The sequence below is a fragment of the Miscanthus floridulus genome, chromosome 15, assembly GCF_019320115.1.
Source record: "Miscanthus floridulus cultivar M001 chromosome 15, ASM1932011v1, whole genome shotgun sequence".
Classification (NCBI taxonomy): Eukaryota; Viridiplantae; Streptophyta; class Magnoliopsida; order Poales; family Poaceae; genus Miscanthus; species Miscanthus floridulus.
The window spans coordinates 78756746-78822788 of NC_089594.1; the positions used below are offsets into that span (position 1 = coordinate 78756746).

Sequence of the window (66043 nt, forward strand, 5' to 3'; positions counted from 1 at the left end):
TTGTGATCAAGCCATATGTAAGCAGGTTCGTCACCCTCTTGAAGGATAGGTAGGGGTACGTTCACCCCGAATGGAGGCATTTCCTGATAGACCCTTTAGTCTTCTTCATTCATCACTCCATTGACACCGACAATCTTCCTTTTTCCTTTTAGTACTACTTTTAGCCTTCCTTTTTGTCTTATTGTCCCTTGCATAGAAGACTTGCATAACATCTCTTGTAAGGACGAAGGGGTCGTCTCTGTATGCGGTCTTAGTGAGATCAACGGTAGTGAACCCTTCGCTGTCAGTGTTGATTTTCTCGAGCCGGACCCACTGGCAGCAAAAAAGAGCTGCCTTCAACGGACCATAGGCCAGCTCCCATATCTCCTCTATGAAACCATAGTATGTCGCCTGCACGTTGCCGTTTTCGTCGTGAGCATCAAAACGAACACCACAATTTTGGTATGTGCTCTTTCTATCTTGCTTTTTTGTGTAAAATGTGAATCCATTGATCTCATACCCATGGTACTTAAGATATGTACTCGAAGGTCCCTTGGCTAAGACATCCTATTGATTACCTAACTTTATTCCAGGTAAGCGACGTTGCAACCAGTTGACAAATTCCTCCTTATGTTTTTTATCCAGCCAAGCCTGTGACTTGCTCGGATACAAAGTTTGCAGCGATTGCCTGTGCTCCTCAATGTATCGCATCACACCCTTGGCTTGCTAGAGAACAGCGAACTATGCCTGTCTGAAAAAAACAAGGTTGTCTACTGTAACAGATTTCTCCTGATCGTTCCCCTGCCACGTAGTTTTCCCTCGTGACGAGATTCTAGAACTCCGACCCTTTTGATGTCCAGATAATATGTACAGAACTCAATGGCCTCCTCCATTGACCATCCTTCAACCATGCCCCTTCTGGCCTGAATCTGTTCCTAACATACCTCCTAAAAAATTTCATCAATCTTTCAAAAGCGAACATCTGATGCAGGTATATTGGGCCAAGAACTCTAATTTGGTCAACAAGATGAATGAGCAGATGCAATGAGATATCAAAGTAAGTCAGTGGAAAATACATCTTAAGCCTAACAAGAGTTTCGGCTATGTCCCACTACATCTACTCTAGCGTGGACACATCAATGACCTTTTTGAGATCGCGTTGAAGAACGAGCAAAGCTTTATGATTGGGGCGCGGACCTTTGGGGGGAGGATACCACGCAGGGCAATAGGGAGCAGCTGAGTAATAATGACATGACAGTCATGGGCCTTCATAGGGCCATAGTTGAACTTGAGTTCTCTCATGTTCACTAGCCTCTTCAGGTTCGCACAGTAGCCCATCGGGACTTTGAGTTCATTGAACAAAGAAATAAGCGCACGCTTTTCTTCCTTCTTCAATGTTCATGACGCAACCAGAAGTTCGAACTAGCCATTTTCTAGCTCCACGGGATGCAACTCCTTCCTGATTCCCAAGTGTTGCATGTCCAGGCGTATGGCTAGTGAATCCTTCGATGTCCCCATGGTGTCCATCAAGGTGTTAAGAGTGTTAGCGCACATATTTTTAGTGATGTGCATGGGATCAAGACAGTGGCGTACACTCAGAAATGGCCAGTAAGGTAGTTTCCAGAAAACTGATTTTTTCTTCCAAACGCTCCCATCAGGCGCTGCTACTGCATTGTCCCTCTTCCCAAGGACAACCTCTAGTTTGTTGAGTTCTCGAAGTATCGCAGGCCCGTCTCGATATTTTGGTGCTAAGCGTTTCTCAATAGTACAGTTGAAATCTTTTCTGTTCCTGCGGTAAGGGTGATCCTTAGGTAGGAACCTATGGTGTCCCATATAAACTATCTTTGAGTTATTTGGCAGATTTACCACATCGGTGTCGTCCAAGCACTCGACACATCTAGTATAGCCTTTTGTCTTCTCTCCGGACAACGAACCTCGACCTGGCAGGTCGGTGATTGTAGCAATAAGTACTCCCTTGATCGTGACATGTTCCTTTTTGTACTCGTCCCAAACATCCGGCACACCCTTTTCAAATATCTCCACTAGTTCATTGATCACTGGTTCCAGAAACACATCGATGCCATTCCTAGGTTGTCTTGGCCCTTGGATCAGTAGTGGCATCTGGATGTATGATCGCTTCATGTAGACCCAAGGTGGAAGGTTGTATATACAGAGCGTCACTGGCCAGGTGCTATGATTGCCTCTAACTTGATCGAAAGGATTCATCCTATCTGTGCTCAAAGCAAACCAAAGGTGTCTTACCTCTCCATCGATGTCCTTATAGAACATAGTATTGACAATCCTCCAGTCATGCCTATCGGTGGGGTGTCTCATCATTGTATCTTTCTTACGCTCTTCACCATGCCAGCACAACAGCTTGGCTAACTTTGCACATGCAGAGCTATAGGGAAATACCAAACGACCTTTACGGGACTTCCTCTGGTCTTGGTACCCTCATCTGATGGCCCTTCCTTGTACCGTGGAGCTTCACACTTAGTCTTTGTATTTTTCTCCATGGTATAATATGCAATTATTGGAACACGCGTGGATTTTTTCAACCTCGAGGCCGATGGGGCAGATTATTTGCTTGGCCAAGTATGTCTTTTCTGGCAACTCATTTTTTCTGGGAGCATTTTCCTTATTATACCTAACAACTGATCAAAGCCTTTATCGCTCAATCCGTTTATCGATTTGAACTCTAACAGCATGATGTTGGCTTCTAGTTTGCTTATTGGACAATTCCTATACAATGGTGTTTTGCCATCTTGTCTCATTTTCTCTAACTTTCTCAGTTGTATTTCACTAAGACATCGGGTCTCTACATTAAGTAGCAGCTGAGAAATGCCATCGTTATCCTCGGTGTCGTCAGCTAGCGTGTTCCTAAACACATTATTAAGTGTGGCCATAGGTTCCATATTGACACCGGGTTCCTCGTCAGCATCGTGGATGGCTACGTCAGGTATGTCCACATCATCATCATTTTCCTGCAGAACATTCACACCAACCTCGCCATGCATAGTCCATATCATATAGTTTGGCATGAACCCCCTGGTTATCAAGTGCGATCGTATAGACTCAATTTGACGAAAGTTCCTTTGATTCTTGCAATTTTTGCATGGGCAGAAGATAGGGTTCCCATTCCCAGCATGGGCTTTGGCATCGGTCATAAACTGGCTGACGCCATGCATGTACCTCTTGTCCGTTCGGGACAGATGCATCCACTCTAGATCCATCTCTGCATAAAAAAATACTGAGACAGTAATTACAAAGAATTAATAAGAAATCGAGCTTCATGAACAACAATTGTAGCTCAAAAGTACCATGTTTGGAAAACATTATTGTACACTAATTATTGGAAAATTAAAATTAGTAGCCCCGGCCCTGTAAATTAAAAATCGTAGTAAAAAACAATTATTGCACAATAATGAAGAATATCTATTCTACTCTACTTCTAAGAACTAATTATAGCATCACATACTAACAATGATGATCTTGACCACCATGGAAGAATTAGCTAGCAATTTAAATGTGTTCATAGACACCAACCTTTTGGATGATGAATTCACCACAATTTGAGCCTTGCACAAATGCCCAATTGGAAAAGTGCTCTCTGGAATGAAGAAAGAACTAGAATGAGAATCAAGCAATGTAGCCATCAAAACGAAGCTAATTAAGCAACAAAATCAAATGAGTGGATGTTTGTTACTAACCTTAAAGCAAAAAGATCAAGCCATTCTTCAAAATCCAAGCGCTAGCTTCATGGTGAAGAGCAGACGCAACAATGGAGGGAAGGGCCCAAACGCGCGCCTCTGTTCACGGGATGGAAGAGAGGAGGAAGAAGAGGATGGCCGCAGCCTTTTTATGCTATAGGCTTATCACTGTCGGTTGTTAGCTAGAACCGACAGTGATAGAGCCCAATCAATGTCGGCTCTTGGCTTGAATCGGCTGTGATATGTGGCCGCCAAAACACTATCGGTTCAAGCCACAAACCGGCAGTGATGTGGTCCTTCACTGACGGTTTTAGCCTAGCCCCAATCATTTTAGAGCATTATCCAGGACCAGCTGGTTTAGTTGCGAGGAAGTAACTAACTTCCATGAGAGGATACCTTCAATTTCATTCGCCTGAAACCAAGAAATATATCATTAAATACCAAATTATCAGGTACCAATAGCTCAAGGAAAATTTAAGTATAGAAAACTGCATACAATGCTATCTTTGCTGCTCTCAAGATTCTTCAGCTCTGATTTGATCTTCTCTAACAAGACATCTTTGCTATCAATATCGGCATCAAAATCCTTAAATATTTGCCAATATCTGCTGTTCAACTCCACTAGGTACCTCTCCAAGACAGAGAAGCTCACATCAAGAGATTGAACTTTCTGCATTAGCACCTTAAGAACTGTTCTAATGCACACTTCATGAAGATTATTGTGTGGCTTAAGGCATTCAAGAACATCTTGTTCCTTTTTTGGATCCCTATCAGACTGGTTTCCATCCCAACCTAATATTAATCGGTTTAAGTGTTGCAAGTGGACTAATTTTAATTCTTCCAGTTCTGTTGTACCACCAACCTTTTCAAGATTACAAATCTTCAATGACCCTTGGAGCTGTATCAATTTCCCTAATTGGTTCAATTCAAAACCATGTTTTTCTCTTTCGACCTCAAATCTCCTTAGCTCTTGTATAGATTTAAGCTTCATAACCTCAAAAATTCCACAATGATAAGAATTATTTCCCACAAGAAAATGACGAATGTTCACTAGGTTGCTCATATCCGGCAGTGATGAGGCCGGCAGTGATGTGCAAATCTGGGGTAGTGAGGGCCAGGATGAGTCTGCAGATGCCGTGGCCATGCCAGCTCTCGAACTTGTCATGATTTGTAACTGCAAGCTGAGATGTCTTCCACTAGGACTCGCCAGTAGCAAGAGGCATTATCTAAGAGAACTGGAGCTGCACGAGCTGAGCAACCTGACATATATAGAGAACTTCCCTTCACTTGTGGAACTTGAAGTATTCAACTGCCCCGAGCTGAAAAGGATCAGTGATCTCTCTAAGTTGCAGGAAATCAAGATCGTATACTGCCCAAACATGGAGGTGCTCAAAGGAGTCCGGTCACTCGACAGCATGGAGATGAAGGACGCCACCATGGAGACAATTCTAGAATATCTGACAGCAGTGACCCCAAGGTATCTCAAGTTGACTTGCAGCAAGAAGCTGTACGAGTCCTTGTCAACAGGTAGCTCATCTGTTTACGACAAGATCAGCCATATAAAGTCGCGCACAATCAACTACATTCGCTGAAGATGAAGATTAATTGCTGCACGGCCATATAAAAAATAAATCACTAGATATTCAGGTAACTAGTATTACTTTTGGTTTTGGCTCACAAGGCTGTGTGCCACTGCACCCACATCTGCTGTTACATAGTACCGCTTAGTATGTACTCTATTTTCATGTATCTTTGTGCATTAATCATGTAACTAATGCATGCAGGGAAGAGCCCCATGGTGCTAGCTTGCAGTGGCCAGTGGGAGTGAGACCCGATCGTTAGAAGCTCGTCTGCACCACACAATACTCAGCTTACCGCCAACGGGAGTGGTCATACCCATACTGTCTACCGAGGCCTACGCACGGCATACTGCCAATAAATCATTGGAACCAGAAGTGAAGGTGCTGGAAAGCCTGCTGGTGCTCTTGTAATCTTGGGCATGTATATTTGTTCAAGTAATGGACCTGACGTCCTGGATTATTATGGGGCTGTCCTCTGCCTTGCGCCTGCACTGCACCAATATATAAAGGTCCTTTGCTTTATGACGGAGCAACACTGTTCGTCCGTGTTTCTTTTTGCCTTGTCGCTCGTTCTAACGCTATGTATAGTATGCATGGTGGCAAGTTGGTTGGTGACGAGATCCACACGGAATATATATTTCTTCACTGCATACATATTTTTTTCAGTAATGGGCCTATGTATATTTGTTCAAGTAATGGACCTGAGGTCCTAGTGTTGACACACAAAAATGTCCCGGCAGGGACAGCAAACCCAGCAGGCTGGCGCCAAACAAGCACCATCACTTGCTATCCTCGCTGAGCAAAGCGTAAACAATTCTCGGCAGAGGAACCAAGCAGACCCTAGCGTGGCAAGTTTTTTGGAGTCCGTGCAAGAAAATGTGTCTGCTAGCTCGTCGGCTGGAATGGCCATTATTAGTAGCAAGCAGCACCTTGATTACTTGGAACTAAATTGGAGTAGCAGCGGATTCATGTGAAGGAGGGGTGAAACCAACATGCAGCAGCAGCAGCGAGCCTTGGAGGAGGTAATTGAGAAGCTCAGCCCTCCATCCAGCACACGACACATACACATTGAAGGATACTTTGGTAAGAGCCTGAGGATTTTAAGGATGGACAAACTTTGTTGTTGCACCCAACTCCCTGACGGTCTGTGCCAGCTCCCTAGTTTGGAGACTCTGGCCATTATTGACGCACCTGCCATCAAGAGTGTTGGGCCTGAGTTCCAGTCACCCTCCTCCCTGGCAGTGGATGGAGGTAGACGTTACTGCTAGATCAGTAGTAACATTTCCTAATCTGACATTTCTTCGTCTGGATGGCTTGAGTGAATGGGAGGAGTGGGACTGGGAGGAGGAGAGCGAGAGTGAGACTACAGAAGCTATGGCCATGCCTGCTCTCAAGGAGCTCATAATTCTTAGCTGCAAGCTAGCTTGTCTTCCACCAGGGCTCGCCAGTAGCAGGAGGCATGCTCTAAGAGAAGTGCACCTGTACAAGATGAGCAACCTGACATATATAGAGAACTTCCCTTCAGTCGTGCAACTTAAAGTATTCGACTGCCCCAAGCTGAAAAGGATCAGCGATCTCTCTAAGTTGCAGAAAATCGAGATCTTATACTGCCCAAATGTGGAGGTGCTAGAAGGAGTCCCGTCACTTGACAGCATAGAGATGATGGACGGCACCATGGAGACGATTCCCGAATATCTGACAACAGTAATCCCAAGGTATTTCAAGTTGACATGCAGCGAGAAGTTGTACAAGTCCTTGTTAACAGGCAGCAGCTCATGTGAGTACCACAAGATCAGCCATATCAAGTCATGCACTATCTGACTACTTTCGCAGAAGATGAAGATTAATTGTTGCACGGCCATATCAGAAATAAATCACGTAGATATTCAGGGAACTAGTATTACTTTTTACTCACAAGGCAGTGTACCTAGTCGTACTACTTTATGCAGTACCGCTTAGTACACACTCTATTTTTAAGTATCTTTATTCATTGATCGTGTAACTAATGTATGCAGGGAAGAGAGAGACCCATGGTGCTAGCTTGCAGTGGCCCGCGGGAGCGAGACCCGATCGGTAGAAGCTCGTCATCTGCACCAAACAATACACATACTCTGTTTTTTGAATTGCTCTGCCTACTACCAATGGGGAAGGGACTGGTCATACCCAGACTCTGTACAAAACATTGAAACAAGAAGCGAAGATGCTGGAAACCCTGCTGGTGATCTTGTAGTCTTGTGCATCTATATTTCTTCACTGCATAATTATTGTTTTGATGTAATGGGCATATGTACATTTGTTAAAGTAATGGACATCAGGTGCTGAACGGAATATCTGTGATGATGAAATCTTTTGTAGCGCAATAATAGCAGAAAGCGAGCGGACATGGAGCACGAATTTGGTAGGCTGATCCTGATAGACGTTCATGAAACCAGGCAAATCATTCTTGCTCGACCTGACTCGGCTTCCTTCATGTCGATTATCATGGGGTTGTCCTCTGCTTTCCCTATCTCTGCAGCAGCAGCGTATCCTGTGCCTTCTCGTATGTATGCATGGAATGGAATGGAACGGAACATGACCTGCCTATCTATGTATATGTATGCTTAATAATACTTCGAATCATGTGAACAGAGCAAAGACGATATAGATCAGAGCAGAAACAAAGCAGAGCAGATCCAGTGCCAAGGCACCCTGTAGCTTGGGCTCTCGGTGGCCCTGGACTCAGGCTGACACAGGAAAAAAGAAATCTCGTGCGCAACGTATACCTCTTGGCATCATCGGTATGGATAAGCAAGCCCAATCAGTTTTGCCATGCACTCGGCCTGTAAACTAGTCTTACTAATCCATCATCAACTTGGCCAGTTGTGGTGATATACAAAAGCGCCTATCAGGGAGAGTCGGCGTCAGGCACAATTAAATTTCTTGGCAACATTTTTTTTTTGTTACTGATCAAGTTTGATCTGATTGCACCATGCGGTCAATGGGTATATGCACAACGCTGGTGCACCGCCACCAACTCTTGTTTAGAGTTATTCATATATCACCAGCTTTGCTTTCAACGACAAGACAAATTTCTCCACCTGCTACACCCAAACAATACGGCAAGAGCTAGCTTCACCGATACAATAACAAATGTCTTCTTCTGTTGGCTTGCCTTATAATTGACCTATATATACCTAGTCTTAAACTCGACGAGATGACCGAACATAATGCTCTTCTAAAAGTAACAAACAAACTAAACGCTGAGTCGGATTGGTGTGACCTCTTTGGAGTTTAGCACTACTAGTATATATCTGTTGTACTGGTGATTAGGAAACCGGTGGAGTTTTTAAGTAGATTAGGGTGTGACCTCTTTGGAGTTTAGCACTACTAGTATATATCTGTTGCACTGGTGATTAGGAAACCGGTGGAGTTTTTAAGTAGATTAGGTTTGTAAATTAATTGTTGTTTGATTTTGTACTATATAGAGGACAAGGGCTGCAAGTTGGTCGTAACAAATGCTCCTCAGCAGTCGGATTGGTGTGACCTTGGAGTTTAGTACTGGCTACCTTTAGTGCGTACTCTAGTCTCTAGGAACAATGATAATGGCTGCAACTTCGACCTACCAAGTGCTTAGTATGATTCTTTGTGTGACCTACTAGGAGGTTTACTCCCTTCGTATTTTAAAAAAAATAATATTTTAAATAAGCTAATAAGTTCCAAAAAACAAATAGTTGTTTGATTTCCATTAATACAAAAATGATTTAGCAGATTGTCCTTTAAATTTAGGAGTTGTGTAATAGCTCTATAAATAAGAGAATGACTGCTCCTAACCAGCTCATCTCTCTGATTGTCATTCTTTATGTTTCACATTATGTTAGTTGCCTACTTCTACTATTGTTGAGATCCACAGTGTGGGAGGTTAATACTCTGTGGCAGAACCGCCTAATCTAATGCCTCTCAAGAGTACTTGTCTTTTATTGGACACCAAGTACTCAAGGGAAGACACTAAATTACGCAGTTCCGTCGAGCACACCCCAAGGGAGAACACAAAAATCCATATTTTTCCATCAGGATCACAAATGAGAGAATAAAGCTTACAACATTCTTAAAGCATTTCTTACATCCCTTTTTATGCAGCATCAGAGTATAATATTTATGGATTATAACAGCGGAATATGATCATGTTATCAGAGTTATGAACAATTTAATTTAACAGTGGAATATAAACATGTGATCAGAGTTCCAGCAAAAATAAATATCTATTCATGACATGATGAAACATTGATATATGAACTATGACAACAGATTATAAAACTTCTATTTATAAAAACATTTAGTGAGAGTTATAAATAAAACTATGATCGTAGCGTAAAGGAATCCTCTCTGAGCCCACCAGGAGGAATCCACATACAAGAGTCAGCTCTAGCATCCGCCTGTCACCTGCAACAGGGGGAAATAAATCCCTGAGTACTCAATTGTACTCAGCAAGACTTACCCGATAGAAGGAAATAAAAGACTCCAAGGATATGCAAGGCTATCTGGCTTGTGGATTTATTGCATCTGTAGGAGCATTACTAAACGTGCGTCCTTATATTCAATTTTATTAGCAGTCCGCATTTGTTCATTAACTAACCATTCTATATAAACACCTGTGCTACTTTCAAGCAGGTGGTAAGCAATCAGAATCATTTTACTATCTTTCATCTTTCAGTTTTTACTATGGTGCTAGATTGTAGACAAGTCATACCGGATTACCCGGTGATTCACGAATCAATGTGCCCAGCTGGGTACCCTGAAACACACGCCCCGCTTGTACCTCAGGCACAAGCAAGACCAACCCACTACCCTCCTGTCATGGGGTCCAGGTCTTGTCCAAACTTGGACTCCAAGCCCCCTGCTCCTGAGTCCCGGACTCAGTGGATGCTTAGACCTCCACTATCCCCGTCTCCAATCAGTCGGTCCGAAAAGAGCTAGAACCCATGACAAGAGAGCAATGAGCCTTCCCGCGCCCATACACAAGTATGTGTTTAGGATAATGAGTCTGTGACCTGCCTAGAACCCAATACAATGGCCGGTCCTTAACCGACACAGGCGGAACAAGTGCAATCCAAGCCTCGCTCGAATGCCAAACCAAGTCCAGATCCAAGTACCATTCCGCCTAGTCTCCAATTATCATTCATATATCTTTTCTAGGTGGTAATAATATAATAGCAATATTAATATCTTTCCTATCTCTCGCGAGTGACAGGCAATCACTCGACTTCTACCGGAGTCCTGTAGCATAGCAATCTACACGATTCTATCATACTAGTAAGACTCATAGGATAAAGATATATATGTGCAAGTGGGTTTCATTCAACTCCTTAAAACTTAATGCACAAACATAATATAAAGTGCAGAAAAGTAGGGGTTATGCACCGGGGCTTGCCTGGGTCACATATAACCAAAAGTTAGTATTCCATCTTGGTGACATGATCTCCAAAAGTACCACCTCACCAGCAACTCCCGATGACTCTGCGATCCATCGTCGTCCCTATTATGGTATGCAATGCGATGCAGAGATGATGCAACAGTTAATTAACAAGGCAACAACAACTCTTAAAACAGAGTACACACTACGAACTAACAAGCTAGCTTTAATGACTAACGTACTAATCTACGTATCAACATCATCGAGAAAGGTGTCATTTCCCAACAAGTGTTTTAGTTATACAATTCCAAGGTGTTGCTTTATTTCATTTATTTGATTTACTATATATTCAAACTAGGGCTCATTTGCTATCTTAGCAATTTAATTACTCTGCAGCTACAAGAAAATTACCGAGAACACCTGATAACACTTCTAACCTACTGCGAAATTTTTAGAGCTAACACTATCATCGATTTATCACGAAAATTCCTACAAGTTTATGTCTTAACAATATTAAGGATGTCAAAATATTTAGAGCAACACTAAAAACATACAAAACCTATGCGAACGAAATACCCTATCAGATAGATCATGATTTTAGAAACTTAACAAAATTGGTTTGGCATTTTTGTGATTTTCTACACTTTTTGGCGGATTTATGAAGTTTCTGCAAATAAGAAAAAAGGAAAATGAAATTTCCTCCGGGCACTAGGCTACGCGGCCAGCCCGCAGCCACGGCGGCCCAGGCGCACAGCGCGCGCACGTGGCCCAGGCGCGGGCGGCACAAGGCCAGCCCAAGCGGGGCGCGCGACCGGCAGCCCCGGCGGTGGCGGAGGCCCACGGCCGAGCAAGACGCATGGCCCAGCCGGCTCCCCCACTCCCCCCCCCATGACTTATGCAAAAAGGACCCCTTGGTAATGAGAAATTGTTCTACACAAAAAATACAAAACTTCTCCTCTCTGGCATATTTACAGAAAACCCCCAAAAACTCCTCCTTACCTCAAGCCCCCTCTTCTTCTCCCGTCATACGAGAGCAGGGGAGGGAGAACACCGGCCGGCCATCCCATTCTGGACGACCATAGCGGCCGCGGCTGGGGGCACCGAGGGCCCCGGACGGCCTCCTCGTGCCCGCAGCGGCGGAGACGGCGCCTAGCGGCCCGGCCGCAGGGGTCGGCGGGAGGTAGCCTCACGACAGCGGCGGCAAGTCCCACGGGAGGGCGGCGTAGGCTAGGAAAGGGCGAGGAGGTGGTGGAGGGGCAGCGGGCATGGCTGTGGCCTCGCTGAAAGCATCCCGAGATGGACCAGCCGCGAGTGGTGACGGCCGGCAGGGGCGCAACGGCGGCAGCGGACGAGCAGCACGGAGGCGGCCACTATGGCGGTGGTGCAGCAGGGCGCGATTACGGCGCGGCCTGATGCTGCTCGTCACAGCTGGGCGGCCATGGCGAAGTCGCTACTACTCGCGGAGCAGAGAGAGAGAGAGAGAGAGAGAGAGAGAGAGAGAGAGAGAGCGGCGAAGGAGAGGTGTGAGGCAAGGACAGCAGCGGCTCGGCCATCTTCCTTTATGGCGCTCCTGAGCAAGGACGCGAGGGAGTATGCGCACATGGCGCCTACTGCGTTCATCCAGTGCAGAACTCGGCACCCTGAAAAGACGACACCCTGCAGAAATGAAAAGACAACTGAAGAGACGACACCCTACAGGGACTGAACTCGGCACAACAGCCAGCAGAGGAGGAAGTTGGCGGGAAGGATGGAGCACACAGTGAAGTCGGTTTCCCCCTCATATATATATATATATATATATATATATATATGTGTGTGTGTGTGTGTGTGTGTGTGTGTGTGTGTGTGTGTGTGTGTGTGTGTGTGTGTGTGTGTGTGTGTGAGAGAGAGAGAGAGAGAGAGAGAGAGAGAACAAACAAATGAACTGATCATGCCAGGTGCATGCAGACATGAGACGATCGATTAGAGAGCTAAGTGTGCATGCACGTACATCCAGAGCTAAGCAGAAGTAGCTAGATCAATGAACAAAGCTGGAGAGGGAGAGACGACAGGGAGGAGAAACAAGTGCTCGGCGACGTACTTGGGGTGCACGGCTTCTCGGCGGGGTCAGCCTGCACGGCGGCGTGCTCATGACGAGCAGCAGAGCGAGAGGGAGAACGTGAGGGGGAGGCAGAGAAGGAAGTAGGCAGCAGCGGCTCAGTCCTCTCCTCGTTAACGCATGCATCGGACAGGGACGAGGTAGGTGAGATTAGTGGCTGAGAGCGAGCGCTGCTGTGACCGAACGACAACGGACAAGAGCACCTCCCGGCACGCGCGCGCGGACGGCATTACAGTCGACAGCAGCTACGCACGAGTTTTAAAGCGAACGAAAACTGCTAACGACCACGATTGAGGTTCCACTAATTCCACGACTCTAAAGTTGATTTTATCAGCTATTTAACGAAGCAATCCACACAACAATAGGACCACCCGAGAGGAAGATACATGCGTGCCAAGATGAGTTCGTCAAGCTGAGCGCTGGTTCGTGAACCGAGCCACAATTCGCGGACCGCCGCGCGTTCTAACGAAGTTAGGTAATTTCTACAAGAGTGCCGTGACACCTATCGCCCCCTCGACCTACACCGTTTTCAAGTGCTCAATTCGACGCAGCTGACTGTGTAAAAATATGAAGTTGGTGTTTAGGAAATTTTTGTGGATATTTAAATGTCGAAGTAGCATTGTCTACCATCTTTTCCGACTTAAAAGGAATTCAATGTTCTGGTTAGAACTAACATTCCTAAGCACTTTGCTGTAATTATTGTAAGGTCTAAACCTCGACGATTCCAACTAACAAACATAGCATGACATTGCCCATACTCCATACTAACCCACAGGAGCAAAACATTTGAACGCCTCTTAATTATTTTGCTTAATATAAATAGTCAAAAATAGCATCCTAACTATAATTTCAACTTCCTGCCGATTCACAAAAGGTCTAGTTTAAATGTTGGATTCGATTTCTGAGCTATCTGATATCTATTGAACAACTTTTATTCACCAAAACAAGAGTTGCATTTTCATCTATTAAACTTGCGCTCCAATTTTTATTCAAGTACTAAATACCAGTTATATTTTATTTTTGTTTATAAAAATTGCTTCCGTGCCAATATTTGGAACTACTTATTCTACTCTTCTCGTTAGGATTGTTCATTAACACATATAGGCATTTACGTAACTAACTCACTATATTTATAGATCTATCTCTCAGGCCATAATCTCAGTGCTAAGCGAGCTCGTAACACCAGAGGTGTTACATACTCTGTCTGTGTTTGAGTTTTCTATAAGTTGTCCTCAATAAGAACTAGACCTGGTACATCGTGGAAATAAAGCAATCATGTTCTCTGAGATCTAGGTCTTTGATCTAAGATAATTTGAATTTGGATTTTCCGTTCTCTCTCCCCCTGTTCACTGTTTTGCTCGATGTTGAGTTCCTGAGGTTTTGGGGTTGTTGTGTTGGGTTGAATTCGTGCAAGGTCCTCAGATAAACATGCATGTCAGGTGAATCGGGCAGATTCATCATAAGCACGATTTTTCACCCTTGGGAGCATTTCTTGAGAAAACCCCACTTCCCTTGATGAATATTCAAATATGCTTTGTTTCCGGAGTTAGTGGGGTTTCATTGTCTGGGGATAACATCTAATACACCGAAGAATAATCTCTGCAGTGTTTGGGAATGTTTGGAGGCCGTTTGATCGACTTCGAATTTTTTGGAAGAATTTCGAAGACCTGAGACGAGCAAACCGGCCAGACCGCCTAGTCCAACCGGCCAGGCCGGTTCTTCACTATCCACCCAGCCTCCCATGTGCTCTAGCCGGCCAGACTACTCTCAGGGCCGGCCAGGCCGCCCCCGAGCCGGCCAAGCCACCTCCGCAGGCTACCACCTGGCCAGACAGGGCCAACTGCCAAGCAGGAAGAGCATCGAGCTGGCCAAGCTGTCTCCCAGCCAGCCAGCAGGCACAACCGGCTAGGCAGGTCACCCAACCAGGCAGGCTGGTTTGCCAGCACCTGTTTTTGGTGTGTTGTCCGTTTTCGCGAGTTCATGAGCTCCAGTTGTCCGTTTTCCAGGAGATGTCTCAGTTTGTTTTCATATATCAGAATAATATATGTTTGATATTATCTTGTCCCCGCTTTCGGCCCCTCAATCTCGACACCTTCTCATTGAGATTGGGGAAGGTTTTAGGTAGTGATAGATGATCAAATAAAGAGAAGTGTAAAGGTTGTTAGAAAACAAGCTTTCAGGGTATTGCGGTTCTACGCTGCCAAGCTTTTAGAAAAGAAGATACTTAATTATTGCTTATTTATTATATAATATACACGACTGACGACTCGCGGTCACGGATCGATGATAGGGAGGTTATTAGCTCTCTCTCTCTGAGCAGGAGCCGAGCACAAAGGGAGCAGCAGCCTTCCTTCTGCCAAGCCTGTCATCTTCTGCTCCGTCTCTGAGCTTCTAGTCTCCATCCCACAACCGCCGTCCCTGAACTCAACTCCGTATTCACCGACAAGATCCACTCTAGAAGCCGTTGCACCCGACCTCCCTTCCGTCTTCAACGCCGAGATTTCAAGGTAGCTCCTTTCTGATCTGATTCGTTCTAGAGACCTAGCAAAACAGACTCGATTTGCAGTCCTTGCTAGCTGCTCTCTTTTTTTTTTTTAGAAAACTGGAGGGGCCGAAGCCCCTGCTAGCTGCTCTTCTCGATGTAATTAACCACTAAAGGTTTCAGATCATGAACATGAACCCACTCATCAGTATGACATGTTAACTAATCCTTGTTTTGCTTAACGAAGATAGCAATCTATAAGGTCATCCTGGCTTTGACAGAGTCCTTACAGTCCAAGTTATAGATGACGTACGTTTAAGCTGACGAAGAAATCAATCTACAATAGTGCACCTTGGCACTTAGTTACCTTGACTACTGATTTGTTACGGCTGACTAACAGGGCTGGTAGATATCCCGGATCTATCTAATGGTTCAGGATTTATTGCTTGCTCATGTAGGAACTGTGCTTGAGAGTTGAGACATGGCAGCCGTCCTGGATGCCTTGGCACCCTACGTCAAGAAGCTAATAACAGACATGGCACAAGAAGAGGTTTCCATGTTGCTGGGCATCTCCGCCGAGATCACCAAGCTGGAGGACAACATGGAAGGCCTCAAAGCCTTCATGGCAGATGCCGAGAGGAGGCACATCACTGACACAAGCGTCCAGAGATGGCCGACAAAGCTTAAGAATGCCATGTATGACGCCACTGACATCATAGACTTGTATCAACTCGAGGCCGACAAGTGCAGGGAGTCCAGAGGTGGCGACGGCGTGGAACAGAAGTTACCCAGCTGCTTCCAGACATTGCTCTTCTGCCTGCGGAATCATGTGTTCGCACACAAGATAGGCAGACACATTAAGGAGCTGAACCAGCAGCTAGAAGGCATCCACCATGAGGCGGACAAGTACAAGTTCAATATAGGCCTCGGTTCCAGCCCGGAGCCAAGGAAGCTAACTGCTGCTGAGTTATCCAGCTATAGGACAAGTTCACAGGTCGACGAGTCAGCCATAGTTGAGGAACGGATAGAGAGAGATACAAGGGAGCTCATTCACTTGCTAACCTCAAGTGATGATAATCACAACATCAAAGTCATGTCTATAATTGGTGTTGGTGGCATGGGAAAGACTACTCTTGCTCAGAAGATCTTCAATGATGCAACCATCCAAGAGAACTTCAAGACGAAGACGATATGGCTAAGCATCACTCAACACTTTGATGAGGTTGAGCTACTGAGGACAGCAATCAAGCATGCTGGAGGCGACCATGATGCCGAGAAGGACAAAAGCACCCTGATGGAGACCCTATTCCACACCCTGTCAAGTGGAAGGTTTCTGCTGGTGATGGATGACGTGTGGAGCCGGAAAGTGTGGAACGACGTGCTTGGTGTCCCAGTCAGAAATGCTAGCAAGAAACAACCTGGAAGCAGGGTCCTTGTCACCACAAGATGTGCACACCTACCACAGTAGATGCAAGCCGCGCTGCACCAACACCGTGTCAGGCCTCTAGGCAATGATGATGCCTCTGTGAAGTCTACCAGTCTCAAATTTGACCTTATTTAGTTTCAATAAAAAGTATCAGTATCTATGGTATCAATTTTATTATCATTAGATTTAACTTAGAGAAATGAATTTGCAGTATATATATTTTGATTCATAAATGTTGATAATTTTCTTTATAATTTAGTTTAACCTATGATAGTTTCACCTAAATAATAAAGCTGCCAACTTGTTGCATTGTATGGAGTACTTAATTAGATACTTCTTTTAATGTCTCCACAATAATGCTCATAAGACGAATCTAATCACATAAAGCTCTAGACACGTCCACCGCCGCTGGCCCGCGCGCCACCCGCACGTCCGCCACCGCAGGTCCGCTCGTCCGCCCGCGGGTGAAGGCCGCGCGCTGCCGATCACACATGACCCGCGCCTCGCCTGCCCACACATACGCCGCACGCGTCTGTCCTAGCGCCGGTGGTCTCCCCGACCCCGGCGGCCACCGCCTAAGTCGCCGCCGGCTGCTCCAGCCGTGGCGTCCGCCTCCATCGGGAGATGCTAGTGACCAGCGAAGGTCCGCACTAGCTCCTCGGCGTTTCATTGGAGTTGTAGGAGGATCCTGCGATGCTTGCATGCAAGCTGTTTGAATATTTGCGGCAGCCGCCCCACCTCCCCGCTGGTGAGATCGCGTCCACCGCCGGCCTCCTCCACCACCCCTGCTGATCTGCTATGCCATCATCACCATGGGGTCCTGCTCTGACCTCACTGCCCGTCTGGATTTCTCCCATTGGCGAGCCTTTGAAGAAGAGGTGGATCACCGTTTTGGTACCCTGGTACACTATCCTTTCCCTTCGCCCGATGGATCTTTTTTCTGCTGGCCACTTTTCGCCGCTTCCTGGTTCGGTTGATGGAGGATTCAGTCTCCCTGTCCGTCCAATCATGTTTGGGTGATCGTGTAGCTGGTTTTCAGGTTCAATTCTTAAGCACGAACCACATTCGTTTCTCTGTCTCTTGCAAGCAAGTTGGTTTTCACGTGAATCGCCTTCGTCGTGTGATGTCTTCCCAATTTGACGTCTACTTTCATCTTTGGAATAATGGTATGCCCAACTGGGAACGTGAGAAATGTCTCTGGGAAGAACAGGGAAAAGAATGGTCCACTGTTCTTTCTAAGAGCACAAAGAGATCGATCAAAAAGGCGAATAATAAGTGTGTTTCCTTTGTGAAAAAAATTGGTGCAAATGACACTGGAAAAATCAGCTCAGCCTCCTGGCCTAATAGGTTTTGGCTCCCATCTTGTTCCTCTACCTTCGAAGCCTGAGATTGGAGTGATCTCCCTCCCCTTCATTGGATGCAAATTTGATTTTTGTCTCGATGGCAGCCGTGTTCTTCGCGACAGTTCTGAGATGCATGTTTCCTGGTCCGATGCTATTTGCACGGCGGATTTCCTTGAAGCCAAAGTTTTTAATTCAATTTCAAATCTCTCTTCGGGCCGCATGGGCTGCAGCCTTTGCTTGGATACTAGGCATGATCGTTCTTAGTGTGCCAACAATATCAGATGTCGAGCCTGTTTTAACTATGGCCATGTTCAGAGAATATGTCTCACTAAGGCCCAGCCCAGATTGGTCTAGATACGGAAGGAAATCCCAACAAATCGCATTGACTGCGAAGACCTCATAGAATCTCGTGCCGTCGACGCTGGGAAGCCGGACTCTTTACCTTACCAAAGTCAGGATCAGCTCAATCCAGCCCACCCAATCCCAATTGTTGCAAAGGACCATAAGATGGAAGACAATGGAATCCAAGCTGGTGCTGCAGATGGAATCCAAGCTGGTGCTGCAGATGGTGCTCACCCTGGAGCTGACAATTGGGCTGCTTGGAACCCTGCTCCAGCTCCTAAAGTAGTTGCTCAGAATCACTAAATAACTGTAATAGCACATCATCAGTAGAATAGAACTAACAATCTAGGATAGTTTAAATAAGACAACAATACTATTCTCGATGTTGGGCTTATGCTTACTAACAGCCACAAAAGTCTCCATTATATCATCTTCATTCACACCGAAGAAAACATCTTTACAAATTACTAATTGCTTGCAAATTTTACAAATTTGCATTCCTACCACATAGCTACCAATGTGCGTTCCTAGTTTGTCACAGCAATGTGCAATGTGCTACCAATGTGCTAGTACAATCCTACGTTCCTAGTTTCCTACCATATGGCTACCAGTGTGCAAGGCTGCTGCAAGTGAGATTAGTGAACTACATCGCTGCTTGCCTGCCGGCTTGCTGCTGGGGTTGTCTGCTTCGTCGCCGCTCCTCAGCTCCTGCTCCACTCCAGTGCGGCGGTATGCCAGGTGGCCGCCGCAAGCCGCGCCGACGAGCCAGCCAACCGCCAGGTCGCTCCTCCTCCCGTCCGCCCTCCCTGGATTCCCCTCCGTGGAGGTGTCGCACCCTCCCTGGCTGTGTGGCGGGCACCTGGGTGGCGGGGGCGGGGGCAGGGGCGGTGGCTGGTGCCTCTGGTGCCGGTGGCGGTGCCGCTACGCCGGAGGGGGAGGAGGGGACGGGGCATCGGAGGCGGACGCGGCCTGTCGCTGCGTGGCGGGCACTGTCGGCGGCGGAGGAGGAGGAGGAGAGGGATGGGGAGGCGACCGGCGCGCGGGGGACGGCGGGCGGTGGCCTGCTACGGTGGAGCGGGCGGCAGCCGGCGAAGGTGGCGCGGGCGACGGCGGGGCTGGCTAGCGGCGGCGGTGAGAGGGAGAGATAGAGAGCGTGAGAGAGGGAGAGATAGAGCGCAAGAGAGAGCTGCGGCGGCCACACGCGGTTATCCATGCTCGGCGCCAAAATACATGGCTCCGAGGTCGGCGCCAAGATCTGTGGCGCCAACCTCGGAGCCATGTATTCTAGCGCCGAGGTACCAGCCACGTCAACGTCACCTAGGATGCCCTGCTATGCTCGGCGAGGCACCTCGAATCCAAGATCTGTGATGCCAAAACGTGTTACCTCGGAGCCATGAGTCTTAGCGCTGACCCCAAGGGTTCAAAGATGAGTTTACGTCTCCCAGGAGGCTAAACGTAAATTTTCTTCAAAAAAAAAAGAGCCAAATTGTAAAAAATTGGGCACCCCTGGTTACATCTGGTTCTTTGCTAGCATGTTGTAGTAGATCGGACCAAGTAATAATATTAATATATACATGCTGGGAGCCTGGGGGCCACTTAATATCTTTTTTTTATGAAAGGCCGCTCATATCATTAATCGGAATACCCTACCAATCTCCGTTTAGCACAAGTATTTAACATATAATTTTCCTCTAAAGCAGGTTCCGCGTAAATAGGAATGGACAGCCGTGAGATATTGGATATGGAGAACAAGCTTCTGGATCCGACCGCAGAAGAACCAATTTCTCTGCCCCTAAACTTTTTGAGATCGATAACAAATTGTTTTAGCAATGAGCAAGAACTCGGGAGGGGTGGGTACGGAGTGGTTTACAAGGTACCTATGATGAATTCTTTTTCGCTCCAACTTACAAATAAATGTTGGCAGCCGTAACTAATGAACGGATCAACATCACAACTATTCTATGAAGGGACTTCTCCGCCCGGGCGATTCATTTATTGCTGTGAAGAAGTTTCATGATAGTAGTGATGTAGTGAATGGTGATGAACAGTTCCAGAAAGTGGCCACTTCTCTTATCAAACACCCAAATGTAATACAGCTTCTAGGCTGTGCTGAATCAAAGGGGGTGATAAAGAAGCAAGAGAACGGGAAACGTGTTATTGCTTACGAACAGACAAGAATTCTCTGCTTCAGAGTATATGTGTAATGGAGGCCTTAATAAGCATCTTTCAGGTACGTTTAAGAAACACGGGATGACGGACATACATTTATCATCTCCCTATTTTTTTCTCATTTTCTCAAGTTTAAATTGTTAGAACACACCTTGAGTCAAAATATCTTAGATTTAAACAAGTATAGTATACAATAAACATCTTAAATAAATAAATATATTGCCTCAATATTTATAGTACTAAATAAGATCCATCATGAAATATATCTTGATAGTATCTCTATTTGGTGTTATAAATGTTGATAGTCTTCTTTATAAATTTGGTCAAACTTAAATTGACTATCTAACTAGAATAACTTTGTTTTTGGACGAGCTAGAAACTAGATATTACTATTACTGCTACTCAACCACACAAAATGTGTTTCATTGCTCTTCTTATTAAGCATGGATGACAAGATTAATTATGTCAAGAAAAAGTATATCTACAGATGAATCTTCCGGTTTGGATTAAGGAAATTTGCCACGGTTTGGATTTCCTTCATGGGTGTAATATTATTCATCTGGATCTTAAACCTCAAAATATATTAATGGATGCTACTATGATGCCAAAAATTGCGGATTTTGATTTGGCAAGGTTGTTGGGTGAACAAAAATCGCAGACTGTCACTAATACTGCAAATCCCCCCGGAACCAGCACTACGTAAAAGACGATTTTTAGCAACGGTTCGATTTTTTTGTAGGGGCGGCTGGTGATGGAGCCAGTTGTGCTCGAAGTTCATCCACTTGTTTCTGAAGACGTCTCTGCGCCCTCTGAGATGCACGCAGTTCTCCTTTGACTTCATCATCCACTCCCTGCATAGCGTGGACATGCTGCACCGTTGCCTCCAGAGTTGGGTCATTCTCTGGTGGAGCCAAAACCTGCCAAACACTTTCATGATCATTTCGAGGAAGGAACCTGAAGCGATCCTCCCTCATGACCTCAAAGCGACGACCATGGTAGTGGATGTAGGCATTCTATGCTGCATCCTCCATGCCATCCAAAGCATGGGCTCTCCTGGCAGGGGCACTGTGGATAGTCTCCACCTCATGTCCATTAATGATATCATTCCATGCGGTGACCACCAGCTCTACCTTCCAGAAGGTAGCCTCCAGTGGGTGCTTGTACTCGGCGCAGTGGTAGCTGATGGAGGCGTGCAAGTCGGGGAAGTAGTCGCCCAGCACGTGGGTGAGGAGAGTGTGGTAGTAGGCTGTCTCTGGAGCTGGCTTGAAGTAGTACTTGCACTTCCAGCCAATCTCCTCGTCCTCCACGGGGGCAGCTGGGGAGGGTGCAGGTGTAGGAGAAGTAGCCGTCGACTCCTCAGGTGTAGCTACCACAGGATAGACGGGCACGGCGACTGGTGTAGGAGTAGGTGTAGGCGTCGGTGTAGCCATCTCCTCGTCGTCGGAGATGATCACAATCTCCCTCTCCGCCGGTGGGGCACGCGGGGTAAACATGGCATGATATCCGGCGGTGCTGAGTCGAGTAGTCTTCGGATTATGAGACATCTATAGATTTAAAGTGAGATGAAATTAGAATCAACAATTTTAAATAATAGATTAAGGTATGAAAAGCATAAATGTTTTAATAAAATAACAAGAATAAGTCAGTAAGCAAGAAACCAGAGGAGCAAAGATGCTAAAACGACCATTTTCTAACTAGGCTTGCGTCCTACAGTCAACACGGCTCTGATACCAATTTGTCACACCTAATTTTAAGGATAAAATTGAATGCACAAAACTCGTGTGTGCCCAGGAAACAATCACACACACAAGCTGACAAATTACATAAAGTATCATCATGGTGTCTCATACATCAGAGTTATAATAAAACTTAGTCTTTTACATCACAGCGGAATAATAAAAAGATAATAAAACTCTCATGGCCGTCATCACAGGGAAAGTCAACTGGTTGACCACAAGCCTAATAATCCTCCAGGAAATCCTCATACCCGTTGTCATCTGTTACCCATCCGGGATTTTTATCCAAGTAAAGAAAATAAACAAGTGTAAATACATTCCGTACTTAGCAAGCTAACATGGGGTTATGAAGCTCAAAAAGGGTAGACTCTGGTTTACTGCAGTTAGCATTTTTAATAGGTCAAACTTTTATTCTCAATTATTATCAAGTTATGCTTAAGCTCCCATTTAATTCCCATAAGAACAAATATCAGGGTCAGGTGTACCATATATCATCGTTGAACAACTTTAAATGATCATCAACAATTAAACAGTTATTCTGTGAGTTTTCCGGGCCGCTCGTAACTGTGAGCACGGCTGTTATAACAGTTTGTTACCCTCTACAGAGGTGGTGCACATTCACCGTGAGTCGTGATCCCCATATGCCCGGGTTAATTACTCCCATATCACTACCAAGGTGAGCGGGCAGGGTACACTATGAAGCCATTTCATAGGTTTCCCTAATAAGTTAGGGCCGCTAGGTTTCCTTGGCAGGCAGATGTAGGGACCCCCCTTTCCTATGGCACAAATCCATCGCGGCTATACTCATAGGAACAGAGGCAGCCCTATACCCAAAGTGGCAAGCCCCATTTGCGCCAAAAAGGTAACCTCTAACTAGTTAGGAAAGATCCTATTACTGAGCTAAAGTTAGAGCCATATGACTCTCCCGGTTGCACTGTCAGTCCTAGCTTTTGCCGACAGATAAGTCCTTATGGAGGGCCGGGAGCAATATGAACAAAGGTCATTTGCACTTTCACCCTATGGAACAGTTGTTATAAATCATGTTACTCACTTTGTTCCATAGTATCATTCATCAACGTGTATGTCAAGTTTAGTTAGAGCACTAGCAATCTACCCATATGCATTTGACCCATAGGAGACAAGGAACATGATAAACAATCACTAGGATGTCCTTACGGGTATCAAAATTAGACACATGCAAATGAGTAATTGATTAAAGTGAAATAGGACATCAAGGAAGGCCCATGTTATACTTGCCTTGGTTCACAAACTCGTGCTGGTCCTGCTGGTCGTCGAAGAGTTCTTGGTCTCCAACATTTTCCTCACCGTCTGAACGCGACCAACACAGCAACATACAACATTCCAAAAGCATTCATGCAAAGCAAACATTCCTATCATTAGAATAGTACACCAACAGTATTGAAATCAAGATAAAATGTTTGTAAAACTAATCTACGTCTCGCTACGATCACGTCAACGCGAAGTTCACGAAAAACGGAGCTAAAATGCGAAAGTTATGATTTAAACGGGTTTTTCTGTAGCCATATATTTAATTAAATCTAATCATGAAATTAAAAAGTTCCAAACTTGACTAACAGTGGCTCCAACATGTAGCTTATGAAATTACGAAGCTAACACGATTTGAATGGATCAATTCGGAGCTAAAACGACAATTTTATAAGCGAAACAGTTCAAATGGCATTTCTGTAAATACTGAAAACATATTTTTGACTTAAGCCGTGGAGTTTACGCTTTCCAAACGGGATTGCGCATTCAGGAAATACGCTTTGGTCTGCGGGTTAGGACTTAGAAAAATCCAGGGACTCTTTTGAAAAACCACCCGCGAAGGGGTATCTTCTAATCCTGGCCGTTGATCTCGCGATGGGCGGCTAGGATCGGCCTGGGGGGAACGGTCGGCCGGAACAGGGTCACCGGCGGCCAGGCGCCATGGCCGGCGGCAATGGACTCGCCGGAGCGCGCAGTTAGGGGCCTACGGCTCACCAAATGGACAACCGAGTGAACCGGGAGACGCGGGGGAGGAAGGGGGTCGCGGCCATGCCGTTTTGGCGGCCGGGAACGGCGGCAAGCGCGGTGGCCGCCATGGCCGGCGACCATGGCCCGCGGAGCTTGCGGCCAAGGCTCGGGAAGCCAAGAAAAACGAGAAAAAGAGATACCGGGAGATAGAGGGGAGGACGGCGAAGCTCACCAAGGGGAAAATGGAGACGGAGGCGGCTCGGAGGAGGCTGTCCGCGCGGAGGGGCGGTCGACGGATCTCGGAGACCACGGGGCGATGGTTGCGGCCTTCCTCGGTGCTCGGCAAGCGCAAAAACGAGAGCGGGGGCAGCCGGTTGCGCGGGGGGGGGGGGGGCGCTGCTATTTGAAGCGGTCGAGGCTCGAGGAGGGGGCGCTCCCACGACGCCGTTCGTGGGGCGACGGTTGCGGCCTCGCGACTGGACCGGCGCGGGGTGAGCAGGAGGTTGGGGGCGGCGCCGACAGGTGGGGCCAGGCGTCAGCGGCAGGGCACGGGGGGGGGCGGTTGCCTGGCGCGGCTGCTGGGCCGAGCGGTTGCTGGGCTGGCGACGCCGAGGCGCGCGGCTGGGCTACGGTGCCGGGCTGGGCGCGGCTGCTGGGCCGAGCGCGAAAAGGGGAGGGGGAAGGGCGAACGGGCCGCGGTTGCCAGGGAAATGGCCTGCGGGCCGAAAACAAGGAAGGGGGAGATGATCATTTTCACTTTTTATTTTCCAAACAAATTTTCCCAAAAGCATTTTCAAATAATTTTTGATTTCATTTGAACTCTAATTCAAAAACAATCATCACATGAGTAAATAGTGCAGCAGCATGTATGCATCAAAAGTTTCAAAACTTATAATTGATTTTTAATTCCCCAAAAATTATTAATTTCCTACAATTGAATGCACACTTAATAACATAATTAAATCAAATTTACTTATCTTAAAGAATGAAAAATTTTGGGTGTTACAATTCTACCCCCCTTAAGATGAATCTCGTCCTCGAGATTCGGGTGATTGCTTACTCAAATAGTTGGGGATAAGTCTTTCTCAGATCATCTTCTCTTTCCCAAGTAGCCTCATCCTCTGTATAACGATTCCACTGCACCTTGCACATCTTTACTGTTCGGCTTCTCGTAACTCGTTCGGCAGTTTCCAAAATCTTTATCGGATACTCTTTATAAGTAAGATCTTCCTTGACAACAAGTTCTTCCAAAGGAATTTGTTCTTCAGGTACCCTCAGACACTTTTTCAACTGGGAAACATGGAACACGTCGTGCACACCGGACAAACTCTCAGGCAGTTCCAACTGATAAGCTACTTCTCCACGTCTCTCTAGGATCTTACAAGGTCCTATATACCTTGGTGCTAACTTTCCCCTCATATTGAATCTTCTCACACTTCTCATTGGTGATACTTTCAAGTACACATAATCACCAATCTCGAAAGTCAGCTCTCTTCTGCGGGTATCAGCGTAACTCTTCTGTCGAGACTGAGCTACTCTCAAATTGTCTCTAATCATTCTCACTTGTTCTTCCGCGTCTCTAAGGACATCGGGACCAAACACTTGAGTTTCTCCAGTCTGATTCCAGAACAAAGGCATTCTACACTTACGTCCATACAACGCCTCGAAAGGTGCCATCTTGAGGCTCTTTTGATAACTGTTGTTGTATGAGAACTCTGCGTAAGGCAGACTCTTATCCCAACTGTCACCATACTGAAGTGCACAGGCTCTCAACATACCTTCCAAAATCTGGTTGATCCTTTCAGTCTGTCCATCAGTTTGCGGGTGATAAGCAGAACTGAAATTCAACTTTGTCCCCAAAGATCTATGTACTTTATGCCAGAATTGCGATGTAAACTGAGTGCCTCTATCCGACACAATTTTCTTGGGAACACCATGTAAGCACACTATTCTTTCCATGTACAACTCTGCTAATCTTGCACCATTATAGGTAGTCTTGACTGGTAAAAAGTGAGCAACCTTGGTGAGTCGATCCACTATTACCCATATCGAATCATAACCTCTTTGAGTGCGGGGCAGTCCTACAATAAAATCCATACCAACTTCTTCCAATTTCCATTCAGGAATCTTCATTGGTTGTAGTAACCCTGTAGGTCTTTGATGCTCAGCTTTCACTCTTTGACAAGTGTCACACAAAGCCACATATTCTGCCACATCTCTCTTCAAACCATACCACCAATACTTTTCTTTGAGATCCAAGTACATCTTGGTACTTTCGGGATGTATAGAATAAGCAGACTCATGGGCCTCTTGCAGAATTGCATCACGAATAGCTTTCACTTCAGGTACACATATCCTTTTTCCAAACCAAAGAGTTCCATTCTCATCCATTCTGAATCCGGGTGCCTTTCCAAGCACTACATTCTCTGCTATCTCCTTAAGTTTTTCATCCTCCAATTGTCCTTTGCATATCTCCTGCTCCAATGTAGGCTCTATCACTAATTCCATTGCATTAGTGACCAGGCTTAAGTTGAGATACTCCATTTCAGCACACAACTCTGCTGACATAGATGTTATCTGAAGTCCATTGGCATAGCTCTTTCTGCTAAGTGCATCAGCTACGACGTTTGCCTTTCCCAGGTGATAATGCACTTCCAAATCATAGTCTTTGATCAATTCCAACCAACGACGTTGTCTTAGATTCAGATCTAATTGGGTGAAGATATATTTCAAACTCTTATGATCAGTATAGATATCACTCTTATGTCCAATCAGATAATGTCTCCAAATCTTTAAAGCATGAACCACAGCTGCCAATTCCAAGTCATGAGTAGGATAATTCAACTCATGCTTCCTTAGTTGTCTAGATGCATATGCAACCACCCTTCCTTCTTGCATAAGCACACAACCAAGACCCAAACGGGATGCATCACAATATATAGAGAAGTTCTTGCTTAAGTCGGGCAAAATTAATACTGGAGCTGTAGTCAATCTCTTCTTTAACTCTTCAAAGTTTACCTGGCATTTATCCGACCATACATACTTAGCACTCTTTTCCAACAGAGCTGTCATGGGCTTGGCTAGCTTGGAAAAACCTTCAATGAACCTTCAATAATAACCAGCTAATCCCAAAAAGCTACGGATCTCACTTACAGTTGTTGGTGGTTTCCAATTCAGTACATCTTGCACTTTGCCTGGATCCACTGCTATTCCACCATTGGAGACAACATGACCCAGAAAAGAGACTTCCTTTAACCAAAACTCACACTTGCTCCGCTTAGCATACAACTTATGTTCTCTAAGCTTTTGCAAGACCATCCTTATGTGTTCCGCATGTTCTTCTTTAGTCTTGGAGAATATTAGTATGTCATCTATGAATACTACCACAAATTTATCCAGAAACTCCATGAACACCTTATTCATCAGATACATGAAGTATGCAGGTGCATTGGTCAATCCAAAAGACATAACGGTGTACTCATATAATCCATACCGTGTAGTGAATGCTGTCTTGGGTATATCCGAGTTCCGAATCTTAAGCTGATGATAACCAGATCGGAGATCAATCTTGGAGAACACATGAGCTCCTCTCAACTGATCAAACAAATCATCTATCCTAGGCAAAGGGTATTTATTCTTGATGGTAACCTCATTAAGTGAGCGGTAATCCACACACATCCGTTGACTACCATCCTTCTTATCCACAAAGATCATAGGTGCCCCCCACAGGGAAGAACTGGGGCGTATGAAACATTTTTCTTGCAACTCTTTTAGTTGTTTCTTAAGCTCTTCTAATTCATTAACTCCCATTCTATATGGACGTTTAGCTATTGGTGCAGTTCCAGGTAATAATTCAATAATGAATTCAATGTCTCGGTCAGGTGGCATACATGGCAAGTCATCGGGGAAGACATCCAGGAATTCCTCCACGACACGATCTTGTTCATTGACTTCACCATCTAGCTGATTCACTGAGGCTGTAGGCTGAGCTTGCACTACCACTTCTACACAGATTCTATCCCCATTGAGTGATGTCACAACCACAGATTTCTCCTGACACTGAATCACTGCCTGGTGTTGTTTCATCCAATCCATACCCAGGATAAGATCGATTCCCGCTGTTCTCAACACAATAGGCTTCACCTTGAAGTCTACCCCCTTAAGGAAATGCTAGTTGAGGGGCTCCAATAAGAAGCGGGCATACTACCTCCCAGGGAATTCACTAGTATAGGGTTTTTCATGGCACACAAAGGTATGCTATACATTCTAACAAAAGCTTGGGAGATAAAAGAATGCGAAGCACCAGAATCAAAAAGTACGGTAGCAGAAACAGAGTTGACGCTGAACGTACCCAACATGACCTCAGGCGTCTCCTGAGCTGCATCAGATGACACATAGTTCACCTTCGCTGTGAGAGGTGGTCGGGCGTTGAACTTCTGATTGTTGGTCTGGTTCTGAGGTGCTTGTTGGTTCTGCTTCTTGGGACACTGATGAGCATAGTGCCCTACTTCTCCACATCGGTAACAGGCATTGGGATTGTTGGGTGCACCACTCTTCACAGGAGCATTGTTAGGCACTCCCTGGCGTGTTGCAGGATTACTAGTCTGTTGCGGGGGACGTTGATTTCCAAACTGTTGCTGATACTGAGGGCATTGCTAGAACTGGTTCCGCTGAGGATACTGACCACGGTTTCCCTGGTGAGTTGGTCCTTGATTCCTCTGCTGGAAACCTTGCTGGGGATAAGCATGTGGGCAAGTGTTGCTTCCAGAAGCTTGCCCTTGGAGCCTTCTCTTCTTAGCTTCCATCTCCTTGCGCTTATCATCAATCACGATTGCGCGATTCACCAAAGACTAAAAGTTAGGATAAGTATTAGACATCAGCTGGAGCTGCAGTCCATCATAGAGTCCCTTGAGGAAACGGCGTTGCTTATCCTTGTCATCCGCTACATCATTAGGAGCGTAGCGTGATAGTTGTGCGAACTTGTCCCGATACTCCGCCACAGTCATTGATCCTTGCTTGAGAGATCTGAATTCTTCCTGCTTCAGTTCCACTAGTCCATCAGGAATATGGTATGACCGGAAATTGTCTTTGAATTCCTGCCAAGTGATAGCAGGAGCATTGTTGGGACGTCCAAACTGGAATGATTCCCTCCAATCCTGAGCAGCTCCTTGGAGTTGCCCGGAAGCGTACAATACCTTCTCAAGGTCGTTGCATTGTGCTATGTTCAGTTGTTTCTCCACAGCACGCAACCAATCATCGGCCTCCATAGGGTCTGTGGCATGGGTGAACACTGGTGGACGACCTTTCATAAACTCTCCACGCTTATCTCTAACCTGGACAGGCGGTGGCCCTCTTGCAGGTTCATTGTCCAAGCGCTGCATCATAGCTTGCATCAGTTGTGCTTGCATTCCCAATATCTGTTCCATGGTCACAGGTGGCGATGGTGGATTTATAAGAGCATCACACCCACGACCACGGCCTCTGCCTCTTCCTCCTCTTGCGGCCATCTGTTTTCCAACAAATGTGCAAAATTTAGGAATTTTTCTCAATTATAGAGAGCTTACAAAAGATAAGAAACAATGCTGAGAATTTTCTGGACAAGGTTCAAATTCAGCAGTTCAGTAAAACTGTTATAACTCGAGTTTTAGAGACCCAACAGAGGTGCACCAAGATTCGTTAGAAAGCTTAGGACATCATCTACAACTTTCATTTAGACCACTTTTACAGATTCGAACTCGCACATAGTCAAAAATAGAGCTAAACCGAAACTGTTCTGAGTTCCAGACAGCGCAGGAACATCAACTTGTGTCAGCTAGATCTCCCAAACCTGAACAGCTATTGATGTGATTCCAAAGACACTTGAAAGATACAGAGGTCTAGTTATCTCCACAAAAATTTCAGAATTTTTATCATCCCAGATTTCGAGTTACTAGATAAAGAACACAGGCTGCTCCAGAAATCAGCACAGCAGAGATAAGATAAAACGAAACATCTGCATTAAGATTTCATTCTAAACTAAAGTTCCAATCTAAGGAAGTTGTGGACATGCCCACAAACTCCCAGCAATCAAGCAAAATACCAAATCAACCAAGTTCACAAATCAAACATCTAATCAACCAAGTTCACAAGACCAACAAGACTAATTAAGAACACGAATCTATCGACGTGGTAATCTAGATCAAGGCACCTAACACCTATGGAGCGGTGTCAATCATGGTGAAGGAATGGTGCTTCTTCTTGTAGATGGAAGGCTGTCCCAGTTGTGCTCGAAGTTCATCCACTTGTTTCTGAAGACGTCTCTGCGCCCTCTGAGATGCACGCAGTTCTCCTTTGACTTCATCATCCACTCCCTGCATAGAGTGGACATGCTGCACCGTTGCCTCCAGAGTTGGGTCATTCTCTGGTGGAGCCAAAACCTGCCAAACACTCTCATGATCATTTCGAGGAAGGAACCTGAAGCGATCCTCCCTCATGGCCTCAAAGCGACGACCATGGTAGTGGATGTAGGCATTCTATGCTGCATCCTCCATGCCATCCAAAGCATGGGCTCTCCTGGCAGGGGCACTGTGGATAGTCTCCACCTCATGTCCATTAATGATATCATTCCATGCGGTGACCACCAGCTCTACCTTCTAGAAGGTAGCCTCTAGTGGATGCTTGTACTCGGCGCAGTGGTAGCTGATGGAGGCGTGCAAGTCGGGGAAGTAGTCGTCCAGCACGTGGGTGAGGAGAGTGTGGTAGTAGGCTGTCTCTGGAGCTGGCTTGAAGTAGTACTTGCACTTCCAGCTAATCTCCTCGTCCTCCACGGGGGCAGCTGGGGAGGGTGCAGGTGTAGGGGAAGTAGCCGTCGACTCCTCAGGTGTAGCTACCACAGGATAGACGGGCACGGCGACTGGTGTAGGAGTAGGTGTAGGTGTCGGTGTAGCCATCTCCTCGTCGTCGGAGATGATCACAATCTCCCTCTCCGCCGGTGGGGCACACGGGGTAAACATGGCACGATATCCGGCGGTGCTGAGTCGAGCAGTCTTCGGATTATGAGACATCTATAGATTTAAAGTGAGATGAAATTAGAATCAACAATTTTAAATAATAGATTAAGATATGAAAAGCATAAATGTTTTAATAAAATAACAAGAATAAGTCAGTAAGCAAGAAACCAGAGGAGCAAAGATGCTAAACGACCATTTTCTAACTAGGCTTGCGTCCTACAGTCAACGCGGCTCTGATACCAATTTGTCACACCCAATTTTAAGGATAAAATTGAATACACAAAACTCGTGTGTGCCCAGGAAACAATCACACACACAAGCTGACAAATTACATAAAGTATCATCATGGTGTCTCATACATCAGAGTTATAATAAAACTTAGTCTTTTACATCACAGCGGAATAATAAAAAGATAATAAAACTCTCGTGGCCGTCATCACAGGGAAAGTCAACTGGTTGACCACAAGCCTAATAATCCTTCGGGAAATCCTCATACCCGTTGTCATCTGTTACCCATCCGGGATTTTTATCCAAGTAAAGAAAATAAACAAGTGTAAGTACATTCCGTACTTAGCAAGCTAACATGGGGTTATGAAGCTCAAAAAGGGTAGACTCTGGTTTACTGCAGTTAGCATTTTTAATAGGTCAAACTTTTATTCTCAATTATTATCTAGTTATGCTTAAGCTCCCATTTAATTCCCATAAGAACAAATATCAGGGTCAGGTGTACCATATATCATCGTTGAACAACTTTAAATGATCATCAACAATTAAACAGTTATTCTGTGAGTTTTCCGGGCCGCTCGTAACCGTGAGCACGGCTATTATAACAGTTTGTTACCCTCTGCAGAGGTGGTGCACATTCACCGCGAGTCATGATCCCCATATGCCCGGGTTAATTACTCCCATGTCACTACCAAGGTGAGCGGGCAGGGTACACTATGAAGCCATTTCATAGGTTTCCCTAACAAGTTAGGGCCGCTAGGTTTCCTTGGCAGACAGATGTAGGGACCCCCCTTTCCTATGGCACAAATCCATCGCGGCTATACTCATAGGAACAGAGGCAACCCTATACCCAAAGTGGCAAGCCCCATTTGCGCCAAAAAGGTAACCTCTAACTAGTTAGGAAAGATCCTATTACTGAGCTAAAGTCAGAGCCATATGACTCTCCCGGTTGCACTGTCAGTCCCAGCTTTTGCCGACAGATAAGTCCTTATGGAGGGCCGAGAGCAATATGAACAAAGGTCATTTGCACTTTCGCCCTATGGAATAGTTGTTATAAATCATGTTACTCACTTTGTTCCATAGTATCATTCATCAACGTGTATGTCAAGTTCAGTTAGAGCACTAGCAATCTACCCATATGCATTTGACCCATAGGAGACAAGGAACAGGATAAACAATCTCTAGGATGTCCTTACGGGTATCAAAATTAGACACATGCAAATGAGTAATTGATTAAAGTGAAATAGGACATCAAGGAAGGCCCATGTTATACTTGCCTTGGTTCACAAACTCATGCTGGTCCTACTGGTCGTTGAAGAGTTCTTGGTCTCCAACGTTTTCCTCACCGTCTGAACGCGACCAACACAGCAACATACAACATTCCAAAAGCATTCATGCAAAGCAAACATTCCTATCATTAGAACAGTACACCAACAGTATTGAAATCAAGATAAAATGTTTGTAAAACTAATCTACGTCTCGCTACGATCACGTCAACGCGAAGTTCACGAAAAACGGAGCTAAAATGCGAAAGTTATGATTTAAACGGGTTTTCCTGTAGCCATATATTTAATTAAATCTAATCATGAAATTAAAAAGTTCCAAACTTGACTAACAGTGGCTCCAACATGTAGCTTATGAAATTACGAAGCTAACGCGATTTGAATGGATCAATTCGGAGCTAAAACGACAATTTTATAAGCGAAACAGTTCAAATGGCATTTCTGTAAATACTAAAAACGTATTTTTGACTTAAGCCGTGGAGTTTACGCTTTCCAAACGGGATTGCGCATTCGGGAAATACACTTTGGTCTGCGGGTTAGGACTTAGAAAAGTCCAGGGACTCTTTTGAAAAACCACCCGCGAAGGGGTATCTTCTAATCCTAGCCGTTGATCTCGCGATGGGCGGCTAGGATCGGCCTGGGGGGAACGGCCGGCCGGAACAGGGTCACCGGCGGCCAGGCGCCATGGCCGACGGCAATGGACTCGCCGGAGCGCGCGGTTAGGGGCCTACGGCTCACCAAATGGAAAACCGAGTGAACCGGGAGACGCGGGGGAGGAAGGGGGTCGCGGCCATGCCGTTTTGGCGGCCGGGAACGGCGGCAAGCGCGGTGGCCGCCATGGCCGGCGACCATGGCCCGCGGAGCTTGCGGCCAAGGCTCGGGAAGCCAAGAAAAACGAGAAAAAGAGATACCGGGAGATAGAGGGGAGGACGGCAAAGCTCACCAAGGGGAAAATGGAGACGGAGGCGGCTCGGAGGAGGCTGTCCGCGCGAAGGGGCGGTCGACGGATCTCGGAGACCACGGGGCGACGGTTGCGGCCTTCCTCGGTGCTCGGCAAGCGCAAAAACGAGAGCGGGGGCAGCCGGTTGCGCGCGGGGGGGTCGGGCTGCTATTTGAAGTGGCCGAGGCTCGAGGAGGGGGCGCTCCCACGACGCCGTTCGTGGGGCGACGGTTGCGGCCTCGCGACTGGACCGACGCGGGGTGAGCGGGAGGTTGGGGGCGGCGCCGACAGGTGGGGCCAGGCATCAGCGGCAGGGCACGGGGGGGCGGTTGCCTAGCGCGGCTGCTGGGCCGAGCGGTTGCTGGGCTGGCGATGCCGAGGCGCGCGGCTGGGCTGCGGTGCCGGGCTGGGCGCGGCTGCTGGGCCGAGCGCGAAAAGGGGAGGGGGAAGGGCGAACGAGCCGCGGTTGCCAGGGAAATGGCCTGCGGGCCGAAAACAAGGAAGGGGGAGATGATCATTTTCACTTTTTATTTTCCAAACAAATTTTCCCAAAAGCATTTTCAAATAATTTTTGATTTCATTTGAACTCTAATTCAAAAACAATCATCACATGAGTAAATAGTGCAGCAGCATGTATGCATCAAAAGTTTCAAAACTTATAATTGATTTTTAATTCCCCAAAAATTATTAATTTCCTACAATTGAATGCACACTTAATAACATAATTAAATCAAATTTACTTATCTTAAAGAATGAAAAATTTTGGGTGTTACAATTAGTTAGTTTTATGGATGTTTCATGTGCATGTGGATCTAGATCTAGGGTTTGGTTTTTTTATTAATTTTGTTTTTGTAAATTTATGTTTGATGAAATTGGACTAGGGTTTGTATGAAAGATATTGGGTAAAGTATAATTCTTGCTAATTGTTGTCTTTGAAATTATTTATTGTAATCAATAAATATGTATTTTAATTATTTATGGATAAATAGGCCGTTAATTAATTTTCTTTTACCATGGTGTGTTTGTATGCTTCATGTAATTATATTAGATTTATATTCATATATATCTGAAGTATATACAATTATTCTCAAGTAATTATTAATTTGTTTCATTTTTATATATATCTGAATAAGTACTCCTTTAATGTTTGTTTTGTTGTTGTTGTAAAAGATGGAGTAAAGGAACTCTTGGATGTATGGTTCGTTAAGGTTCAAGGCAGGTTTCCGTGAAAAGGTGGATAAATTTATTGAAGCCGCAAAGAAGCATGCAACGACATTGAAAGAGAATAAGGATACAATTATTTGCCCATGTAAAGATTGCAAGAACCGTATGGCATGGACAGATGTGACTATCATTAGATCACATTTGATTATGCGAGGATTTGTTGAGGACTACACAGTGTGGATTCATCATGGTGAAACGGTTATTGTTAACGACGAGGATGAGGGGGAATACGACGACGAAACCATAGAATCCATGTCCCAATATTCAGCAGAGCCTGATGCACGAATGGATTTCGAGTTTGGCAATGAACAAGGTGGTGATGCTAGTGGTTGGGATAGTAACGACGAAGGTGGTGCCAATAATGATGGTGGAGCACGTGTCGGGGATGAAGATGATTTGGAGGACATGATTCGAGCCCTTGGACCAGAGATTTTACTAAATAGCCCGAAAGGTCTAGAAAATTTGGAAAGGGTGACAAAAGCATCGAAGGAGACTGTGTATGGTGTTGAAAAGGGTTGTCCGATAAATTGGACATTGCTACGTTTTGTGCTTGAGCTGCTCATCCTGAAGGCTAAGTATGGCTGGTCAGACTGTAGGTTCAATGATCTATTGCATCTCCTGTCATGGGTGCTGCCACAACTAAACTCAGTTCCCACCAACACATACCAAGCGAAGAAGGTCATAAGTCCATTGACAATGGGGGTTGAAAAAATCCATGCATGCCCCAACCATTGTATATTTTTTTGTGGCGAAACGTTCAAGTCACTGGATAAATGTCCCCGGTGTGGGGCCAGCCGGTACAAAAACAATGACCTTTATGGTGGAGACGAAGCCTCCACGGGGAAAAAAAGGAATAAGAAGGGTACCAAAAAGGTGGTACAAGAATCTCAGCCCCCAGAGGACACTCCATTAGGCAACAATGCAAAGCAGAGAAGAATTCCTGCCCTGGTAATGTGGTACCTACCAGTGACCGACCGCTTGAGACGTATCTTCGTAAACCCTAAAGAATCCGCACTCATGACATGGTGGGATGATGAGCGCAAGGTGGATGATGATAAGATTGCACACCCAGCTGATTGTAGTCAGTGGCAAAGGATTGATGAGAAGCACAAAGAATTCAGCGATGACCCAAGGAATGTACGGTTTGGCTTGAGCACCGATGGAATGAATCCCTTCAATGAGAGGATGAGCGACCACAGCACATGGCTAGTGATCTTGACCATGTACAACATCCCAACATGGCTGTGTCAAAAGAGAAAGTACCTTCTCCTCACTATTCTTATTTTTGGCCCTAAACAACCAGGCATTGATATAGACGTATTCCTCGAGCCCTTGATGCAAGAAATGGAGAGGCTATGGAGGCATGGGGAGCAGATGTACGATGCATTCCGAAAGGAGGACTTCATATGTAGAGCAATAATATTTGTTACTACCAATGATTACCCCGCGTTGTTTGCTTTGTCTGGACAGATCAAAGGGAAGACGGGATGCTTGGTTTGCTTGGATGGTACTACATGGGTGTACCTGGATGCATCCAAGAAGATAGTTTACCTAAGAAACCGACGCTTCTTAAAGATAAGTCACAAGTACCGCAGCAAATTGTTCTTTAGATTTTATGACAACGCCCCAGAGATTGAACCCCCTCCGGAGAGACGTCATAATGGAGAACACGTGTACAGAATGGTGAAAAACATACACGTCATCTATGGAAAGAAGAATCCGGATGGGATGAACAGAGATAGAAGCACACCTCCTGTCGAAGGCATACCTTTCAAGAAACAATCGATCTTTTTTCAGTATCTGCCTTATTGGCCAGACTTGGAGGTCCTAATACCATTGATGCTATGCACGTGCAGAAGAATGTCTTTGAGAGTCTCATTGCTACCTTGATGGACATAGGCAAGTCAAAGGATGGTCTGAAAGCATGGAAAGATATGGTGCAGCTAAACATGATGCCACAGCTTCACCCGGTACCTGAGGCTAATGGAAAATACACTCTGCCTGCGGCGTGCTTCAACCTAACACTAGACGAGAAGAGAGCTATATGCACTTTCCTGAGAGGGATCAAAGTCCCGACTGGGTTTTCAGCAAATGTGAAGAAGCTAGTGTCGATGAAGGACTTGTCAATAACACACTACAAGGCTCACGATTGCCATGTGATGCTGACAATATTTCTACCTATTGCAATTAGGGCTATAAAGCCAGAGTTCTTGAAAATGGCCATCACCCGCATGTGCTACTTCTTTTCGAAGATCTCATAGAAGACGATTGGCAAGGAAGAGCTGAGTGACCTACATGAATTTGTGGTGGAGACATAAAACCAACTGGAGATGTGTTTACCTCCTACTTTTTTTTATATAATGCCACATCTCATGATTCACATGGTTCATCAAATACAGGCGCTTGGCCCTTGCTACTTGCATGAAATGTGGTCCTATGAGCGGTTCATGTCAGTTCTAAGTCGATACGTGCATAATCGAGCATACCCAGAGGGCTCCATGATAGAGGGTTACAGTACTGAAAAAGTCGTCGAGTGCTGTCAAGAGTACCTAAAAGTACAGAAAGGGATTGGTAAACCCGATTCTCGTCACAAGGGTAGGCTGGCTGGGAAGGGCACCAGTGGTAGAAAAGTGTTCATCGACCATGATTACAAAGAGGTGAGTCAGGCGCATTACAGTGTCTTGCAGAGTACACAACTGATGCAACCGTATATTGATGAACACTTGGCTATCATTATGGCAGAGAGAAATGGTCGTTCGGATGATTGGGTCATGAAACAACACAAGAAATGACTAACTACATGGTTGAAGGACCAAAACATACCGCCTGGAGAAACCATAGACTCTATTACCATCAGTAGGTTGGCGGAGGGGCCATCGAGACAAGTGACATCTTGGAATGCTTATGACATCAATGGGTATACGTACTATACCCACGCAAAGGATAGTAAATATGTGAACCAAAACAGCGGCGTTCGAATAGAGGCTCTCGATGGATTAGGGCGAAAGATCCAATACTTTGGCATCATTGAAGAGATATGGGAACTTGACTATGGAAGGGATATAACGGTGGCCCTGTTTTAATGCCGCTGGATCAAACAACACCAACTGAACGAGATCGGATTGAGAGTCCTGGACCTCGAGAATCTAGGCTACCAAGATGACCCTTGGGTGCTCACTTCACGTGTCGCACAAGTTTTCTATATGTCTGACCCACAAAGTAACCTCCCCCCAAAGAAGAAGACAAAACACGTGGTTGCCTCCGGGAAACAGCACATTATTGGAGTTGATGGCGTGGACGATGTTGAAGCTTACAATAACTACAATGAGATGCCGCTATTCACAGACTTTCCTAAGAAGATCAGTGTTGTGGAAAAGAACCTCCCCAAAGATATAATGCCATGGGAACGAAAAGGTGTCAAGGGAAAAGTCATTACAGCGGGCTAGCTAGTTGTTGAACGTGGAGTGTTTGTGTAAGTGTGTGTTTGTAAGACTTCATTTATGCATGCATATGAGACTATATATTTATGTACGTGTGTAAGACTACATATTTTTGTATGTGTGTGAGACTACATTTTATGCATGTGAGACAACCCTTTGCAACATCCAGATGACTCTATTTGAACATCTACTCTATTACTACTAAAACTTTATGAAATCACTTAACACTTTATGAAATGAAGAAATGACCAAAATAAAAGTATGAGATCTTGATGAGTTATACAACTCTTATATTCATCACCTTTACCACTGAAATCATTTAGTGTTTGAAAATCAGGTTTGAAGCTGTCATTTTCTGAAATTTAAAATTTGAATTGTCACATGAAGAAGTGATCAAAATAAAAGTTGTAGACAGTGAGGAGTTCAACAACTTTTATGTTCACGACTTTTATTGTTGAAATCATTTAAGGTTTCAAAATCTTGTTTGAAGTTGTCATTTAGTGAAATTCAAAATTACAACGGTTCAAATTTGGTCAAATGAAAATATGATCAAAATAAAAGTTGTACATATTGATGAGTTGTACAACATTGGTATTCATGAGTTTTTCATCTGAAATCATTTACTCTTTCAAAATATTGTTTCAAGTTGAAATTATTTGAATTTCAAAATTTGAATCGTTCAAACAAAGTCACATGACAAGATGACCAAAATAAAAGTTGTACATGTCGATGAGTTATACAACTTTTATGTTTACAACATTTTCATTTCATTTAATTTAAAGTCATAAAATTGTAGTCGAAGTTTTAAAATTCAAATTTATATTTTTTGTTCTTTTATTTTCTATATTGTTTTGACTACAATTGTTTTTATATTACTTTTATTTTAGTCACAATTGTTTTATATATACACAATTGTTTTTATAATACAGAATTAACAATTTAAAAAAATAAAAATATATTTCTAAGGGCGGTTGGATCAGGAACTGCCCCTACAAATGCATTTGTAGGGGCGGCTGGATCAGGAACCGCCCCTACAAATGCATTTTTAGGGGCGGCTGGATCAAAAATCGCCCCTACAAATCATCCTGTCTATATATACGAGGGCGCACGGGTGTTGTCTTCATTTGGGCGCTCTCTTCTCCCCCGACTCCGTCAGGCTGCCCCGCCGACGCCGGCCCGCGCCCCTTCCCGTCACCCGCGCGCCCCATCTCCGCCCCGTGCGCCTGCTCCTTCCCCGCACCTATGCGCCTGCTCCTCCCCGCCCTAGGGTTTCTGACCCCGCCGCCGACGCCCGCCCGCTCCCCAGTGGTTGGCCCCCGCCGGCCGGCCGCTTCGCCTCACCCGCGCGCCCCATCTCCGCCCCCGCGCGCCTGCTCCTTCCCCACACCCGTGCGCCTGCTCCTCCCCGCCCTAGGGTTTCTAACCCCACCGCCGACGCCCGCCCGCTCCCCGGTGGTTGGCCCCCACCGGCCGGCCGCTTCCCCGCACTGCCCCAGTGCCTCGGCGCCATCTGCGGCATGGGGCTCATCAAGGCGTTCCAGAGCGCCTACTTCGACAGGTACGGCGGCGGCGCCAACTCGCTCGCGTCGGGGTACTCCCGCAGGACGGGGCTCAGCGCAGAGATCATCGGCACCTTCGTGCTCGTCTACACCGTCTTCTCCGCCACCGACCCGAAGCGCAGCGCCCACGACTGCCATGTCCCGGTGAGCACCCGACCAATGCCACCGCCTCTTCCTTTTTTTCTTTCAGCTTTGTGTCTCGATCTGCTGCTACCTGCTTAGTTGAGAGTATACTATTTTGTAGCTTAAAAGTTAGCTTGTTTTAATACTTGGCATCACTCGTAAGTTGAGTCCTAGGCGAGCTTAATTAGAGCTCAAGTCATGCTAGCTAATCACATGCTCAAATCTTGGCAACGTACATGGCAGACACTCTCAAATTTCAAATCTGGCACATTACATGATTACAACAGATAAGTTTCAATCCTCCTTGCCGTTGTTGAGTTGAGTTTTTTAGGTCATGTCGTTTTTACCTTGGGCAAAGGCGCTATTACCGAGTGCACAAATTTCAGGGAAAGAACGTCACTTTTAGATCGACATAGCCACGATAATCCCCTTGTTTCCAAATCGAGTAGACCAGCACCAATGTCTGAACCTAGAAATAAGATGAACAAGTGAAAAGTAAATCCCAAGCGAAAAGGATGTTGTATTGTGCCAGTAACATAAGCAGGCTGCGAATTGCAAAAACTATAAGAATGAGAACATCTGGTTATCCATCTATCACTAAGAGTAACATGCCTAATTCCTATCGAGACTGCATATCCTAGGTAATGTCTGACTTCCAAAGATGACGTTCTTCATTCAGTCCAGAGCTCCAGCAAACCCAGTATGTTCAGTGGTCTCGCGTTCTTTCAGAATACAGCCACCATTTGCTCCAGCCTCCACGGCTCCAAGTTAGTAGTGTAGTAGTACTAGTCCAGAATCGGATCACTCAAGTACCATGCATATAAAACAGCCCAGCACGTGATCCCAACCAAGCTCCCCAGTTGTGGTTTAGATCAAACAGCGAAGAACTGCACAAGTCATGGCTGCTTTCGGGCCAACAAAATGCCGTGATGAGAGTGTCTGCCATGCTCTGTGCAGATAGTAGCTCCCCTGTTTTGATGCTCCAAATGCGAACAGTGCAGTCTTGACAGGATAAACATGCTTCATAGATTTTTTGTCGACTGAAAGTGGCAAGCTACACCTTGGTAAATTCTTTTAGCTTTATAGAAATATATGGATAGAACATTGGTACCTTGACAAATGGATAATCGACAAGAAGTCGAGAAGCAACAGATGGGAATGATTGGAGCAATCCATCATACATCTCCTTTGATGCCCAACTAGCTATAGATTCATGCATTCTGTATTGTGTTGTTAATGTCGTAGTGAGCAGTCCATCATGTAGTGATGAAGCCCTCTCTAACAAAGACATTCCTAGCCCACCTTCCATAGCCTCTCTTGATAATACTACTGGTGCAAGCTGACGGTGATCACCAGCAAGAATGAAACGCTTTCCCTATAATATAGGGATCCAACATGAGTATTTTTGGTGTTCTAACAGATGGCAGATTTTTGGTGTTGTTAGTTTCTGTAACTATTGTATTCCAGAGTTCTAGTTAGGACGATGAGTGCAAGTCTTCATGATCTGGAGGTTATTTGTGCGTTTGAGTATTGAGTGGCATTTCCTCTTCTCGTTTTACTGTGGGTTCCAATTAGGGGCACACAATACACCCCCTCAGTGCATCCTCCCTGTCTAATTAGCACTATTTCCTAATGGTATCTGTGGACTGATTAGTAGCTTTGATGAGAACTTGGGTTATTAATTGAGACCTAAGGCACTTTGCAATGATGTTTCTATACATTCTTAATAGTATTATTTCCCATCTATGAACTGTTGGTACTCGTTTCCTGCCATTTGCAACAGCTCATTAGCTCATTAATCCTAGCTGTTCTTTCATTGTATGCTTGCAGCCTTGCACTTGTTTGTTTAATTAGTGGGACTTCGATTCATCCAGTTTTATTTTTTGGGAATAAATATCTGCTGAGTAGAAATAATCCTTGCATTTATATTATTCTTCTTACATTGTCATTTGTATGCTTGCAGCCTTGCACTTGTTTGTTTATATTATTGTGGCCGGTGGCTACTAATCTTCTTTGTACTTGCTGCCTTCTCTGTACTCCTCTTCTACTACTACTCTCCTCTACTCCACTCTACTCCTCTCCTCTCCTAAGCAGCTGTTGCTTTTTTTGCTACTTCTACTACTTCCCTACTACTACTGTCTACTACTTCTGATTGTCCGATCTACTTATCAGGTTCGGAAGATATTAAGCATATGATGTTCTTACATTGTCATGTTGCTTTTTCTGGGAAGCAGCACCTGCTTTTTTTTTGCCAAATCTCCCCTCTCCTCTATTTGTTGCCACCTTTCCTATCCTCTATGTTTTGGAAGCAGCACCTGCTTTTTTTTGCCAAATCTTCCCTCTCCTCTCCTCTCCTTTGTTTTTCCGATGATGAAATCATCCAAGTCCATACATTATATGGAATATGAGCTGATGATTAAGAACTTGTGAGGAACTTGGCATCATTAGCAGCCGCCCCTACATTATCTTCTCCTCTCTTCTCTGTTATAATGCCTTGATGCTCCAAGTTCAAGATCAGATGATGTTTGACATGTTTCTGAGGCCTCTACCACTGCTACTTCTCGTTTTTTTATATATTGTTGTTTTATAGGACTACTTTGGTTTATAGACCTTTTTGATTTCTTATACCTTCTCGCGTACCTAAAGCACACTTTCTTGCATCTATTAGAACAAAGCGCGAAATAATGTCGTGGACACCAGACAGTGCAGCCCGATGCCCCGAGCATGATGAGCAGCCAACCCTTGAGGAGCAAGCACTAGAGGACCAGCTTACTCAGGAACAGTTCAATAAGGAGGTACAAAATGATCTAGAAGTGATGCTTACTCAGGAGCAGTGTGACGAGGAGGAAGGCCCCGAAGGAGAGGCTGCTGAAGGCGAAGAAGAAGAGGATGATGCTGATGATGACTCAGAAGAGGGATATGTAAGTCCCGAGGATCCTTTCCCACGTGAAGCCAGAAGGAGGCCAACAGAGGAAGATTTGGATAAGGACTTTGACCCGAATGAGGAGGTAGGGAAAAAGCCTTAGCTTGTAAATTTTGCTAAAGCTTTGGCTGTGTTACCTCTGCTAACACTTTGACCTGTCATATATACAGGTCCCTCCTGAAACTCGAAAAAGACGACGTCGACGTCCGCGACATCTCGCTAGACAAGACGGAGTAGAGGAAAGGAGAGCAGAGGCAACAGCCACAGAGACAGATCACGATGCCTCTGCTCCACGACCTGAAGACACAACCACGACTACCAAGCCTAAGAGGAAACGAGGGGATAGAAAAGGAAATCTATATCCAGATAAGGCATGATATGTGATAACGGAGGTCGGGCCAGCAGGGGAGGTCCTTGAGCCAAAGGAATTAAGAGGACAATTCCATAATGCGATCGGGGCCCTAGTAAGAGATAAATTGAACCCAGCAATCCCTAACTGAAAAGAGGTACCAGAGAACAAAAAGAATGAACTATGGGATAGGCACCTGAGGGTCAATTTAGATTTCTGGATGGTAAGCACGAACTGGTAAAAAAATGCTTTCAGGATGATGGGAGAGGTATTCCGACGTTGGAGGTCGGAGCTCAACACGAAGTATATCCAAAAGGGGTTAACTCCCTTCAAAGAGTTCGACAAAATAACTCCTAGTCAATGGGAGGAGCTCGTGGCTCAGAAGACTTCACCGGAGGCATTGGAGCTCAGTGCCCGTAACACCGAGCTGGCGAAGAGGAACAAACACCACCATCATCTAGGCCCCGGTGGCTACTATGCCAAGGAAGAGCAGTTTAGGAAGATGGACGAAGAGGCCGCAGCTGCTGGGAATATTGATGTGACGAATCTGAAGGTACACTCAAGGAACTAGATATATGCGAGGAGTACAGAATCATCCGACAGTAATCTTAAGTTTGATAAGCCGGAGACCCAAGAGGCGGTATCAAGGATACTGAAATATGCTAAAGACAAGGAGAAGGGCTCCTTCAATCCTTCCAGAGAGAGGGACGAGCTTAGCCTTGGCTTGGGAAACAAGGAGCACATAGACCGCACCAGGGGGCTAGGGAAAAGAACGACCTGGAAGCAAGGATTCGAAGAGGACAGGCACATGGCCAAGATCGGGAGACTAGTCTTGAGCTCCAAGTGAAGGCTCTAGTTGCGAAGGCGTTGGAGAAGCAAGGACTGTCTACGGAGCCACGGATATTAGTGACGCCGCCGGGAGAACTGGCATTAGTTGGCAGCCCTCCGAAAGTTCCTAGCAGCCAAGGTTCCACTACAGCCTCAACCCCCGTCGATCGCATACGGGAACCAACTAGTTGCACCTTGGTGTTTCTAAGCGGCCGACAGAACACTGTGATGGAGGTGGCAACGGGTGTGGCACATCCTCCCGGTGGCTTACACCACAATAATAAGATACCGCTGGACTACACTAGGGTCGAGGTGCATACCGTGAAGCCCGAGTTCATGCAGTGGAGGATAGACTATGCAACTCCCGAGGGGCTGGTGTTACTCGGAGACGTTATTGGGCAGTTCATCCTCTGGCACAAATGGGACATTATATTGACTGCTTCTTCGCCGCCTCCCCCTCTCCCAAATTTAGAGCGAGTTATTGAGGTTGGGGAGATATTTTCACCGTCTCGTGACCACCACGTACCTGAGATGCCACATTCTTCCCTGCCTCCTAGCGAGCATGTGCCTAATGAGATGCCACAACCTTCTCCAACTTGTACCAAGCAAGTGCATGATGAGATGCCACAGTCTTCTCAACAAGCACAACCGATACATGAACAACGAGTGCCTCCTGAAGAAGGTGATGCACAAGAAGACGAGGACGTGCCTAAATGGGAACTTCAAAAGAAGATTCCAATCAACATAAGGCCAGTTTATGTTCCGGTGAAAGACGTCTTGTCGGTGTCCAAGTGGTATTCACATGACCAGTTCAAGCCTGAGAACCAAGTTAAACAAGTCCCAGAACGGGGTTCTGAGGAGGCCGTAACTAGCAAACTCCACCAAATTACAAAGCAGTATCCAAATGTTGATGACATCAAATGGTCAAAGGATTGCCCAAAAACATATGAAAGAGGCAAGCCCTTTATACCAAACCGGGACATCCGGCGCCTACCACTTGGAATGAGAAGGTTCCATGATTGGTACTTGCGTGTTCTCCCAACGAGCATAGATCTCGTACAAGCATGCTTCCCCATCGACACATTTGGAAGCCCAGCCGGGAAAATTGTCTTTGACTTCAATGACATGCACACATGCTTTCACCTGGGAGAAATGGAGATGAATCTAATTCGCACGTGGTGCTTGTAAGTCCTTGTCCTCCCGATATGATATGAATGTAATCTTTGAATTTTGTTGTAACTAACCAACGCCGTGATTTGTAGAATACAAGTGCACATTGTCAAACAAATGCCAAGTCTGAAAGCCGGGTATGTAGACCCTCAAGCTATAGCCCAACTAAATTTTAATTACCCTAAACAGTGGACAGTGGATGCCAAAGAGCTAGCTGCTGCAAAGACTCTTCGGGAGAAAGAGCGCATCTGTACGGCGAAACTAAAGGAAGAGTCCCTTAAGGTTACGGCATACATTGCTCTGGCTTTAAAAAATCTACAACAACACTCTACTATATGGCTACCATACAACTTTGAGTAAGTTCAACTATATACTTAAAGCTTTGTTCGATATATTTTATTCGATGCAAAAGAGCTTATCTAGTTCTATGATTAAATCCATGCAGCAACCACTGGATTTGTATAGCCGTCGATGTCGGGAGGAGCATGGCATGGGTCTTTGATTCAATAGATAAGGACCCGGCGACATACAAAGACTTCATATCGATTCTCAAGACGTATACATATCGACAATCCTCATTAGCTTATATGTTTGTATACATACTTGTAACGTTCACTTATGGATACTAACAAGTTGTATTTGCTAAAATAATTCGAACAGGGCATTTAGGTTCTATGTCACTCATCATCACGGAAGGCATGATCCAGCGAGGAAGGAAAAGCTGGCTATAAAAACACTATGTGCGGTAAGTGTAACTTACTTCTTCAGTACTCCGTTACATGGCTCTCAAAAGCATTACCTAACATTTTCATATGCAAAACACACAGTGCCCCAAGCAGAGGCCAGGGAGTGTATATTGTGGATACTATATATGTTCTATGATGAGTAACACCAGTGCCTACAGGAGACACCCCTTAAGGGTAAGTTTGAACCTCTTTATCAGTAGTATAAAAACTTCGTATATGGTATGAAATACTAAACCAAAACTTGTTCTCTTGTAGTGGAGAAAAGAGAAAGGAATGAAAAAAGACCCATACAAGGATGAACAACTCTTAGAGCTCATCGGCGACCTTTGCAACTTCATATTGGACCAGATTGTACACGTCAAAGGCTCCTACCATGACCGAGAGTCTGACTTAGGTAGAAATCCTCAGTACCAACACCTTCGTGAGACTGAAAGGCTAGCTCTAGGACGTTGATAACAATGTTTATGGAATTTGTATATTAAATGATGGATTGTATATATCCTTACGAATTGGACTTGTAATTGTAGTTTATATAATACTATTGTGCTGGTAGTCGCATTCGGAATGTTGGTCGCGGGGCGTTCGGCAACGCGAACGCGGTTCGGAACGTTGGTCGCGGGACGTTCGGCAACGCGAACGCTGGATGGAATACGCGGACACAAACAGTTCTGGTCGAATTTGAGTTGTAATTTGAATTTTTTTTTGCAGGAAAACGTACTGTAGAGGCGGTTCTAGATTGAACCGCCCCTACAAACAGGTATTATAGAGGCAGCTGGCACTACAGCCGCCCCTACAAATCGATTTGTAGGGGCGGTTCGTAATACCAGCCGCCCCTACAAATCGATTTGTAGGGGCGGATCAATCACCAACCGCCCCTATAAATCGATTTGTAGGGACGACCTGGGAACCGCCCTACAAATGCATGATTTGTAGAGACGGTTCGGTAGGGGCGGCAGGCCAAACCGTCCCTACAAAGGGTTACCAGCCGCCCCTAAAAATGCTTTTTACAGCAGTGCAGGTAAGCTACACCCCACAACAAATACCGTTTGCTTTCTTAGTAATATATTAATGGTCTCAATTATGCTTGCACCATCTCAAACTCTTGATGTCTACTGCAGGGGATACATGGCACAAGAATACATAGATGGGGGCGTAATCTCAAAGAAAGCAGATATATTCAGTTTGGGTGTCATAATTATAGAGATACTCAAAGGCTGCAAGGACGACTATCCAGACTATCGCCTAAGCACCGAAATAGAAATCCAGCATTTCAAAGAGAAAGTAATAAGAAGAACTAACGGATCTTCGGCATGTGTACCATCGCTCTAGCTCACTTATTATATATGCAATTGTGTAGGTGCTCAGTAATTGGAGGAATAGATTCGAAAGATCATCGAAGTATACAGCACTGGAACTACATACCCAACAAGTAAAACAATGCATCAACATAGCCTTGGAATGTGTGCACCATGAGAAGGAGAAAAGGCCAAATTTGTCAAATATAATTGAAATTCTTAATGTAGCAGAAGAAAGTTGTGTTCGAAATGGCGAAGATTTACTGGTAGAACACCACGTATGATATCTTATATCCCCATTGAGTAAGCAGCCCTTTCTGAACTTTATTGCTTTATTTGAGTATGGAAAGTATCATAAACTTTAGAATAGGCTAATTTTGGGGTATAGTCATGATATGTGCTTTAATTATTTTTTCTTAAAACCAACTTGATATGCTTGTAATGAATGATTATGCTTGTAATGAATGATATGTTTCTTTAGTGAAAACTAACAGATAATGTGTGGGAAATTCCATAAATAGTATTTCCTTTTCATTATTTTTTTAGTGGGATGCAAACCGTCTGCTCAAATATTCTTACCAATCAATATGAAAGGTTACATTTTTAAGGAAAAAATAAGCTTAATAACATGAGGCTCGCTTTTGTTCGATGAAGAGAAAAACAATCCTATTTGATTCTTATCATGTCCCAGTTTAGACTTCTGGAATCTCTACACTCTAATTCTGAGCCAAGCTCAAGCAAATTAGAAGGCCACGTCATCTACTTTCTACAGTGCCATACCTTATTAACAGCGCTGGTAAAAGCTCTAATGCCACGTCAACTACTTTCTACAGTGTCATGCCTCAGTAGCGGTAGTAGAAACTCTTCCAGAAAATACCGGGACCGTCACCTATACCAATACCAACTATATATACGGGCCGCCTGTCCCTTGAGCTCCCAATCTCTTTCAGGTAAGCTATATAGCACACGTCTCTCCAGCTTCTTCAGGAACTTATTTCCACTCAGTAATATTTTTCTACTGCACGGATCATCCACCTGGGTTGGGAAAAAGATCATCTAAGAGGTAAGTTTCAATGCTCCGACTCTGAATCATTGCCGGAAAAAAAATCCTCCTGCATTCACGCGCGTTCTGACGTCTCCCGCCTTGCTCGTCTGGATCGAGAGGGGGCGGAGAGCGGGGGCTGCTACAGTCGCCCGTTCGGACGGAATTCACGCGCCGGCAGCAGCGCGCGCGCACGGAATTCACGCGCCGGCGGCACAGCAGCGCGCGCGCACGCGCGCTTGATTTCTGGGCTTTTTTCGTGGGCCGTTTCGATTGAATACGAGCCTGCAAACGCATGCTTCGTGAGTGCATGAACTGACGTCATACCTTTTTGCACGTCAGAATTTGCATGTGGTGATTTTCTTCCGCTTGATTTGCATGCACTGATGTGATATCTATATAAATTAAAAAAGTCATAACTCCTAAACTGAGTATTCAAATTAAATTCTGATTACACCATCGTGTTTCTTGCAATAAATCCTTCAAAATAAGACTCCACATGAATATATTTAGATAAAATTTTGTTAATAAACATTTATCTAGTAAAAGATAGAACATTTTTTTTATTGAGTAGAGGCAATGTTTTAGGTTCAAAAAACAATGTTTCATCTTCACAATAAAAATATTCTCAATTTTGAAAAACAGTACTCCAAATCTAAGGAAATAAATTATAGGTTTAAGTGATTAGTATTATAATATCTGTGAAACTAAAAAATGAGAACGACAAAAATTATAAAATATATAGAATTGGATAATAAATATATAACATTATATAAAATAGAAAGAATAATAAAAGTATCGGGTTTATAAACCCGGGGTCCCCAATGAACCCGCTTCCCTCCAAAAACTCGGCCCAACAGGACGGCGTAGCAACAATGCGTGCTTCCTGGTCCGGCCCGGTTACGTAATGGCAGGCCAGGTAACGATCCGGTCCCCGATCTTAAGACCTGGCCAAGGTGGTGACACTGTCTGACTCCGACCTCCTTTTCCGACCGGAGATACGCCGGCCATCTGCTCGTGACCCTTCCGTGACCGACACGGTCGGAGCCAACTATGAACGACCGACCGGGGTCTAGCTAAACCCTGCCATACCCTGCGCGCCTTCAAGACGGTGCCACCAGGTCAGGCGGAGCGGATAAGGTAAGCCGTTCAAGTCAAACGCCATAATGAGGACCGTACCCTGCCATACCCTGCGCGCCTTCAAGACGGTGCCCCCAGGTCATGCCAGGCGAGCACTATGCAACCTTCCAGGCATGTCAGAACCCAAACAGTGTCGTGGGCGCTGACATTTGTCTTACAGTATTGTAGGTGCCGATATTTACCATACCAGGCGAACACGATAAAACCTGCCAGACACGTCTGGGCATGAATAGTATTATGGGCGCCGACAATTGTCTCGTACCCGATGGCGTGAGCAACAAAACTAGGTAGCACACGTACACACACTCTCTCTCTAACTTGTAAGGCCATCCCCTTCACCTATAAAAGGGGATGCGCTCTCTCCCAACAAGGACGGACGCTAGATTCTCTCTCTGGATCTGGCTCTAGAGAATCTGAGCATTCAAATAGCTCCACAGCTCTAGGTCTCAACAGCTACACAGAGCATATGCTCTAATACTTAGCGCACGTTAGAACACCTGTCACTCTTAACCACTTGGTTTAGAGTCCGACCGGGCCTCTAACACCCCCTTTCTCATTCCATACCTGTTTGTAACCTCATAACAAACTTTGAGCACCTGGGCTCAGGTATAAAGTCACCGACCGATCGAAACTGGACGTAGGGCATGTTGCCTGAACCAGTATAAATCCTGTGTCATTGAGTGTTAGGCCACATCCGATCACAACGCACGGCAAAACTATAAATATTTACTTGTTGGTCACTTTTCGCACCGACAGTTGGCACCGTCCGTGGGGAGGACGTCGTGCGTTCACGCTTTTAGTCATCGGATGGCACATCTTTCCACCGTCTTTGACATGGCGGGCTCAAGCGATACGATTCGCTTCGGCTCGCTGGAGTTTCCCACGCTCTCACCTGTTGGGATGTGGGTTCCTCCTGTCTTCGAGCCACTCCAGACCTTCCTCTTCGAAAGTTCGGACTTCATCGCTGACCAGCTCGGCGTACTTCGCCTCCGCGAAGAGGCACCGGTCCCGGCGCCGATTGGAGGAGGCACCTCAACATTGAGACACCTGCGCTTCGCTTCGAGCCCATGCTGGGCTCAGACTCCACGGTGAGTAACGTACATATTGTTCTTTATTCACTATTTAACACCTTTCGCCGACTCTCTGGGGGGCCCTATTGTCCTCACCGCGACTGTCGTACGACCGGTTCTCCTATGGCCTCGCGTCCCCTGCGGACGCGTATGCACGGAAGCTCCGAAGGATGCTAACGCTGCCCCCTCTCACATCCGAGTTCGTGGGGATGGCGGGCTACACTCCCGCCTCCTTTCACAACATCGTCGATGATGAGGTCGAAAGAGACGGCTCTAGCATCGGCGATGTCATGGCACCTGGCCACCCTCCGTCCCCAGAGTGCGCTATGGCGGACGCTCCGGTACAGCCACTGGTGGTAGCGGAGTCCCTGCATACTCACACCTCTCCGGACCCTCGTGCGGAGGCCCTCGCGTGTGGGCAGAAGCATGGAGAGGAGTTACGACAAAGGCGGCAGAGCCAGCCGCCACCTGCGCTGGCGCGCTCGGCGCAGCACGCTGCGCCACGCAAGCGTAACCCGGCGAGCGGCACCCGAGGTCGCGTCCATCAGGTCCAGCGCAACATCCTATATATGTACATTTTATTTCTGTGCTTATGGATTTCTACAGCATTACCAATATATATAGTTCTGTGCATACATACATATATATATGGTTACATATAGTTATATATATATATATATATATATATATATATATATATATATATATATATATATATATATATATATATATATATACACACACACACACACAGAGAGAGAGATTTGATATGGCATTGTGGCTTACAGCTTACTCTTTCCTTGCTTTTTTCCATCCTTTTTGTTTTATTTTTTCCCCCAAATTTTTTTCACACTACTTCTTTGCCATCCTCCGTACGGTGGTTTCTTATTGTGTCTGTCCCTTTACCTTTGTTGGCCAATTTGATTTCATTCTTTTTTATAACCTTGGTCTATTGTCCTTTTAATTTTTGCGGTAACCACACCTGTTCCTCAGTGGTGGTGGCTATGCCCTTTTTTTTTCCTTGTTGCCTATTTCTTTTATACTGGGTTTTCTTGCAGTATGTTCTGCGTTCATGCTTCCTGCGTCTTGCAAGTTGTTGGAGCTCGATGCCACCTATCGTATATGTCGCTGATTCGTGGAATCTGTTGTCATGGCAATCCTCTCTATGGTGTTGAGATACAGTTGCCTGCATTGGCTGGAGGCAGTGTTCCAAGAAGGTTTTTCTTCTGGTCAGCTCAGCAGCTGGATCCTGCTACTGCCTATGATCATGCCCGCTTGGCAGGCTGTGTGATGTCTACAATCCATATATGGATTTGTTATTCTAGATTACAGCTTCGAGCGATTGGTTTCCTATGTACAGCAGCTTAGGATGCTATGTGAGTTAGAGGTGACGCTGTTAGGTTGCCTAATATGCTTGTGTCACATAGACATGGATTTAGCGTTGTCAATTCTCAAGTATTTTCTGATGTTCAGCGTCTATTGCACAGTAGTGCATGTGTGAGTTGTTATACGTGACATTGGTTCCTGTTGACAGTGAGTTCAATAACTGTACCTTCTCTTTTAGTCATAATAAGATATATGTATCCTTTGTTGTTCCATTCTTTTCCTCTGTCCTCGGATATTGCTTCAGCATATTATTTTCCTTAGGTTTGTTTGTACCTATTGTCGTTGCCTTATTTTTAGGCATCCTTAGTTTTTCGGCGCTTGTATACATGGTTTTTCCATGGCTTCGTATGACGTTCCCTTTATTTATGGATTATTTGGATTCTTTACCATTTTGATTCTCTTACGTAGTCTGTCAGCGCATGCCTTTTGCTCCTTCCTAGTCGGTATACTCTGAGTTCATATACATCCATGGCCACTAGGGCGCATCTCTCTGCTGACAATGGATAATCATGTGTGTAAATTCTTTCCTTCAAACTTCTATATCCAAATATTAGCTTCCTATGATAATGTATGGGTTGCTCGTTTACTGAAATTTTCCTTTGATTATCTCATCATGCTTGGGGTGCTTGCCTTATTGATGAACTTGATCCTTGTGTGCGCCGATTCTGTTTAGCCTCCTCAGCGTCCTCAGGTCGGGACCGTTCTGTGACCGGCCGCACAAGAAATTGTATAGTGTTTCTCTATGTCCTTGTTGCTGTGCTCGGTCCCTATTCCCGATCCTCTTATCTGATCATAGTGCTACCTGTGTTCTGGTTCTCTTCTCTTAGGTGCTCGTATTTTCCATGCTTCACCGGTCTTAGATCCTTCTGAGTCACGTCATAAGCGAAAAAGGCTATTAAATCAACATCGTCTTGCCCGGACAGGTATATTGCCAGTTTCATATGGAGCAAATAGGCCACACAGTTTTCACGAATTTTTTCTTCTTCTTTTTATTTCCATAAACTACACTCTTGTTAACGCTCCGTGTATCTCTCCTTGAATCTAGCCGCCTCACAGGTCGTTCAAAGAGTTATACACCATCTCTTCGGTGTGGCCATTTCGATGAGGAATACGTTAATGTGCTCAAAGGTACATTTTAGACACTCCTGGTCTTTCATCTTTTTGCCCATGTTCTCCTTCTGAACCAACATGATTTGTGCTCTCCTATCCTTGTTTCGTTCCCTGGACGGCTCGTTGCTCCTATTCATCGTCTCTAAATGACCGTTTTTTAAAAACCTTGGTTTATAGCCTCTTATCGAGATATGTCCTATTATGCCCCCCCCCCCCCCCGGATTATCAGTGCCATCATTGTGATGTTGTGTTCTAGTATGGCGAGAGGGCCAGGTCTAAGTCTTCGCGCCATGATGACAATATTGTTTATAACAACTGTTGCTGGGGTGGGAAAGTTGTCATCCCGCCTTTCTAGCCTCGCCCTGATCCTTTGGCGGCGCTAGATACGTTTGGTGGAGGTCCTCGTTCCTACAAATTCATGAAGAATATCAGGCAATACAATTGCCTTTTTGCCGTCACGTCTTCGGGGGTTAACATTGATCGCTCGCTTAATGATGGCCGTGGCCCTCCGATTTTCAAAATTAGTGGACAGGTGCACCATCGGATTGGGTCTCTCTTGCTGCCAGATGGAAGTCCTCCTAAATTTTTGCAGCTCTATATTTATGACACCGCTAACGAGGTCACTAACAGAATGCGGGCTTTAAGACCTGCTGACATATCTGATGACACTTCGGATCTTGACATTACTCGGAGCCTCATAGATATGCTTGACCAGCATAATCCTTTTGTTAAAAAATTTAGGATGGCACGGGATAGACTTCAGGATGGACAGGCCAAAGATTTCGTTGTGAGGATTATAGGAGCTAGGGAAGGAGATCCTGTTCAGTACAGTCTTCCAACTACTGATCAACTTGCTATGCTTGTTGTCGGGGACTTTTCTCTTGACACTTTCCAGCGTGATATAGTCATTCAAACACGGTCTAGAGAACTGCAACAAATATCTTCTTTGCATCCTGCCTATATGGCGTTACAATATATTTTGTTATTCCCGTATGGTGAGCGTGGATACCAGATTGGTGTTATGTATAATGGTGCCATGCCAACTAAGAAAAACACTCGCAGTAAGGTTACTATGTGGGACTACTTCTGTTACAATTTCCATTATAGACGGAATCAGCCAAACCCATATCTTTCTTATGGTTTTCTATCTAGTCAGGCCAAGGTTGATGCTAGAGCAGCTATAGATGAAAGCAAATTATGGTACATTCTGGATAATCAGAGTGATCTTCGAGTTGAGAATATTCAGGGCATATCCGATGCTGTAGACCGTGCCGGTGTGGACGGTAGCCAGATGGGAAAAATGACTGTTTTGCCATCCTCGTTCACGGGAGGCAGGCGGTACATCAAGGGGACGCTTGATCAAGCGATCATCTTCCCCAAGCGATGCGGCAAAGGTGGGCTGAGGCTCACGGTCTTCAGCGAGGCACCTCCCAAGACCGAGGAAGGTGAGCCAGAGCTCAATGTCTTCAGCGATGCAGACATGGCGGGCGACATTGATGGTTGACGGAGCACCTCCGATGTGCTCGTCTTCCTTGGAGCAACCCCCATTGCTTGGCAGTCGCTAAAGCAGAAGATTGTGGCGTTGTCGATGTGTGAGGAGTACATCGCACCGGCCACGGCGGCATGCCAGGCTGTTTGGTTGCGCCGACTACTGGGCGAGCTGACTGGCGAGGAAGCTCACCCGCCAGTTCTGATGGTGGACAATCAGCCTGCCATCGCCCTCTCCAAGAACCCGACACCAAGTTCCACTTCCTTTATGACTGCGTCGATGGAGGGCAGATCGTCATTGAGTTTGTCGAGACCGGCAGACAGCTCGCTGACATCCTCGCCAAGCCACTCGGGCGCCTGCGGTTCATGGAGCTGAGGAAGATGATTGGCATGGATAAGGTCAAGGCTTTGGGTTAGCAGCAGGATTAGGAAAAGAATTGTAAGACATAATATGATGCTGATCTCTCTCTCTTCGATTGCTGCACAACAGATTTGGCTATAGGTCATTCTCTGCTGTCCTAGTTGCTGTAGCAGTAAGGCAATAGGCCACCACTAGTACATTAGTTGATAGCTAATACATCAGCCATGTCTTGGTAGTGGGCTGAGATAGGGAATTGTACTGCTAGTACTAGGAGTAGTTATGGCTGTACTTAGCCATGCTCATGTGTACCTTATAATTGGTACATAAGTTGTATATATTCTACCACTATGCAATAAAAAAAGACAGTTCAGTTGTCATAAACCAAAAGAGCAGAGCTCTGGCTATACCTGTCGTTGGGCAGGGTTTGGACAATTTCAGGCTTCACCAAATCCAAGACATGGCTGATGTATCTTCGCGGCGAAGGAAATTGCCTCCCTACGGTACATACCGTACGGTTACTACGTGGAAAGCAAGCCCTGGATCTGGATTGGAGGCTGGAGCGAATCTCTGTGAGGCACAGCGTCCCGGCTCGTCTGCGAGTCCAAAAGTGACAGAAGGGCTTCCACTCTCATCCATCAGTCGTCACCAGTCTTCGGACCAAAGGTACCAGGACAGTCTTTCATTTGAGTGGCAGCAACGTGCTACTACTTACGTGAACGCACATGCAAATGCATCCTTCTCAGACTATAATTCCTAATAGTATATATTTTGCAAAAAAAAAATATACTGATGTACTTCCTAATATATCAGTACGTTTGCTTCTCGTTTGATGGAATGTCGCTCGCTAACTATGCAATAATGAAATTAATTGAGGAAAAAAAAAAGAGAGAACGCCTTCCATGAACTTTTTAGTGCAAAGAGCAAAGTGCGCCAGCACCCTTTATAACCGGACATGAACAGTATATTTCCACCCGGTAAAGTAAGGTAAGGTAAGGTACGAGCTTTTTCTGCTGGATCGCAACAAGTGCAGAGCATCTCGTCTTTCACTCGAAGTGGCGCAAGTGAGAAAGCAAATGAAACGTTGGCCACTAGTACGTGGAAAGTCATGAACCCCTGCACTCTTTTGGACACAACGTACGAGGAGAGGCTTTTGTCATGTTATCAACCTTATTAAGCCAGATACAAACGCACCCGGTCAGTTGATTTCTACGTACGTACGTTCAAAACACTGATAGAATTATTACTGCCAAATAAAGTGAACCAACGAAATTCTGCATCTTGTCAGGTATATACCTTGCCGATTTATGCGGTACGCATCTATCGTCGCCGAATCTCACGGCAACAATAGGCAAAACGTTCCATTCGATGGAGGGCCGATCATTGTTGAGTTTGTCGAGACCGGCAAACAGCTCGTTGATATTCTCGTCAAGTCACTCGGGCGCCTGCGGTTTATGGAGCTGAGGAAGATGATTGGCATGGAAGAGGTAAAGGCTTTGGGTTAGCAGCCGGATTAGGAAAAAAATTGTAAGACATAATCTGATGCTGATCTCTCTCTCTTCGATTGCTGCACAACAGATTTGGCTATAGGTCATTCTCTGCTGTCCTAGTTGCTATAGCAGTAAGGCAATAGGCCACCACTAGTACATTAGTTGATAGCTAATACATCAGCCATGTCTTGGTAGTGGGCTGAGGTAGGAATTGTACTGCTAGTACTAGAAGTAGTTATGGCTGTACTTAGTCATTCTCATGTGTACCTTATAGTTGGTACATGAGTTATATATATTCTACCACTATACAATAGAAAAAGGCAGTTCAGTTACCACGAACCAAAAGAGCATAGCTCCGGCTATACCTGTCGTTGGGCAGGGTTCGGAGAATTTCAGGCTTCACCAAATCCAAACCCAGCCAGCTGATCCCCATTCCCCACCCTCCCCAATTGCCCAAACCCGATGGATAATGGGGAAGCCAATGGATAAGCTCCATTGAACTGCTAAAGGCTGATCACCGCCCGCTGAACTACTGAAGGTTGGGCACCGCCGCCGTGCAAAGAACGCGTCGTGCAGCCCCGGATGCCTGGATCGACGAGCAGACAAGCTTATGTATGGACTACGGAGTCGAAACGTTGCAGCTGGCCTTGATCACCGTCCTCCACATGCCGTCGCTCCCGTCCTTGGCCGCCACCAGGTCCGGGACGGGGACACCTGCTGTTGCAGCCGCCTCTGGTCCGCCGCCGACACCCACGACGGGAACCCACTCCCGACATGTCCGTACCCTTCCAGCGGCGTTGCCTCTCCACCAGCCCCACCTCAGCACCGACAGCACGGTCTGGACCCCCGCCACGGACTCGGACTCGGACTCGGACTCCACGGTGCCGCCGGTGTGGTTCCCCGCAGACTACTCGGCCGCCCTTGTGCCCAGCTGCACTAGCGTGTGCCCCAGCAGCTCCACGCAGTCGGCAGCAGCGCACCCACAGTGCCCCCGCCCCCGGGCGGCGGAGGTTCGCGGAGCAATTGGACACGGACGCCGCGCGCACCACCATGGCCGAGATCACGGGTTAAACGGATGACACCCTCCCCATCAGCTTGTTCGTTTGGCTGTGACTTGTCGTAAACGATCGTAAATTTTCAACCGGAACAGTATTTTTCTCTCACACAAACCAGCCAGCAGTACTTCTTATTAGTGGATAATACCCATAATCTACCCGTTTCTAATGGGTAAAATAATTTTTCCCCATACCCTACCCATTTGATGTGGATGTGGACTTTGAGATGGGTATTGGATGCCCAGCGACAAGTATAGCTCTGGCCTTAACCACTTCTTCTACATTTAGCCATAGTGAGTAAGCCTGTATTGTTAAGTTTACTGCTTATCCATGCAGGGGATCGAGGGACCAACAAGATGCGCGCTCTGCACCTACCACACACTCAGCACCGTCGTCTCCATGCCCAACAGCTCGATTGGTATGTTCTCACCAATTTAGTTCATCGCTTGTCCATAGTCCTGAACTCCTGATGTCTCCATGCAGCTGTCCATGGTCGTCGTTGGCGAGCTCCTCCGTGCTCTGGTGGAGGTGAGACGCTCGCGAGATCTAGCCTCTCTTTCTTCAGAGACAACGCCAAGCTTGCCATGCCAGGATCTCCACTCACGAATATAGGTGTTGTAGCACAGATGCACACCACCTGTTCGACGGAAAGCTGCCTCAGAGGTATGCATCTGTTCATGGCCGAAAAAAACTCTTAAATAACATGTCTAATAACATCACAAAAATAGATTACAGTTAAAATGCTAAAAGATGACTTTATGCTTTATAGAAAGTCATTTAGTAATGATGGCCTGAATTGAAGATTCTATATAATCAACGATGCAACCAACTTTTCAGATAATAACTACTCAGAACTTTATTGTCTCAATTTACCTGCAAGCAGTTTATATGCAGGCATAGATCAATTCCTTTTGGTATGTCCAAAATTATCCTTTTACTTGTTGAAAAACTGTATTACATATGAATTGGTATGCCTTTTTATTCAATACCTTTTTATTGTCAAACTGTAGCATTTCACAAAGGAGATTACGTTGAACCAAGAAAGATGGCAACTACACAGGAAATATCAGTATTTCATAGTCACTGCAAGATTAAAATAGCTTCAACAGATTAGGCTTTTCCTTAAGGATTCATAATTTAATTTCTAACCATGATTACCAGTTTGCAATTTTATATAATATAATGCTATAATGGTTAATCCCTAGGGCTGGGGTTCATAGTTTCATTTCTAACCATGATATAATTTCGTTTCTTCGTGCAGCAATGTCAAGATCATTAGTATCTCACAGGCACTAACCCAGTGTTCAGAAGGTCTTACTGTAGTTTAGTAATTCTTTCTCAATGTTTTTTTTCCCATTTGTGTGAACCGGGGTAATCAGCACGACAACTCTTCTGGAAAAGCTGAGATGGTGAATACATTACCGTCGATGTTTACAATATTTGTTTGAAACTGACATGTACTCATGTAGTGTGTGTATGTACTTAACAACGAAGAAATTTCATTAATGAGATAACTGGTAAACTAACACATGGTTTCTGCAGTGTTGTTGATTGGATCTTCACCATGTGTCTTTTGCCTCAAGTGGTTCTCTAAGCCTAACTTGAAATTGCACTTGAATTGGTAGAAGAGGCACACTTCAATTGGACGCCACTTCTCCTTTTCTGGTTCTACGTGGCTGCCATTGCCTCAGTTTCTTCTTCAGACAATTGATTCATAGTTTGGATGGTAGGGCGCCGTGAAGCGCGCAAAAATTTCTAGATTTGAGACGCATGGACCTTCTGCTAGTAGCTGTTTGGTAGCAATGGCTTCAGCAAACTTGATATGAATAATATTGTGATCCATCTGACCATGTTTTTGGACAAAAAAAAGTAAATATGGTTCTGCAAGAGAATGTGATACAGCATTTAAAATAACGAAAAAGGCAAGGATTTGTTACATAGGCAATTTGATGTACACGAAATGTTCTTGTTTTTGAGAAAAGATAGATTAACTCCTCTATGCCGGCTATCTTGAGGGAAATGTATTAGCTGCAGTGTGAAGGTACAACTATATACAAGAGACTATTCGTTCAGCGAGCCGGGTCATTGTGTGAAGGCAAGGATTTGGAGGTCATTGTGTTAGACATTTTCATTAAGAATGAATGTGAAAGCAATAATATATTTTTTTGTATTTTTTTTCATTTCTCTTTCCCCTTATTTTTGTGAGGCTATGAGCCGCCAATGAGCCAACTTCAGTATAATTTAATCTAATTTTTAGTTCGAACTAGTAACTAGCTCTAGCTAATCTACAGAGGCTCTAATATGATCCACTAGCCGGGTCAATAATTGGATACAAAAGGATGAGCTGCGCATGCATGCGCTTAGTATAAAAAAGGAAGGTATAGGGCCTATTGTGCACAAGAGCTGTTTTTGCCGAACACATTTTTTTCAAAACAGTTTTATAGAAGAAGCTATTTTTTCTCTTCTCACAAAGAAATGGGTTGGGATGAAGCTAAAAAAAAAAATAGCTTATACCAGCTTCACCTACCACTTTGTGGGCCCTACCAGGTGTGAAGACGTGGTTTGCCCCAGGAGCATGGCGTCGCTCGACAGTACCGCACCGTGCGAGTAGGCATGCGGACGCCAGGGCTCGCCGCCACCGGGGCAAGCGTGCGGCCTCTGGGGCTCGCCGCCATCGGGGCAGGCGCGCGACCACAGGTGCTCACGGCCGCCTGGGCTGGCGCGCGGGCCGCCGGGGTGTTGTGGGCGCTGGCACGAGACGCCGCCAAGGCGCTGGCACTGCCATGAAGCTAGGACGCATCGGGTGCGCCGCCGTCGGGACCAGCCTGCCAAGGTAACACGACCGCTGGGGGAGAAGAAGGACGCGAGCAGGCGCGGCTGCCGGCGGCCTGCGCATAGGTTACGTCATTGGAACTAGGGGGCATGGGGCTAGGCCCTGGGGGCATGGCCGCCCGGGTTCGCGGCGTCAGGGCAGGGGCACCGTGGCACGGCCGCCGGGGCTCGTGAGAGCCGCCTGGATGAGCGGCACGGTCGCCTCCATGGGGTCATGCGAGGACGCGACCGAGCGACCCGTGAGGAAGATAGAGATGCCCGTGAGGAGTTGAGGGAAAAATAGAAGGAAAAAATCTAAGGGCACTATGGTAATTTTACTCTTGTTGTCCATCATATGATGCTGTTTTGTCAAATAGGAAGAGAAAAACAGATCAGCTTCAGCAAATAATTCTTGTCGAGTTGTTCCAGTCGGCTTGTTCCTGACGGTTGCTCGTTAGGAATGTGATTCCTGTCGGTTTTGAGGCCTCACCTGACGGTTTTTGGCTGTCAGCAAAAATCTCTGCTCTGGTAGTGTATGAAGATGTTTTTTCAAAAATCAACTTCACCGGTGCAGCTGAACTGTGTGGGCCATAATAGTCTCTTTGTGCCATATGACCAAAGCCGTATAGAAAACGTGTCCCGCGTGGTGACCGTCCTACAGGGCAGTTGACTCGTTGACGGACGTAGTGGATCTAGGTTTTTTTTTTTCAGCTCCAGCTCAGCTCCAGCACCGAAGCCCAAGGAGCCGCACAAAACAACCAAAGTTGGAGAAGTGCTTTTGCACCCATAGAAGTGGAGCCGGAGACGTTTTGCACGTATGGAGACGGAGTTGATTTTTCGGGCTCTGGCTAAGTGCTTCGGTTCTGTTGGCAGAGTTGCTGCAAAGAGGCTCCTAGTGTGCCGGCTTGCCTATTCGTCTTTGCCTGGCATCCGCACTAGTACACCGCTCGTCGACCACCTTACTATCACCAGAATCTCAGGGGTTCTCCTCCCTCATCTCGGTTCCTTTCCTGCTTTGAGGCAGCAAGCAAATAACAGGGGATTGCTAGCCCTGCTGCATGCCCTGGCACCGGTGATGTGTTACAAATATCAGCGATGGGTTGGAGGTCGAAGACAGGAGTAGTTTGGACATTCAGCATGTTCGCTTGTTATTTCAACTAGTCCAAACCAGTCAGCCAACAGTGTTTTTCTCTCACAATAAACCAGCCCTAACCAGCCCAGAAACCAACCAGCGAACAGACCGATTTACCTATCTTCTCTCTCCCTAAAACTAGAGAAATGAATAAAATAATTAGCGCGGTGTCTTTTGACAAATAATCACTAATTTACGGTGTTTTTGGGCAAATTCTCGATTGGTCTGTCGTTGTGATCTTGCCAATTACATATTTTTTTAGGTGTCTCTTAGCAAAATTTGTCTAAACTTATTTAGAGATATAAATATTGTTAATATTTTTTATAAATCTAGTTAAATTTAAGAAAGATGGACTCGCACAAATAAAATAGCGTTTTGGTACCGAACGAGTACAATGAAAACAGGCGGCTGCCCGACAATACGCTGACATGGTCACTTGAATAATCGCTTCACGAAGTTCGTGTTAGCTGTGGGGTGCGTGGTGACGTACTTGCTGAGCATGTGCTGGCATGATGTACTCTCGGTAGTCGACATGAATGGTCGTCGTCTTTATCGCTTTCTTTGTGTCGTGTCGCGATTCGTTTAAAAAAGCTCCACGGCAGTTGTATATTGTAAGGGTTCAGAGCTGTGCATGCATCTGCATTCTTCAATCCGCACTGTTCACAAATCCGCACTGTTCACAAGTGCACACATGAAGCACCTCTACTAGCTCGTGCCCAGTGCTGCGGCGGTGTCCACCCTGACACTGCGTTTGCTGGACGTTTATGTCTCCTAGCTAGCTTTTGTTTGACATAATTAAAACACATCTTTTTCAAACTAACAGAGTTTTTCTCACAATTTTCATGGCCATACTCCGTTCTGTTCGTTTGGGTTTGGTTGACTGATAAGTTATGACTGAAAGTACTATTAGTTGATTTGATGTGAGAAAAAAATATTGTTCGTTGACTGAAAAAATATGACTTATAAGCTAAATAAACCCAAACAAATTGGCCTCTCAGTTCTCAGGAGAGCAAGTGAACACTGGAAACTCTGTCGATGCCACATGGTGACCGTACGTACTTCAGTTGACGCAATGGATGACGATGTATTGGTGTGGCTGTTTACATTTGGCCTGTTCGCTGGATGGTTTTTGGGCTGATAAGCTCGGCTGATGCTGATTTATTGTGAGATAAAAACACTATTGACTGGCTGATAAGCCCTGGCTGAAACCAACGAGCGAACAGGCTAATTATTCGCTAATCGGCTCTGCACATTTTTATCTAGAAGCTGATATATTATATGTCATATTTAGAGTCAATTTGGCACAACTTCTTATAGCTCTGGCTTCTCCTGCACCGGCAACTATAGCAGCATTGTTTTTTTTTTCTCCCACGGTGAAATGAACCAGAAGTCAGAGTTAAAAGGAGTCTAACCAAACAAGGTCTTAGTTGAGTGATTTTGAAAGCTCTCACATGTTTCTGACTACTTTAAGATATTATTATAATTGCAAAGGAGGGTATCTTTTTGAACAATAGAATGTGTTCATAGGCTATTGTCGTTAATGATTATTAGGGTGTACCACTTGACCTTTTTCAATAAAAGAAGTTTGTATTAGTTTCAAGATAATATAATCCATCTTGAAAGCACTCTTGACCTTTCCATATATTAGGATACAAACGGCCGGATGAAAGAGCAATAGTACATATACTCTGTCGGAAATAATAGTAATTTAGTGACGCACAAATTAATTCCAATAATAAAGAAAAGAACGACAACAACATGTATCATAGATGTGTGATTTAACACCAGCACTACTACGATCCTAGACAAACTCAAAATTCCCTAGTGCTAGTAACATGAGGAATAATAGAACGAACAACAAAGAAATTGTAGATATCCTTACAGTGGGGTTGTCGACGCTAGCTAGAGAGATAGCGCAAACTCAAATTTCCCTAGTGCTAGTAACATGAGGAATAATAGAACGAACAACAAAGAAATTGTAGACATCCTTACAGTGGGGTTGTCGACGCTAGAGAGATAGCGCAAAAGTAGACGAAGCAGACCGTTGAAGCAGATCCACGGACACCGGCGTAGAGGAAAGAAGACGTCCGGCGAGCAGTCGCTTCCCAAAAAGCTGATACGGCCCCTCCCTACCCCGTGAGGGACGTGAGGGAACATAGGCTTCAAGCCCACTGCCCCCACCGCTTTAACTAGTTGGAGACAACTCAGCTATTTAAATTAGTCTCACTCCTCCTAGCGTAGTAATGTGGGACTAAAGTCCCCCACCAGACCATGCATGTGTAAGTGGGCCGTTGGATTTATTTGGAATTATTATTTGGGCCAGCCCAAATCTTGTAACATACTCCCTCCGTCCACAAAAGAATGTAATTCTCACATTCCGTGGAGTCAAAGAGTTTAAACTTTGACTAAAATTATATGAAAAAGTACTAACACCCATGAGACAAAATAAATACTATTAGATTAGTTATAGAGTATATTTTCATAATAAATTTATTTAGAGACATAAATATTAATACTATAATATAAACTTGGTCAAACTTGAGCTAATTTGACCGGTACGATTTCCATAATTGCATTCTTTCCTGGACGGAGGGGGTACTCTAATAGTTATCACTCCGAACACTGGGTAGCTAGATTAGAAACGATGTGTTTTAACTATATACCCTACAAAAGTTAGGAAACATAAATGTGCAGATCAGATCATGGCCGTGTACATCCTGATATGGAAAGGTCAAGTGAGCGCTAGAATTCAACCCTATTTACTTTTGGAAAAATGAAATTTGTTTCAATTTTAAAACCTAGCTTGCCTCCTTTAAAACAACATGTCGTGCAAAACTTTAATTTGGAAAAGCTCAGGCTGAGATTTTGAAATAGAAGTAGGTGTGAGAAGGTTTTGGTCTATTAATTACACATGCAACACAAAATTACACAAACATTTTAAATAGTTCAAATTTTTGCATTACATAAACTAGAAATGTTACGTAACCCTTCCTCTCTAACTCCGGCTCGCTTCAATGACAAGGAGAAGATGGGGATTTGTACATGATGGGCCCACCATGTGGTTGGAAGCGTGTGTCACGATGCGCGCACAACAAAGAAGAATAATGCCGGGTCTAGTCACCGCCTCCGACCGGCAAGCTACGAGCTACTTCAAAGAGCTCTCCTTCGCCTCCAAATGCTGGCTCACGCTATCAGTCTTCGTAGGCGATCGATCCTAGTGCCCTTGCATTGTCCATGTGCTCTCTCAGTGCTCCACACGAGTCCGTGTCATCGTGCTCTGAAAGGCTGCGCAGTCTTTCTCCTACAGAATATGGTATTTCTCTATTTATTTTTAAGCATGGACGTGCTTAACAAGTTATCATCAAACGTGCTTGCTCAGAAAAAAAAAGGAGAAGACCAATAAATAATAAAAAATGTTGTAATAAATAGTTTTTTTAAGAATTTGTAGTTATAAATAGTTGGGTCAACCCATCCTATCCATTGGGTTAATAGATTTCAGTTCTATGGTCCTATTTTCAATTTTAGTACCGATCTTGCAACCCATTAACCTTAACTGGGCCCATTCCAATGTAAATTACTAGAGAGAAGTACCCCGGTTTTTGTTGATTTGGGACATAAGTTAATGCATATTGAATCCTTGTAGTTCCTTTTGTTCTATTTCTTTTTTTTTTTTGGGAATTTCTTTTGTTCTATTTCACTATTATCATAGAAGTCGAACTACAGGAGGATGCTTAAGTGCTCATTAAACATGTTTTTGTCGGAATTTTAATGATCATTCATCGATGTTTTTTCTATGGTCTTGAGAGAGAGGGGCCACGAGAGTACACGCGGGGTCACCAACTCACTGATGGTGTGTCGATGCCACATGGTGATCTGACAATAGCACGCTATGTGCGCAATAATTCTAACGCGTACGCTTGGCACCTTTCTTATCTCCCAAAATATTATTATTATTCACACAATATCAAAGTCAATTTATCAAATTTTAATCAAGATTATAAAAACATATATTAACATCTACGAAAATGAACGAACCCACCACCAAAACATTTTATGGTAGAGTCAACAAAACTAGATGATCATGTAGACGTTAGTATACTATTATTTTAATTAGTCAAACGTTAAGATTTAAACATCGCTATATTTTCAGTGGCCAAGCATCTCTGGTGACTTCACAAATATTGAGATCTATAAGTTATGTTTTTCAGATATGCTCATAGAGGTGGGGATGTGCACGGCTTATCTATGTGATTATTTTGAAAAAAAAGCTTGATAAATTTAACTAGCCAAAATTGACTGTCATTTTTGAATTAACGAAACAATAGAACTTCTGGTATGAACGGTTCTTAGGCCATGTTTAGTTTCTAAAATTTTTTGCCTCCTACAGTAAAAGAGCATGTTTGGACAGTTGTATGGAGTACTAAATGTAGACGAAAAAAAAACTAATTGCACAGTTCTCGGCAAAATCGCGAGACGAATCTTTTACGCCTAATTAGTCCATGAAAAGTCTTAAGTGCTACAGTAACCAACATGTGCTAATGCCCGATTAATTAGTATCATTAGATTCGTCTCGCAGTTTCCTTATGGGTTCTGTAATTTATTTTTTTTATTAGTATCCAAAAACCCCTCCTGACATCCT

At 45.1% G+C, this 66043-nt stretch overlaps 1 protein-coding gene, 1 long non-coding RNA gene and 1 pseudogene across 2 annotated transcripts; all 3 read left to right on the forward strand.

Annotated features, from left to right (window-relative positions):
• Positions 1-15038: 15038 nt before the first annotated feature.
• On the forward strand, positions 15039-16874 carry LOC136509138 (putative disease resistance protein RGA1). The gene is made up of 2 exons (XM_066503952.1): positions 15039-15263; positions 15697-16874. The coding sequence occupies exon 2, from the start codon at positions 15720-15722 to the stop codon at positions 16704-16706; it is 987 nt and encodes a 328-aa protein (XP_066360049.1). The 5' UTR covers positions 15039-15263; positions 15697-15719; the 3' UTR covers positions 16707-16874.
• A 3085-nt stretch (positions 16875-19959) lies between these two features.
• On the forward strand, positions 19960-47606 carry LOC136506486 (receptor-like serine/threonine-protein kinase SD1-7; annotated as a pseudogene).
• On the forward strand, positions 45779-46201 carry LOC136508547 (uncharacterized). Its single transcript, XR_010772026.1, has 3 exons — positions 45779-45837; positions 45942-46026; positions 46109-46201. It is a non-coding gene; the product is annotated as an uncharacterized lncRNA (long non-coding RNA).
• Positions 47607-66043: the final 18437 nt, after the last annotated feature.

Bases quoted from the DNA above. Each gene is read 5' to 3' on its own strand.
- LOC136509138 (XM_066503952.1), top strand. From the start codon at position 15,720: ATGGCAGCCGTCCTGGATGCCTTGGCACCCTACGTCAAGAAGCTAATA.